This window comes from Cornus florida, unplaced genomic scaffold (genome assembly GCF_030987335.1).
Source record: "Cornus florida cultivar Cherokee Brave unplaced genomic scaffold, ASM3098733v1 CherokeeBrave_3.0.0_Hap2_Chr09, whole genome shotgun sequence".
Lineage (NCBI taxonomy): Eukaryota > Viridiplantae > Streptophyta > Magnoliopsida > Cornales > Cornaceae > Cornus > Cornus florida.
Window position 1 is genome coordinate 68,217,582 of NW_026775579.1, and position 72,089 is coordinate 68,289,670.

Consider the following 72,089-nt stretch of genomic DNA (forward strand, 5'->3'; position numbering starts at 1 on the left):
TAGATTTAGAGATTGTCAAAACATAGTGCTTAATTGAATGCTCTTGTGATTTTCTTAATGGTTCATACTTATTCCTTGATGGATTGTGCCTCTCCCTTAGTTTATTTTTATGCTAGTAGTGTAGTTGTAGTGTAGTGTTAAATGGGAGGACAATCCATGCTTATTGTTTGATGATCCAAGCTTTTGAATGCAAGTAGCATATGTCTCTAACCTTGTGTTGTATTTGGATTATGAGCTTAATTAAAGGATTAATGACTTGTTTTGATCTATTGTGCCTTTCACATGTTGTTTAGACAATATATGCTTCATTGCTTAGATATATTGTACCTTTCACATGATGTTTAGACAATACATGCTTAACTAGTTATCCTTGCTTGTTGAATCAACCAAACATACACACACATCAATATTACAACACACCATTTGCCCTCATTAGTCACTTGTCAATGGTATAGAAATGCATTACTTGGTGGTGATCTCTAAACCCCAAGACTCTTCTCTCTCTTATTTGTTCTTAGTTGCATTCTTTTGTTATCACTTAGTTTAATTTAGTTGCTCTCTAGTCTAATCAACTAACCACCCAATTGTTTGATCACTCGACCTACTAACCCTAATAGCGATTCCACAACTTTGTTCGACCCTCACAATCCCTTGGGACGATCCCTACTCGCCCTAGCTATATTTATAGTGAAAGGTAGTGGAGGCTTTTATAAATGTAAAACTTGGCCCTCGCCTAAATGCACACTCTCTAAGCTTGATGGTAGTGCGATAGACCAGTCAGTTTTTGGCGCCGTTGCCGGGGATTGATTTGATTTGGCAACGTCGAAATTGTGGAATCAATTAGGACTAGTACTCTTTTGATCGTGTGTGTACTTTATTTTTATTTTTCTTTTTGGTTACTTATTGTGTTGTTCTTACTCGACTAGGTGCATTGTTGGAGAGGAAACAAGCAAAGGAGCATTAAAGCAAAGCAAAGAAACTAAAAAGCTAAAAATTTAAAAAATTTGCTGAGCTAAGCTTTAAATTTGGAGTTGAAGCGCTGAAGGACCTTTGTGAGACTTTCTTTACTTAATCCCTTAGTTAAATCGTCAGCCCGCGTGGAGGCTTGTTTTCAATTTCTTAGACAAATCGTGAGCCCGCATGGAGGCTTGTTTTTAATTGTTCTTTGCATCATTGTTGTTAAAGCATGGGAATATGAATTAAGTGTTTGTGGAAGAAGTCTAATTGCATTGTTGTGAAGGCATAGTGTTTGTCATTCTTTGTGGTTGTTGTGTTTTGCATTGTGCATGCATAGACGTCGTTCATTGAGACCAACTCTTGTCCCTCTTGATTTGCATCTTGAATCCATCGTTAGAAATCCTAGGGGAAGAGGAAGTTCAAATAGAACCAATCTATCAATGGATGACCATAATAATGATCATGTTGAGGACCTTGGTCACATAGACCAACAAGGTATCCTTCATCCTAATGTGCACAATGAGAACATATAAGTACCATTAGGCATGCCTAGGCATTCACCAACCACCACAACAATAAGGCCAAGCTCCATATGGAATGCCAAGGCCAATGTATGTTCCACAACCTCCCATCATCAATCAAGGAATTCAAAACCAAAGTGTTCATGTTGCACCTCAAGTAGCTAATCCACCTCTTGCTTTAAGAGACCATTATGTGCCTAATGAGTATAATGCACCTACATGCATCCAATTACCTCCATTTAGAGCACATCATTATGAAATTAAGCCACAAACCGTTCAAATGCTTCCTAACGATCATGGATTTCCAAGTGAAGAACCTTACAAGCATCTGGATGAGTTTCTTGAAGTATGTTCCACCGTAAAATATACGGATATGCCGGAAGAGGTCTTAAGACTCAAACTTTTTCCATTCACCTTAAAAGATAAGGCAAAGTATTGGTTTAACAATCTTCGGCCTTTTTCAATCACTTCTTGGACAGAAATGCAACAAAAGCTCTTGAAGAAGTACTATCCGGTTTCAAAAACCAATGCCATGAGAACCTCAATTTGAGAATTTTCACATGGGGATGGAGAAACGTTTCATGAGGCATGGGAACGCTTTAATGAATTGCTTAGGAAGTGTCTACATCATGACATGCCCAAATGGCAATTAGTTCAATATTTCTTTGAAAGCTTATCGGATAATTACAAAGGCATGGTTGATGCTTCCATGGGTGGCTCATACATTGATAGGCATAAGGATGACGTGTGGCGTCTTTATGAGAGCATGAGTGAAAATTCTTTACATAGAACATTATCATCCAAGAATGGTAGAAATTCACAAGGTAGGAAGAGTGTTGGCTTATATCAAGTCAACCATTCAAATGAAATAGCCGCCGAAATGAAGTCTTTATCTCAAAGGTTTGATCAATTTTTTATTAACCAAAACTCGGCGAACCAAGTATCTTCCTAACCTAACCATTCTCAACGTGCATCAAATGAAACATGTATGACTTGTTCTAGTGTTCTTCATTCTACTTCTCATTGTCCTCACAGACAAGTGCAAAATGAACCTAATGAAAAAGTCAATGCAGCTTTTGTGAACCAAGGGAACAATCCTTATGGTACTCATTATAATCCAAGTTGGAGGAATCATTTAAATTTCTCTTGGAAAAACTAAGGAGAAGGCTCAAACCCTTCCCAAGGCGGTTTTCAAGAGAAGTACATTCCACCTCCACTTCAAAACCAAGGATCCCAAGGTTATAGACCTTATCAATTATAAGGGAATCAATTTGTTAATTCTCATTTTCCCAACCAATCTTATTCCCAAGGACATACTAGAAGTCCCGCCTTTGAAGAAAAAGTTTTAAATGCTTTGGGCACTTTAGAGGTTAACACTCAATTGCTTTATTCTCACTCTCAATCTGTTGCGAAGCTAGAAACCCAAGTAGGGCAAATAGCAAGCACTCTCAATACAAGAAAGAAGGGAAAGATGCCTATTAATGTCCCACCTAAGCAACAATGTGTTATGGAAACCCATTCCTCATCGGAAGGCCACACCATTGAACATATTAATACGGTGACTACCTTACGGAGTGGTAGGGTTGTGGACAATCAAGTAGAAGTGTCCAATGAAGAGAGTGAACCGATACAACCTCAAGTTATCATCCGTCCCGTTTCACATCCCATTCCTCCTTCATTGCATATACATGATCTTGTGAATGAGAAAGCCTTGAAAAATATGTTTGAAAAAGAAGTTTTGAAAAATGATGTTGAAAAAGTTTTGCTGAAAAATAATTTGAAATAAAGTGATTTGAAAACTTCTAGTGTTGAAGAGAGTTCAAAAGAAAATTCTGAAATAGTGTTTGAACCAAAAGTTCCATTTCCGGATGCCTTAAAAGGATCCATTTCAAAAGATAAGCAAAAGGCAAAAATCAATGAAATTATGGAAATGTTTAGGCAAGTGAAAGTCAATCTTCCACTTCTGAATGAAATCAAGCAAATTCCGGCTTATGCCAAATTCTTGAAAGACTTATGCACCCAAAAGCGGAAGAACAAAAGCCAAGCACCAAGAAAAGTGGTTTTGACCGAGCAAGTGAGCTCAATTTTGCAACATAACACTTTGCCAAAGTTTAAGGACCCCAGTTCACCTACTACTTCATGCATTATTGGTGATCATATCATTAATCGGGTGCTTCTTGACTTAGGAGCAAGTGTTAACCTTCTTCCATACTCGGTTTATGTCAAATTGGGCCTAGGTGAATTAAAATCCATGTCGGTAGTTTTGCAACTTGCCGGCCGATCTATCAGGAAGCCTAGGGGTGTCATTGAGGATGTTTTGATTAAAATTGATAAATTCTTCTTCCTGGTTGATTTCGTTGCATAGACACGGAACCGGTCCCCAATCCTAAGAGCCAAATTCTCGTTATCCTTAGCCGTCCTTTCTTGGCAACCGCTAATGCCAACATCAATTGTAGGACGAGGATAATGAAGATCTCATTTGGCCACATGAAGGTGAAGTTGAATATCTTTAATCCCACACCTAATTCATTTGACAAATATGAAGAAGAAGTTAATGTTGTAGATAAATGTCATGATCTTCAATGTCAAGGAAGTGAACTTTTGTGTAAGACCAAAACTTCCAAAGGATCATCTTCAACCTTGCATTCTAAAAGTCTAGTTTCAAATTCTTGCTTTAAAAGGCGATGGAAGCCCAAAGGTTGTGATTGCATAGACAAAGGATCAAAAGTTTCTTTTGAGCTTAATCTAACAAGTTCTTTAAAGAACCATTTGTTAGGTGGAGTTCAAAGCATCTATCACCCCAACAAGGAGGGGATGCATTACAAGATCTTTGATCCGGGCTAAAAGAGCCCAACGTCTTGCTAGAGACGTTAAAGACTAACAACGACATTTCGTAGGGTGTCAAAACCCTATTCCTCCCTCATTTCTATCTCAAATTTCATTTTTCGCGAAGTCTAGATACTTATTTTTTGTTCATATGCATTAATAGGAACTGTGATTAGGATTGCATGAATTTTTGTGTTGTAATTGAGCATTTAGCATAAGTTCGATCGATCTCAAATGAGAGTTCGATCGATCGAACTTCCACCTGCATCCAACACTTAGAAAAAATTTCGACCTGCATCCAAATCACCTCTCTGTCCCATCGTTCAAACTTATTCTTAGATCGATCAGGAGACATTCGATCGATCCAACTTCAAAGTTTGATCGATCTCATGATCCAACACTTAGAAAAATTTTAAGCCTGCATCAACCTGCATATTCAGTTCTCTGTCTCATCGATCGAAACATTTCAAGATCGATCGAAAGTTCTTTGATCGATCCAACTCCGATGTTCGATCGATCTTCAAGTTCCAACACTTAGCCAAATTTTTGAACCAAAAACCTGCATATTTTTGCCCTCTGTCTAATCAATCGAACTCTTGTTTTGATCGATCTCAGTTTATCATTTCATTATTTTGACTTTTCAAATTTCAAAAATCCAAACATATTTTCATTTTTATTTTATTTTATTTTATTTTCATTTCATTTCATTTTATTTTATTTTTCAAAAAGTTTTCAAAAATACAAAAATATTTTAGTTTATTTAGTTTTTAATTATTATTGATTATTCAAAATAAATAAATAAATAAATAAAATAATCCAAAAATATTTTATTTTATTTTACAATTTTTTAATTTTAATTCTAATTTTTAATTTTAGTTTTTCATTTTTCAAAAATTTTTAAAAATTTTCAAAAAAAAAAAAAATACTTTGAGGAAAGTTCATCAAAGTTCGATCGATCGGGAATCTCAGTTCGATCGATCAAACTAATAGGGAAATGTTTTTAAAAATACAACCGAGAGTTGTGAGATTGATTACAAAGATCGGTCCAACAACTCCCTACCCTACCCCTTGCTTCCCTCATCGTCGCCGTGAACCCCAATCGCCCTCTCCATCTTCCTCATCTCCGGTGACACCTCCGGCAACATCAAGCCTACCCCGAATCTCACTCCCTCTTCATCTCCACTTCTCTCCTTCGGTTGAGGTAAGATCCGAGGCACCATGCTTGATTTCGGCTTAGATCTCATGCTTACATGCTTTACATGTTCAATCCATGCCATTTTCATGATAAATCCACCATTGATGAGCTTGAAGCATGTTTGTATATATGTGTATATATATATGTGTATATATGTTTTTATATTTTTTATTTTCGAATCAATTTTGGGAGTATGGGCTTTGTTTGGGTGATGGTAATTGATGATTTGCTGTGTTGATGGGCCCACGATCATGTCGTGAAGGCCCCCGTGCTTCCAAAGTCACAGATCTGTGACCTTTGAGTTTTCACCTTCGCACAGTTCGATCGATCGAACTTCAATCTCAGATCGATCGAACTCATACCTCAGATCGATCAAAGTTTTGAGATCGATCTCAAACCTTTTTGTGATCGATCGAACTTCACAGATCTCACACACACACTTCATTTATCATGCCTTATGTTCATGCTATCTCATATATGCCCAATGCCTGTGACATTCCACATTGGATGTATTTCATACTTACATTATTTAGCATGTTTTATATCCTATCATAGATTCATGTCATCTATATGATTTGTCTATCTTATTTGACATGCATGTTTCTATTTTGTGCTTCCAATTCTTAATTCTGGTACTAACTCCCCTTGCAAGTTTTTAAATTATTTTTCAGGCTATAACTAAGTGCAAGACTGTTGCCAAGAGGCAACACGGGCCTCAAAGACATATCAGACCATGGATAGAAAAGCCAGCAGAGCCCTCTCATGCACAGGAGGAGCCAGTACAGCCTATTCCACCTCAGTCACCTGCTCATGAGGCTGAGGATGACCATATTCCATCCACCTTTGTAGTTCAGGCTGCATTTACACCATCACCATCTCCACTACATGCTGGGGCTGAGCATTCACCAGTACCATCTCCACTGACGAGGCCGCTTGATATACGCCAAAATAATGTAGTGAATGTGCGGTTCAAGAAAAGCCTTTTAGGTCAAGTTTATATTTATAAAAACTACTACCACCACTACTACTAACGTAACAAGATTGAGTAGGGATCATCCCAAGGGATTATACGTGTTGGAATTTAACTTCAACTCTAGCGTATCATAAGATTGCAAAAGATAGAGATTGGTTGATTACTCTAGAAAGTAATTAATTAAAATGAAAGTGAAATAAAACTAATTAGAGATAGGGATTTAAGAAATATGAAGAAAGGACTTAGGGTGTTGGAATCGCCACTAAGCTCATGTAATTAAACACTTGCTTTCCATTAATGGGGAATACATTATTGTGAACAAAATGCGACTACTAATTGCAATATTAAGCATGGACCATCTAATTTATGTATGAATTGTCTACCTAAACTAAGTGTAGCACAACCCATCAATTTTAAGCATGACCCATCTAAGTAGCAACAATTGTAGCACACATCAATCTAAAAAATCATGGAATTTGCAATATTAAGCATGGACCATCTAATTTATATATGAATTGTCTACCTAAACTAAGTGTTACACAACCCATCAATTTTAAGCATGATCCATCTAAGTAGCAACAATTGTAGCACACATCAATCTAGAGAATCATGAAATTTGCAATAATAAGCCATGGAATATCTAAGCAAGCATAGATTGTCTACCTACCTATAAGCATGAATTAAATTGTAGAACAACCCATCAAGCATAAGTATAAACCATCAAATTAATTGACAAACCCATTCAATGAAAACCCATGCTTAGCCATCACTAGATTTTCAATCAATCACACATAAACATGCAATTAATATAGAAAAACTAGTGTAGAGATTAATTCCCAAATAATCACATATAAGACAACATGTAATCACAAGGAGAATCAATAGGAAGAATTAAACCATATGAATCATGTGAGACATAATTCCCAATTTAATCACACATAGACATGTAAATAAACTAGAGAATTAATAGGAAGAATTAAACCATAGAAATAATAGAAATATACCAAGATTCATGAAATTCACAAGGCTAGAACACTAATCACAACAATATATGTAAATCCCCAAAAATAGAAATACAAGGGTTTAGATTACACAAGACTTAGGGCTCATCCAAGCCCTAAGTGTAGATCTAGCCAATCATGGAAGAGGTAGATGTGGTCATGGAACCCTCAAGGATAAGCTCCAAACATGGCTCCATCTTTTTCTTCCTCTTCTTCGTCTTTTTCTTCTTCTTCTTTGAAGCTCTAGAGATGGAGAGAGAGTGGATCTAGAGATGGGTTCTTGAGATGAGCTTCCACTTCCCTCTTTTCTTTTAACCCTAATCTCTAACTTTACTAGAGAGAGAAATATAAATTACAATGTAAAAAATAAAATGATAAAAAGCTTCTTTACAAATGGGTCACGTCCTTTATATAGAAGGTCATTTTCTTAGTTATTAAGTCAGGAATATAGGCCCAAAAATATCTAATCCCGTACTATGTGATAGGTGGACTTTTGGGCACGCACGGAATAAGAGAGCTCGCTACCAGCAAAAGTTCGATCGATCCAACTTTGATTTTCGATCGATCCAACTTTTTTCAGAAAGTTGGATGAATCCAACTTGGCAGATTTTCAGCATCAGCCTCTTTTTGCTCCAAATTATCCTCTTTTTGCTCCGGATCATCACTAAGACTTAGTTTGACTCCAAAAAGGCCTTAAGAAACCATTTTTAGCCCATTTTAACATTATTGACCTGAAATAGACAAAAACACAAATAAATACTAAAACGGGAAAATAAGATAGATAAAGGTCCTAGATCACTCAAGCCTAAGGAGTTTAAAAGTGTACTTTTCAGCGCTCATCATCCACCACGCCAACCAGCTCAGCTAGCTCAGGAGCGTGATAGGCCCGCGCCTAGATATGCACATATGGCGGTAGACCATGAGTCGGTGTTCGACACAGACTTTTTCTCCAGATCGGTGCTAAGCCGATCAGCTTACCACGACATCATTCAAAGGGGCCTTGCAGCTATTCTTGCCCTAGTTACAGAGCCAGTCTACCCGCGGCTAGTACGATTGTTCTTCTAGAACCTCCGATCGTCCCCGCGTACCATAGCAATGCTGGTCACTTCTATAGATAGTCATCAGATCACTATCACTGTGGACTCGCTAGCCCGCTCTTGCCATTGACCACACAGATGCCCTCCGGAGCTACAGGAGCTATATCCGAGGCTATACAGGTCTTCTTATGCCGATATGGCAGTATTTCTTACAGGTCACCATGCCGATGGCGAGACTTTCGCCACCTGCACATTCCTTCCAGATGACCTATGGTTCTTCGATTCTGTTCTTTTTTGGAATATATATATGGCCAGGCACAAGATCCAATAGAGAGGAGACTATCTGACAGCCCTCTACGCTTTCTACACAGGCCACCGGGTATCTATTCCCGCGCTCATCTGGAGCTTGATGAGGAAGCTATTTGATGAGTATATCAGCAAGGAGAAGCCTGGACGGGCTAAGTCTCTCCCATTCGGCCACCTCATCACCCATATTCTGATCGACCAGCGCTACCTTATTCATCTTTGGCAGCACCCTGAGAGAGGTTCCTGTCACTTCTTGAAGAAGGACTGGGACAAGAGCTACAATACCATCATTACTAAACTGCAGGATCACGCGGTAGTGGCTACAGAGGAGCTAGAGGCTGAGGTAGCAGCTCAGGCAGCAGCAGCAGATCCCGCAGCGGATGATGTACTAGTCGATCCAGCTGCCGAGCATATAGATATTGATTTGGAGCGACCTGCAGATGACACAGAGCAGTACTCTCCAGTTGGGTCGCCCATTCACGAGCAGGAGCAGACTCAGGATCTTTCTTCTGACTCTTCTATACTTGTGGCTCCAGATCAGACCCCCGGCTTTGGAGTACGCCTACAGACTCTTAAGGATGTTGTTGTTGCTATACGAGCTGATCTTATAGCCCTTAAAGCTGATTTTGCTACCTTCCGTACGGATGTCGCGACTATATCAGAGATATCCGCGGAGCCCGACCTGCCCGTCCTGCCTCATCGTCCTGAGTTCCTAGTTCCTTCTATCTTTTGATCCATCTCTGATCTCTGATCTCTATTTTTGTCACTGTACAGTACTATTATTTTTGCAGCCGGTCTGTCGGCTTTGATATTTCTGTTGTACCTGCACTTTATCTATTTTATATATCTGTTTTTGTTATAGATATCATATGATTATATTCTCATATCTGTATATTTGACTCCATCAGGTGCATCACAGTGACTTCAGTGAGAGAGTGTTACCCAATTTTCAGGACTACCTTTATACCTCTCTCATCTCTTTATCTGTTTATCCCATTTACACTTGCATGTCCACTGTGCACTAATTATCCCAATTTGTTATCTGATGAGTTTATCCAAGTGCCAATTTTCAGGACCACGGTTCATCCCAAGTTTGGGGGGGCCATGCCACCCACTTTGGATACTTCAGTCCCGATCATACTATGCCTTAGTTGCACAGGTATACTCTTTCCTTTGTTCTCTTGCACATTAAGGACATTGTGCCATTTAAGTTTGGGAGGAATGGTGTTTTGCAGTGTTAACTTTAAATTTCAAGATTTTGAGCATGGCTTGTGTAATTGAGGGATTTTTCTATGATTGGTCCATATCTAGCGATGATTTTGATCTTTTGAGGACTATATTGCTTAAAATTTAAAAATTTCTTGACTTAAGAGTCCAATACTCCTTGTATGCCTTATAAAAGCCATTTAGGAGTAAATTTTTTGAAAGATTGATATCTTATTTGCACTTGTGGTCCACATCATTTTGATTTTGTGATTGTTTTGAGATTCACTCTAGTATTCTATACTAGCACAGGCGCACACTAGCATTCATTTGTGGGGTACATGCTTTGTTGATTATTGAATTGGTTATATCCCAATTGAGCTAGTAGTGCATTGAAAGCTTTCATTCTTGATAAAGGTGGATAACAACCCCTTTTCACTAAGTAGCCGGGATTCTAGCCTCATCAAGCACTAAACTTCTCGCGCCGAAAGGTGGAAGGCCCAAACTTTAGGTTAATAATTAAACTTGTTAAAAAAAAAAAAAAAAAGAAGTAATAAAAAAGTGAGGACTTCTCCCAAAAGGTGAGAAGTGGGAAATGATTATATGGTTGTTGTCTTGATTTGTAGCCTAGTTGATTTGAGCTGTAAGTCCGTAGGGATATTTGAATGCCTAATCCCTAAAGCCGTCTGGTTTGGGAGTCATTGACCTAACGCTCGACCTCATGAATCACTAGAAAGCTTAATAGATCAACACATTGCATCATACTTCCATCTTTGATCCAATACAAAAAAAAAAAAAAAAAAAAAAAAAAAAAAAAAAAAAAAAAATCGAGTGAAAAGAATAAGCGCACCTAGAACAATAAAGCTTTAATAAAAGGTCTACTTTTTGTCTTGATGATCGGTACTAGATTTGTGTGCTAGTTTGAGGGTAAGGATGTGATTAATTCTTTAATTGACTAAGATAGCAATACATTTGATGCCGGTCCACTCAAAAGGATTCTAGAGTTGTTTTGATTTGCATGATCATTTTCTTGATGTGTGGAGGACCATACTTGCTTGCTTGATGTTCAAATTTTGGGAGATTGCTTGGAAATGTTTGAAAAATTGCATACTTGAGGTAGTTTTCTCCCAATACTTGTTTGCAATATTGGTGCCTCTTTAGAAAGAATGAGCTTAATGTTTGTGGGTACTATTTCTGAAAACCCTCACGAGACTTCACTCGTCCACTAGGGGTAACTTAGGGGTTTAAAAGGCTTGTTGCATATGCTAAATGCAATCGTGTTCCCTACAAAAGTGGCGTTATCCATTTATTATTTTCTAGATTCATACGTATATAGTTATTCATTTCATTCCTTTACTTTCTAGTTCATTGCTAGGGACTAGTAATATTTAAGTTTGGGGGTGTGATCAGCACTGAAAAGTGCGTATTTAAACCCCTAAAGCTTAAGCATTCTAGTACCTTTATCTATCTTACTTTACCATTTTAGATTGATTTTGTATTATTTCCATTTTCAGGCACTTATCCCGAAAATAAGCTAACTCAGCCAAATAAGAGCTTAATTAAAGCAATTCTGGGATGAATCAAAAAAAGGAGCCAAGTGAAAGCAAAAGGAAGAAAAATGTGAAAATCAACATCTTCGATCAATCTCAGATCAAAGTTCAATCGATCCAACATGATCGATCTTGGCACTTTAAGATAGATCAGAGCCATGATGACATTTTCAGAGATCTTAAAAGTTCGATCGATCCAACATCATTCTTCGATCAATCAAACTGTTTTGTCCTTATCCAAATGATTGATCTTATCTAGTTGTACCACCCTACCAACCACTTTTGTCCTTTTCCCAAAAATATCTTTAAAATATCTCAGATTTGTCTTTATCCAAAAAGCGCCACCAATGAAGATCGATCCAGCCTAAGTTCGATGGATCTCAGCCAGGTTCGATCAATCCAAGTCCAAGGTTCGATCGATTAAATTTCCTCCAGTGCGAAAAAGTTAAATTTTCAACTCATTGAAAGTTGTCCTTTATCTAATCATTGTGCTTTACACAACCCCAGCTTATTTTGTATGTCACTTGACCTACCTATAAAAGGAATATGATGCACTTTTTGAGATAGACACTTAGTATTTGGAGATACAACTTTAGAGGCTATTCTTAATGTAGAAAAAAAGAGGAGGAGGCTAGAGACACAAAGGGGGGAGTTTTTCATCAACAAGGAGCAGATTTCTTCCATGGAGTTAGCCCTTGAGGGTTGGAGCAACATCATCATGAGTGGCTAGACATCCTCTTGGGGCTAGAGTTAGCCCCAAGCATGCTTTCTATATCTTAATCTTGTGTATTATTGAGGGATTAGTGTTGTAATTAATGTTTTGACACTTTGATATATATAGAGCTTGATTGTTCAATGATTTATGTGGTTAAATACTTTCAATTGATCATTTCATTCTATCCATATCTCTATGTATGTTAGAATAGATGTTCATGTGTTTGTCTCTAGATTTTGTGTTATTGATGCATGTCTATGTGTATTGATGCTATAGATTTAGAGATTGTCAAAACATAGTGCTTAATTGAATGCTCTTGTGATTTTCTTGATGGTTCATACTTATTCCTTGATGGATTGTGCCTCTCTCTTAGTTTATTTCATGCTAGTAGTGTAGTTGTAGTGTAGTGTTAAATGGGAGGACAATCTATGCTTATTGTTTGATGATCCAAGCTTTTGAATGCAAGTAACATATATCTCTAACCTTGTGTTGTATTTGGATTATGAGCTTAATTAAAGGATTAATGACTTGTTTTGATCTATTGTGCATTTCACATGTTATTTAGACAATATATGTTTCATTGCTTAGATATATTGTACCTTTCACATGATGTTTAGACAATACATGCTTAACCAGTTATCCTTGCTTGTTGAATCAACCAAACATACACACACATCAATATTACAACACACCATTTGCCCTCATTAGTCACTTGTCAATGGTATAGAAATGCATTGCTTGGTGGTGATCTCTAAACCCCAAGACTCTTCTCTCTCTTATTTGCTCTTAGTTGCATTCTTTTGTTATCACTTAGTTTAATTTAGTTGCTCTCTAGTCTAATCAACCAACCAACCAATTGTTTGATCACTCGACCTACTAACCCTAATAGCGATTCCACAACTTTGTTCGACCCTCACAATCCCTTGGGACAATCCCTACTCGCCCTAGCTATATTTATAGTGAAAGGTAGTAAAGGCTTTTATAAATGTAAAACTTGGCCATCGCCTTAATGCACACTCTCTAAGCTTGATGGTAGTGCGATAGACCAGTCAGTGGACATTATTAACGTAGAGTTAGGCAGAGATTAAATGACCAGGCAGGTCCATCTCACGTCCAGGACCCCATTCCTGAGCCTGAGCCTGAGCCTGAGCCTAAGTAGATACAGGACTAGTCAGAGGCAAATACACTTCAGTCTCTATCCGCTAACTCTAGACTATAGTCTTCGACTGAGGCATCTTCTTCACAGGCTGATGCTGAGGCTGAGCATGTACCATCTCTTTCACCACCACCATCTCAGCCAGCCTAGGACTTAGACCGACCATTGCCGAGATACTCACGCCTTAAGGTGGCGCATGAGTCAATCTTTGATATAGACTTCTTCTCCCGGTCTGCTCTTACCAGAGCAGCATATGATAACATAGACCGGAGGGGCATTTCAGCCATATTAGTCCCTATTACATATCCAGTGTACCCGAGGTTGGTCCGAATGTTCTTTCAGAACCTTCGACCTGCCCCGAGTAACCTGAGGGAGTTGTGGACTACAATTGACGGCCACCCTATCAGTATCACTGTGGACACTCTATCCAGATCTTGCTGATGTCCACATGTCTGCCCTCCTGATCTCGAGGCTACATATCCTACTCTATGGAGGCCTTCCTATGTCGACATGGCAGTGGTACTCACAGGTCACTATGTAGCTGGCGAAACTTTTGCCATGCGCACTTATCTGCCAGACGACCTATGGTTCTTTGATTCGGTTTTATTCCGAAATGTATTCATGGTCGGCCACAAGATATAGAGGCGCAGCGACTATCTGACAGCTCTGTAAGCCTTCTATACAGGGCATTGGCTATCCATTCCTGCGCTCATCTGGAGCGTTATGATGAAGTTATATGTTGATCACATCAGCAAGGCCAAGCCCAAACGGGCTAAGTTTCTCCCATTTGGCCATCTCATTACACAGATATTGCGGGACCAGTGCTATCCCTTCCAGCACCGGGAGCGTACTGAGGCTGGGGCCTGCTCGTTCAAGAAGAAGGACCGGGATAAGAGTTACAAGGCTCTTATCAAGAGTCTACAGGAGGATGCTGCAAAGGCAGCTGAAGAACTTAAGATAGAGGAGATGGAGCAGGCAGCAGCAACCGATCCAGCAGACCCACCAGTGGCTGCTGATGTGTATATGGATATAAATTTAGAGTGAGAGCCGCCAGCAGAGGAGCTTCCGTATCACTCTCCGACAGGGTCACTAGTTCATTCTCAGGAGCAGACTCAGGACATATCGCAGTTTCATGATCCAGTCATACTTGAGGCTCCAGCTCAGACACCTGGCCTAGGAAAGCGTTTCCAGACATTGGAGGGTGAGGTTGTCTCTCTCCGGGCAGATTTGTCTCTCTCAGAGCACACGTTGTCTCCCTCAGCACAGATGTGGCATCTCTCCGCTCAGACGTTTTAGCTACGCTGGAGGGCATATCCAGAGACATCCGCGGAGCACGCCCTACCCGTCCTACCTCCTCTTCATGATTTTTATATCTCATTCTCATTTTTTATCTGTGATTTGACTGTTATATTTCTGATACTGTTATATTTTTACGGTCGGTCTGTCGGCCATCTACTGCGATGTACCATATACTGTTCTTATTTTATACATGCTTTGTTTTTTAATGTCATATTGTCTATTGATAAATCTATCTGTGTGACTCCATCAGGTGCATTCCAGTGATTTCAGTGAGAGAGTGCTGCCCGAATTTTTCAGGACCACCTTTTTCCTTTCTCTTTACTTTAATTTCTTATCCCATTTACACTTGCATGTCCACTGTGCACTATTATTATCCCCTTTGTTGTCTAATGAACTTTTATCTTAGTGCCATCTTTTCAGGACCACAGTTAATCCTAAGTTTGGGGGGGTTATGCCACCTACTTTGGATACTTGTGTCCCGGTCATTCTTTACTTAGCTACACTAGTATACTCTTTCCTTTGTTCTCTTTGCACATTAAGGACATTGTGCCTTTTAAGTTTGGGGGGGTAATGGTGTTAATTGCAGTATTTGCTTTCAATTTAAAATTTTAAGCATGACTTGTGTATTTGAGGAATTTTCTATGATTGGTCCATAACTAGCTATGATTTTGATCTTTTGAGGACTATATTGATTAGAATTTAAAAATTGCATGACTTGAGAGTCCAATACTCTTTTTATGCCTTGTGGATGCCATTTAGGAGTACATTTTTCGAAAGATTGATATCTTGCTTGCATTTGTGGTCCACATCATCCTGATTTTGTGATTGTTTTGAGATTCACTCTAGGATTCTACACTAGCACAGGCGCACATTAGCATTCATTTGTGGGGTACATGCTTTATTGATTATTGAATTAGTTATATCCCAATTAAGCTAATAGTCCATTGAAAGCTTTCATCCTTGATAAAGGTGGATAACAATCCATTTTCATTGAGTAGCCGGGATTCTAGCCTCATCAAGGACTGAATTTCTCGCGCCGAAAGGTGGAGGGCCCAAACTCTAGGTTAATAAATTGAACTTGAAAAAAAATAAAAAATAAAAAATAAAAATTGCAAAAGTAATAAAGAAAGTTAGGACTTCTCCCAAAAGATGAGAAATGGGAAATGATTAGATGGAGGTTGTTTTGATTTGTAGCCTAGTTGATTTGAGTTCGTAAGTCCTTAGGGGTGTTTAAACACCTAGTGCCCTAAAGCCGTCTGATTTGGGAGTCATTAACTTAACGCTCGACCTCATGGATCGCTAGAAAGCTTAATAGATCAACACATTGCACTATGTTTCCATCTTTGATCCTTAGGATAGAAAAAATAATAATAATAAAAATAAAAAATTGAGTGAAAAGAATTAGCGCACCTAGTTTAATAAAGTTTTAATAAAAGGTTCACTCTTTGTCTTGATGATCGGTACTAGATTTGTGTGCTAGTTTGAGGGTAAGGATGTGATCATTTCTTTAGTTGGCTTAGATAGCAACATATTTTATACCGGTCCACTAAAAAAGGATTCTAGTGTTGTTTTGATTTGCATGATCATTTTCTTGATGTGTGGAAGATCATATTTGTTTACTTGATGTTGAAATTTTGGGAGATTGCATAGAAATGGTTGAAAAATTGCATACTTGAGGTAGTTTTCTCCCAATACTTGTTTGCAATATTGGTGCCTCTTTTGTGAGAATGAGCTTAATGTTTATGGGTATCATTTTTGGAAACCCTCACGAGACTTCACTTGTCCACTAGGGGTAATCTAGGGGTTTAAAAGGCTTGTTGCATATGCTAAATGTAATCGTGTTCGCTACAAAAATGGCGTTATCCATTTATTGCTTTCTAGTTCATAGTTGTATAGTTGTTCATTTCATTTCTTTACTTTGTAGTTCATTACTAGGGACTAGCAATATTTTAGTTTGGGAGTGTGATGAGCGCTGAAAAGTGCGCATTTAAACCCCTTAAGCTTAGGTATTCTAGGACCTTTATCTATCTTACTTTCCCATTTTAAACTAATTTCGTGTTATTGCCCTTTTTAGGTGCTTATCCCCAAAATAAACTAATTCAGCCAAATAAGAGCTTAAAAGAAGCTAACTCAAGCTGGATGGAAGAAAGGAGCAAAGTGAAGCAGATTGAAGCAAAGTATGGAATTTAGTAGGTTTAATCGATCACAAGTACACTTCGATCAATTGAAAGTTCATCGATCTAGACATTTCAAGATGGATCTAAGCTCTTTTGTCCTTATCCAAAGATCCCACAAAGTTCAATCGATCCAACAATTCTCAGATCCATCGAAAAGATTCCATCTTATCCTGTTGTACCACCCTACCTACCACTTTTGTCTCATTCCCCAAAATATCTCAGATCTATCCTTATCCAAAAAGGCGCCGCCATGGGAGGATCGATCCAGCTTAAGTTCGATAGATCTCAGCTATGTTTGATCGATCTCAGAGAATGTTCAATCGATCGAACTTCCCCAAGTGCGAGAAAATTCAATTTCCAACTCATTAAAAGTTGTCTCATATCTAAGGGAGGAATATTGGTGTGCGAGCCCAAACTATTGGGTGTGACATTTTAACCTACCTATATAAGGAATATGAGCCATTCTTGAGAGTATACATACTTGATACTAAACTTTAAACACAATTTCCATATCATATTTTTAGTAAAGAAGAAATGAAGAGAGGAGGCTAGAGACACAAGCTTAGAGTTCTTCCATTAACCAAGAAGAGGAGTAATTTTTACCATGGAGTTAACCCTTGAGGGTTGAAGGACACCATCCATGAGTGGCTAAACATCCTCTTGGGGCTAGAGTTAGCCCTAAACATGCTTTCTACATCTTGATTTTTGTATTTTTGAGGAGATTTGTATTGTAATTCATGTTTTGACATATTTCTATACATAGATCTTGTTTATTCAATGATTTGTGTGGTTTAATTCTTCCAAGTGACCATTTCATTCTATCCATATATCTATGTATGCTAGAATAGATGTTCATGTGTTTATCTCTATTTCTTGTATTGTTGATGCATGTCTATGTGTATTAATGCTATTGATCTAAAGATTATCAAGACATAGTGCTTAATAGAATGCTCTTGTGGTTTATTTGATGATTTATACTCATTTCTTGATGAATTGTGTCTCTCCCTTAGTTTAATTAGTTTAATTTCACGTCATTAGCTTAATTGTAGTGTAGTTGTAGTTTAGATGTTAAATGGGAGGACAATCCTTACTTGTTGTTTGATATTCCATACTTATGAAAAACAAGTAGCATATGTGTTTGGATTGTGAGCTTAAAGAAAGGATTAATGGCTTAGTTTGATATATTGTGCTATCCACTATGTTGCTTAGACAATATATACTTAATTAGTCATCCATGCTTATTGAAACAACCACACACACATACTATTGTTGCAATACATGTTTTCCCCCTCATTAATCATTCATTAAGAGTGTAGAAAAGCTATGCTTAGTGGTGATCTCTAAACCTCAAGATCTCTCTCTCTTATTTTCTCTCTATTGCATTTAATTGTTTACTTTAGTTTAAATTGCATCTTAGTATAATTCAATCACCAACCAATCTTTTGATCACTCGATCTACTAACCCTAATCTCGATTCCACAACCTAATACGACCCACCAATCCCAAGGGACGATCCCAACTCGCCCTAACTATATTTTTAGTGAAAGGTAGTAGTGACAAATTATAAATGTAAAACTTGGCCACACTCATCTTAGTCCAACTTTGTTAAGCTTCGGTGCTTGACGACGAGCACCAATACTACTTGTATTTATTTTGTATTGATTATGGTTGATCACAAACTAAATTCGAAGGCCTTTGTGTGTTTTTAGACAAAATAATTTATTATATGTTTATTTATTTAAATTATTATTTTTGTCAAACAAATGTTTTATTGTGATCAAGCCAGAAATAATCAAAGGTACCAAAGTAAATATATTAATTAAATAGTTGGATTGATGGCTTTATTCATCCGATAACTAATTATGCATAGAGAGGTCAAAGTGCAACATTGACTTAGAGATTATTTACTATTTAATTGGAGTGCAATTAATTTCTTTTAGTGGAGTATAAATTAACTTATGAATTAATTGAATTGAGTCCATGATTTAATGGATCAGACCAATTATTAATTTACAGTAGTCAAGAAAATAGTAAGCCCAAAGGATTCTCACCCATAGTCCAAGTTGATATTGGAGTCCTATTAGAATTGAGATATGTCAATTAGAGATTGAAAATGATTTATTGTTTTATTTTCTTATTTTTATGTTGCATATATATACATGGGTCCATGTGTATTTTGAGACAAACTTTTGTAAGAAAAGAAAGAATATATTATATCTCTCTAGTTTTTAGGGTTTGCTTTCTCTTCTAAAGGAGACTACCACAAGCCTTGACTCTAAAGTCGTTCATCGAGGTATATTGGTGATTCCTAAAGGGAAGATTACTATCAAGAAAGAGGGGAAAGGTCCTTGTTAAGGGATCTATAATAAGTGAGAACATTCATTTTAGAGGAAAGATTTAAAGGTTTACTCAAACCTTTGATGTAAGCATTCAATCTATTAATTGAATGATACATCATATTTTATTTTTGAATAAAACTTGTCTTTATATGATGAATCAAGATCTATGTATGAAAATCGCTCAAAAAATTTAAAACTTCCATCTTTCCTAACAGATACCTCTCTCATGCTTTAGAGTGATTCGCATAGCGATGATATGGAGCGAGTTGTTACGACGACTCTCATAACTCTATTTCCACATCGTATATTTGGTTCATTTCTTCATTAATAAAGAGTTCATTCATACCAAAGGGCCTTTGGCCTAATGGTATAACCTCCTCATCTTTAAAAAAAAATGGAAGGGGTTCAAACCCGAGCGTGGGCAAAAAAATATGTGTGTGTTTACTTTACCATCCAAAAAAAAAAAGAGTTCATTCATTATCATCGACCATGAACCATTCATGATAACACAAATACTATAATTCATATATCGCATATGACACACCCTCATATACACATATAAATTACTTGTGTAGTCAAGTGGATACCTCGATTCAAATACCGAATCGACCAATATACATCATTCACCAATTGAATATGAAGCAACACATTAAGTCACAGATTTATGGGCCACAAAATGTCTTATGCAATCATTAGTTTACTATGCTAGGGCATACAAAACCAATGGCTGGATGTCGGGTTGAGTTATGGATCCATTCGATTTGGGTTGGCCTGCAACCTTTGTTGTGACGAATGGGCCAGTTCACTACCAAATACCAAATTGGTCATTTCGGCTGTTAATCTAGGGAGTCATCGGCGTAGTTGTGAGTCTCAATATAACGTTGCAGTCTGGACAATTCAAAGAACCATGGTTAGAAGGCAAAGTTGCAACACATTTGATATAGAAAGAATTATTAATAGTATCTGACTATGAAAATGGAAAAATAATAATAATAATAATAAAAGGGAAGCTTTCACAGACTAGAGAAATTTTTTAGTCTTGTCCTTGCTTAATGCCTCCAAAAAAACATATTGTTTAAAATTAGTGAAACACCAATTTCTTCCACAATAGCTGTGTTACGTAAAAACAGTTTTTTTCTTCAAAATTTCAATCAAACACACCTCAATATATATATATATACACACACCTCCGCGTACCAAGGTTCGAACACTCAGCCTCCCATTTGGGGATATAGCTTATATCGTGCCATTGCTAACTAGCCTTCCTAATTTATGCCAAAACCCTAATTACATGACTCAAGTTTGTGATGGAGTTGATTGGAATCATTGGATAGTTGCATTTATAATTTGTTTTTAACTGTAAAGTTCCATCAAGCTTGTATGATATATATCATCTCCCTTTTCCAATGAACTCGTCATAGTCAATAATTAGTGGGTTGGCGTGAATAAATTTGAGTGTTTTAGAAAAAATTATTTCTTACGTATATGAAACTCTCAATTCATTGAAACCACTTTAATGCTAATGTTTATAAGAGAGAACGTTTATAGCAGTTAAATTTAAGTCATTACTGGTTCAATTTTGACTCTCTTACAAGTCCCAATTCATCCAAAGTCCAAACCACTCTAATGCTAATGTCTACAAGAGAGAACGTTTATAGTAGTTAAATTTAAGTCATTACTGGTTCAATTTTGACTCTCTTATACCATTAAAACACTAATTTTTGTTTATTCATCATATTTATGTGTGTGTGTATGCGTACAGATATATATGTATAAGAACTGCAACAATTAGTTTTTTTTATATGGTGAATGAATTGAAAACCATTATATATTATACTTTATTCAGTACGATGCACGAATAGAAAAACTCCAATTATTACAACATATCACTTGGAGTATTAGCATTACATGTTTCAATTCTTTTTCTTGCGTTGGTGGTGTTCCACCCAACTAAACTAAACACAGTTCGGTATCTTCTCTTGATCCCACCCAAAGAGAATTCTCTCGGCACCAGTTTCATTATATCCATGCACTCCATCTGTTTTCGCTCTCCAAATGCACTTTGTGCATTGATGCGAGTCCCTTTCTGTTTCGTAGATGACAAAACACGACGTCCCATTTTGCCATGACATCAGACAAATATATGTATTAAGCCAATAATTGTCGACGAACTCAAATTGATAAGAGCTTCCGAAAGAAAGCACATGAATACCAAGATCTTCAAAGGTTGTTTTCGATTTACAATGAACGGTTAGATTTGCTCCTTCTGCGAGGTTGTTGTAACTGATAACTTTATCCACCTTAAGAATATTATGTTTTTTGGTTGTTGCATCAAGGGGAGCAGACATGACAAGCCCATTCCATAGGACGGTGAACAAAACAAGCAATAGTAGATATTTGTTGAACAGACTCATCTTCCCAAGTTCTTTGGAGAGAAAAGAAAGGGATTTGAAATCGTGATGAGATGCAACTCTTGTGTTTCCAATCTTTTATATTTATATACGGAGTATATAACAATGATAGAACATAATCATGCAATTTAATATGTGGGCCAACTCTCTGAATTTATGTTTTGGTCACATAGAATGGCAAGTGAGGTCCAATTCGTTTTTAAATTTCGTGGGCCAACTCTCTGAATTTATGTTTTTGGTCACATAGAATGGCAAGTGAGGTCCAATTCCTTTTTGAATTCCGTGGGCCAACTCTCTAAATTATGTTTTTGGGCACGTAGAATGGCAAGTGAGGTCCAATTCCTTTTTGAATTCCGTGGGCCAACTCTCTAAATTTATGTTTTCGGTCACATAGAATGGCAAGTGAGGTCCAATTCCTTTTTAAATTCCGTGGGCCAACTCTCTGAATTTATGATTTTGGTCACATAGAATGACTACTAAGGTCCAATTCCTTTTTAAATTTCGTGGGCCAACTCGCTGGGAACTTCAACTCTGGGCTTTCTTCTTTGAAATGCGAGCAAGTGCCATTAAGATACAATGCCTTAACTTGGTACTTAAAGGAGTAATTAAGTATATACTTTATCGGTTTTGAAATTAATATTGTCCTAGTCACATGCAATAAAATTACATTTATATAACACATTTTCATTGTATTATTAATGACTTTGATCCATGATTATTTAGAGTATGATCAATTAATCTTTAAATTTAGTTGACCTACTTTCTCGAAGCATTAAATGGCTATATATTATTTACACCTCTGTCTGATTTTCGAATATAAAGAAATGATTTTCTTACTCATTGGGAGCATAATATTTATCCACATGCACCAAACATGGTAACCGTATGTATGATTGATATATATATATATATATATATATACAATTACTTTTTTGACATTTAAATTATATCCAATTATCACCATATTTGATGCGGAGGAAGTTTATCACTCAAGTGGACAAGAAATCATTACTCTTTTTGATGTAATAAGTATCTATGCATAGAATTTTTAAATCATGCGATTATACTTATTTAAAAATTAGAGTAATTATACTTATTTAAAAATTAGAGTAATTAACTATTTTATAATTTTTTTTTGAAATTAGTGTTGTTCAAGTCACATACAATAAAATCATAGTTAGATGTTCATGTAGGGCCGGCCCTGGGCATAGGCGGCTCAGGCGGTCGCCTAGGGCCTCTGATTTATAGGGGCTCGTATTTTGGCCCAGGACCAGCCCTTCTAAGACATGGGCAAATATATATATATATTATTAGGGCCAAGACTTGCCCTGTGAACTTGTTAGAAACAGGCCCAGGACCAGCCTTGTTAAAAAAAAAAAAAAAAAAAAAAAAAAAGACCTTTAACCATCGTACCAATTCCATTAAGAAACAGCTCCATTCATACCCTTGTCTATCGTGTACAGCAGTTCAGAGTGATCACTATTTTTAAGCACCCAAAACAAATGTTGTATCAGACATTCTCTCTTTTGTTTTCTAACCCAAAGTAAATAATACTCAACAAACATTATAAATATTTACTGAATAAATAAAATATCATTTTCTATGCACTATATCAATTATACTCAATTTTTTACTATCAATACTCAAATATACAACACTGCTTTTTCAAAATGAGTCTATGCTTCCACCTCTAGCCACTCAATTTTTGGATTTCCATCTGTGTTGTCTGAACAATTTCTGAAGGTGGAATGGTGGATCGATCAAGGAGCTATTAATCGCATTTTGAAACGAGAGAGACACAATTAGATTGCAATTATAAAGCAAAACCCATTAAATCATTAATCGGCTCATCGAGTATGTTTTTGATATCATTAATCGGCTCATTTGAGTGTTCAATTTTGATGAGTGTTCAATTTTGATAAGTTTTTGCAATTGTGCTTGATTTGAGCTATTTGAATTTAAATTCCTTATCTTGTCAAGTCATTATGAACAATTTGAATTTAATTTTCCTTTCATGTCATTGAGTCATTCCTTGTCTTATTGATGTCTTGCAATTCATCATCAAAATTAATTTAATGAATGAAATCATATAATTGAGAATCAAAATGAAGAAAATATGAATGAACACGAAGATTTAATGAATGAAGATCGTAAGATTGATAATCAAAATGAAGAAAATGTAAATAAACATGAAGATTTGATAACAAATTAATAGATTTATTAGTTGAAAGAGGTTCTCCAAGAGAAGTTAAACTTGAAATTTTTCTAAAGATTTAGAAAATTGACATTTCTCTTCTACATATTACATTCGACATTTATCAAACTAAGTTATTGATGGGATATAATCATTATTATAATTATCGAAGTATTAGCTTTATAAAAAGGTTAGGTTATTACTTTTTAAATACTTGCATATAGAATATTGTTGATTATCAAAGTTACAGTTACGTCTTCCTAGAGAAACTTTTCAAAGTTGAAGTTAATCAAATCTTACACTTACGTTCGACGATAACACAAGAGAGATTGAATGGATTAACTATGATATTTATTGAAAAATATATGTTGGAGAAACTTGATTGGAGTACTTTAATTAATACTTTTATAGCTCAAAATGCAAGACGATCACATTTACTTTAATGAAAATTTTGTACTCTTATAAATTTTTTGCTCCTGTTAAAGCTTATGTATAAAGGGTCTCACATTTAAAGTCCACCTAAGACCTCTCAACATTTTGTCAATCTTAGGGGCGACCTTGTGTTCATATATATATATATATATATATATATATATATATATATATATTATATTACTCCCTCTATCTCAAAAAGATGTCATGTTTGGGAAACCGTGACTTACAACACGGTTCTAATTTGGGACGGAGGTAGTATATAGAATGGCAAGTGCAATACATTTCCTTTTGAAATTTCGTTGACCTACTTACGAGAAGGATTAAATGTTTCATATATATTATTTTCACCTCTATGTCATTTTCTTGTATAATTAATCATTATCCATGGATAAGATGTCTAGGTCATGTAATTATACTTATTTAAAAACTAAAGCATTTTACTTTGTTAATTTAAGCTTTCGGTGGATAGAATGGTAGGTCAGGTCTAACTCCTTTTTAAACAATGTTTATCATTTATCTTGAAATTAATGTTGACCAACAATGAACAATGTTTCATCAATAATTTAAATAATTGAGGGTTCAAAATCAATCGAGTTCATTCACATTGAATTGGTTTTCTTTAAGCCTTTTATTGATAGGAAATCTGTTCCCAACGCCCAACATTTACTTGGCTTATTACACAGTAGTGCAGCACGCCCTCCATTTGCAAGGATTGTGATAAGTCCAGCCCAGTCTCGGTTTAACCCCTATACGTTATGGGCTGTTTTGTTTTATGGGTTCGGTGGTTTATGGAGTCTATTCGTCCTCGTATTGTTTTGTATTTTCAACCTGTGCATCGCATATGGGCTTGGACGGACTTTGTCGGTAGCCCTCATTCATGTTCGTACATTTTTAACTTCACAAAAAGGAAAAAAATAATAATAATGGGAGTAAATATGGCCAAACAACCAAGTATCGGAACGTGTCCCTGAGCTTTATGTCGATGTGACAAGACGCGGACCACATTTTTTGTATTTTGGGCCTGTGAGCTTGACATTTTTTTATATTTATATTATAACTTTCAAAAAGATTATTAAAAAAAGAAAAAAAAAAAAAAGAAAAAAGAAAAAGCCTCACAAACAAATATTTGTTGTTTATCTGTGTACATGTCTCTCACTATCAGTTTTGAGATGCACATGTTGATGTGATAAGAAATACAGCAGGGCCACATTCTTTTGTATTTTGGGCCCACGCGTTTGACATTTTTCAATATTTATACTACTTCATTACTGCTACTTTGATTAATTTTCAAAATAATAATAATAATAATAATAAAATGTCTTAACAACCTAATATCTGTTGTGTAGGTAGTAGGTACCATGTCTCATTATGAGTTTCGAAATTGGGTCAGTGCGTTTTACATTTTTCAATATTTATACCACTCCATTACCACTGCTTTAACTTTTAAAACTAATAATAATAATAATAATAATATAATAATAAAATGTCTAACAACCTAATATTTGTCGTGTAACGATACCATGTCTCACCGGGAGTTTTGTAAAACATATGTGCATGTGACAAGAAACACAATAGAACCACACCTACAACTTCGAAGATAAAGAAAAATGTTATAGTTCAATATATAGGTATAATATGTTGGAATTTTTATATATATATTTAAATAATAAAAATTATTTTATGGTCTTATATACGGCGTTTTCTAAAATAGGATTGTAATGTAATTATTAATACTTGATGGATTGGGTTGTACTTTTCAATTTGGTGGTCTAATTGGGAGTATGGTTTTATACTGTTGGATTGTGGTTTTTCAACTTATTTTGTGTGATTTAATTCTAATTATTGATATCCAAGTTTCCATGATAAGAATGAAGACTTAGATATGCTTATTTGTAAAGAAGCCGTCCCCCCCTGTTGTTATTATATATAAGGGTTTTAAAACCCTTATTCGGTCCTATCATATCGACAACTTTCAAAAGGGGTAAAGCGCTCTATTTTCAGATCTCTCAAAGGGTGATAAGAAATTATCAAAAGTATCAAAAAGTTTAATTTTCTAATCAGGTATGATATTAAAACCTCTCTTTAATTTATGATCAATTTTGATTTCTACATGTTATTTATTTTTTTTTAAACCCAACAATTGGTATCAGAGCGATGTTAGGGTTTGTAGAAATCAAAATATGTAATTGATTTATATTTGTTAAATAAATAAAGTAGTGCACAAATTGCTATCAGTTTGTTTCGTGATCAAATTGCATGCACGCCAAATGAGAGTTTTGTATGAATTTGTTATGTAATTTAATCACTTTATCTTTAATCAGTGAACGAGATTTTGTTTAGCATGAATTGTTATGCAATTAAGCTGTTTGTCTCCTTTATAAGTTTACACGCCGAACGAGGAATAAAACAACAATTAATGAATTTGCTCCACTCCCCTGAATCTGACTCTATAGAACATGAATATACTTGACGCTTTGAGACAGAACAATTAAATTGGATTGTGCTGTATCCTTGTTGAAGAGAAATTACCTAAAAGTTCAAGTTCTATTTATCACTACTACTTGAATTGGAATACTAATTGTACAGAGCCAATTGAAATTGAAGAAACTTATTTAGACATCAGAATCAATAAGTATATTAGATTGTTTCATGTCAATAGAAGTTATATGCTCCAGTTCCAGAGGGAATTCAAGGCATAACAAATTTGCTAAAATTCTGTTTACTTCATATATTTGGAGGATGTGGTGGAATAGGAATCAGGTAAGTTTTGGTGTATTAAAATAATATGTTATTATTACATACATCAATCTTGTGATATATATATATATATATATGGTATGAAAACAAAACTATTGAGAGGTAAACTCTAGGTCACAGTTTTGTCTTTTTTAAAAAACTAAGTATTATAAAATTATTTAATAACTTGCTAATTTAATACTTCTTGCGTGCAATTGTATATGTACAATTACAATTGTGTTTTACTATTGAAATTTATTATTTTATTATCTTAATTTCAATTGTAAAATTAAAAAGTTTTGATTAATTTTGAATTATATATACTTGGATATACTTGGATATGCTGGTATGATGTATATATATCAAGGTTGTTTTTTTAAAAACTAAAGTACAGTGATATTGAGAATTTTAATTCATGTTATATTACATATATCAGTGACCTTTGAGTGGGACATGAGGTTGTGTGCCTATTTAGTCACATTGAGTAATTAATGATACTTGTTTAATTTTAAGTTGAAAACTTATGGGAGCTTGCGTGCCATAAGTAAGTATTATTAACCTAATTAATTTAAAGATTCAAAGTACTTTAAATTGTTTGTCGGATATATAATATACATGCATCACGGTTTAGTTATTTTATTTTAATTAAAGTATATATAGAATTGAGATTTTTAAATCTTAATTGATGTGCATGTTATTATTATATTATTCACTGTAATTTCTTAAGATGTATGAGGAGGCTTTATTTTATTTGTATTAAAGCCATTTATATTACAGTGAAATTAAATATTCCATAATTTTGGGTTTGGCTTATGTGCACTAAATAAATATGAACATAAATAAAATGGAACATCTACAGTTTAGGTCTTTCCTTGGGGTTTAAGAAGACCGATAAAGTGACCGTTTCAAAGTTAATAGCTAAAGTGGGTGATGCCTGCCAAAAGGTGACACGCTCACGGAGGTTATTATTTTTAAAAAAAAAAAATTTTAAGACATTGGTCTTATTGAGGTCTCACAGTTCACTTTCCTACACGAAGGCATTAGTTCTGCCAAAAGGTGATCAATGTCTTAGTGTGAAATAAGTGAGTAGAATATTTGAGAGTGTTTGGATTATAACTAAATAACTCTCTTGCCAAAAGGTAGTGGAAGTGTTTAGCAATAATTCAAGTATAATCAAATAGGTCTATGTGCGATTTGATCGCAGGTTTGGGGGTAAAATAAAATCTAAAATTCTGCCAAAAGGTGTTTTTTAGATGGCATTTTATTTGTTCCCGCGGGGTGGATGGTTTTGCACATAGTAAAACACCCTGATAAATTCGGCTTAAAACCCCAAGCACGAATTAAAGTTATAATCACTAAAGCTGAGATATATTACTATATATTGTTTATGTGATGTTATTCAATATAACATTTATTCAGGTTACAGACGCTTTCGCAATTTAAAGATATCTCATATGGATTGAACCATTGAATGGTTAAAATTATACTGCCTAGAAGACAGGTTTTGATATTATATTAGATTTCTTGAATTATGTGTCTGTTGTTTTAGAAAGAAACCCATATGCCCAGTACATTGTCTTCTTAGGTAGAAAAGTTGTTGCATTTTTTAAGTGAACTACAGGTACTACCATGCCATAAGATTAATTTATACTTCTATTGGTGATACTATTTAGGGTGGTATTCTAGTTTTGATACTGCCAAGGAGCTTCTTGATTTGATCAAGAAAGAGTTAATGGGTATTAAGAAGTTAAATGTGGCATTAACCAGTTGTTAGCATTTTGTGTTATTGAATGGAAACGACTTAAGGGTGTTAAAACTGAGTCAGCTTATCTTGCGGTGATAGTAAAAATAGTTTCATGAAGAAACTAGGCGGCAAAAAAAGTGAATAAGGCTAAACAGAATAAAAACATTGATCATGGAATGATAAATGTTGATCCTGTAGAAATAAAAGGACATCAAAAGAAAGGTTATTGTGGTGAAAAGAAAAACAAAGCAAGAAAGAAAATTGCCATATTAATATTTGAGCCTAACTTGGTAAAATATAGGTATAAACATGGTGGATGGATTCGGGTGTGATCCTACTTGCTTCTTGTTTTTCAATTGACTCAATACCATCCGAATAAAATCGTGTTTTGGTCAGAGATGATTCATTTATGTTATACACAGGATATTCGGGAATGTCTCTCAAAAGAGATTTGAACGCTTGGTCAATGATGAGATTATCAAGCTACAAATTTTATGCGTTGGTTGTGTCAAAGGACAAATACTAAGAAACGTAATTTTGAGGCTACTCAGTCATTTGGTTTTTAGACTATATTTTTACCGACATTTGTGGTCCATTTCTTATTGTAACTCGTTTGCAACAAAGGTATTTCATTATCTTCATTGATTGGTTCTCAAGGTATGATTGTGTACTTAATTCACCAGAAGTCCGAAGCACTTGATGTGTGTAAAATCTATTAGACTAAAGTTGAAAGTAGTTGGTATAAAGATTATGGTTTTAAGATCAGACTAATGTGGTGAGTTTTAATAGGAGAATGATAAGGAGGGTGTAAATAGTAGTATTTTCAATACATACTTAAAGAGTAGGGCATTGTGCCACAATACACCATTCCTAGTTTTCCTGAACAGAATAAAGTTGCAGAAAATGGAAAGTGTAGGGATATCTTATAGAGACATAGTTATATAATGCAGATATTAAGGAGCTTAATACTCAAATTACCAATGATTATTTTATTAGACATCTTGAAAGATTAAAGAATTCGAGATTTTACTGTCCTGTAAACCTATGGAGATTATTGGAATATGTCATGCATATTTAATGAGAGTGGTGAATCCAGTGGGAGTTTAAGATATTGTAGTTTCTTTTTGCAGAAAGGTATTTTCAGCATCTATTCTATTTATTCCAGACTTCATTTCACTTTCTTTAGTGGTTTCAGTTAAAGCTCATATTCCTACTCTTTCAGTTATTTCTCCTTTGCAGACCTTTCTTTCAGTTTCCAATCTAGTTCCTAAGCCAGTTGGTTATTTTGAGATGTCTAGTGGATATAAGACAAAAATTGATGGCCAAGTGCTTAAGCAAAAGTTAAGTGTTGATTTCTTTGAGATTTTCTCTAGCTTAATTAAAGGACTTTTTAAGAGTCATTCTTTCATTATCACTCATTTATGGATTAAGTAAGTTTTAAAGCAGTAGTATCCAAAATTTTGATATAGTGGTTACTAATTGTAAGTTCAAAGAGAATGTTATGGATAAATGCATATACCTCAAGTGCAGTGAGAGTCATTTTGTTTTCCTTGTCCTATATGTTGATGATATTTTGCAAGGTAGCAATGACATTCACGTGATACATGATATTAAGAATTTTATGTAAAGTTTTGACATGAAGGACATGGGTATGCAAAGTATGTCCTTGGCTTTAGAATCCACATAGATCATGCTACTGAAATATTTGGACTTTCTCAAAAGGCTTATATTAATTAAGTATATGAAAAATTTTAACGGTGACCAAACATAGTAAGCCCATTGACATAAAGTTCATTTTCAAGCATGAGAAAGTTAAGGTTTAAGTGCCTTTAAGATTTTCCCATATGGTTACAGAAAGATTGTTACATGTCCTCTCACTAAAGGTCTTCAGCCAAAGATAATAAAGTATTTATAAAGCACGTGATTCGGATAGGTGTTCGAGAGTCATTATGTTATGATGTCCGGTATTTCTTTTATATATACTACATTGCAGTTAGTTTGTTTACGTCTTGTGGTGACATTTATTTTTCCTCTAGTTTACGCCTTATGGTGACAGTTATTTGCATCCAAAATAAAGTTATGATGCATAATTATTATTATCTTCATATATATGGTTTATGCACGTGTTATTATGTTTGTCTGGAGTTATATTTCACTCATGAGGTTGTTTGGGTTAGATGTAAGATTGACACCACATCGATAAATCCAAAATAATTATTAAAGGTTGTCTGAGAGTGATAATTCACTCATACGATTATTTGGGCTAGATATGAGATTGACGCCATATCGGTAAATCTAAATATAAGATTTGTCTGAGAGTGGTATTTCATTCATAAGGTTGTTTGGATTAGATGTGAGATTGACACCACATTGGTAAATCCAAACATAAATATTAAATTTTGCTTATGGGAGTTTTTTCACACTCCAAGAGGATAACTTGGGCTAGATATGGGATTGGCTCCATATCGGTAAACCCTCACACTGAACAAAAGGTTGGCGGTTTGCTGTAATATGTTCAGGTGACATACCGTGATGGTATGAAGTAGGATGGATAGCTTGGGTTAGATATGAGATTGGCTCTATATCGGTAAACCCTCACACTGAACAGAAGGTTGGCGGTTTGCTGTAATATGTTCAGGTGACATACCGTAATGGTATGAAGCAGGACGGATAGTGAAGTGTGCGTTTAGACCCCATGCAATTTGCACATCTCATGAAATACAGTAAAACCACTATATTTGCTTGAATCCTAAATGGAATCAGTTTTGAGACCATGGAACTGTTTAGACTAATATATTACTTGTCTACGCATTCATGATCCACTATTGAGGAAATTTATGGAGGATAATGTTTTAAAGTTTCAATCCATCAATTTCGATAATTGTGTTTTCTAAATAAAAATGAGTGGCCACTCGACTTTTATAAAGTGTGTTGCAATCCATAGTGTCATTTTATAAAACTTAGAGTGCATGGACCAAGTGGGAGATTGTTGAAATTTTTATATATATATTTAAATAATAATTATTATTTTATGGTCCTATGTACTACGTTTTCTAAAATAGGATTGCAATGTGATTATTGATACTTGATGGATTGGGTTGTACTTTCCAATTTGGTGGTCTAATTGAGAGTATGGTTTTATACCATTGGATTATGGTTTTTCCAACTTATTTGGTGTGATTTAATTCTAACCATTGATATCCAAGTTTCCATGATAGGAAGGGAGATTTAGATATGCTTGTTTATAGAAAAGTCGTCCCCTCATATTGTTGTTATATATAAGGGTTTTAAAACCCTTATTCAGTCCTATCGTATCGATAACTTTCAAAAGGGGGTAAAACGCTCTATTTTCAGATCTCTCAAAGGGCGATAAGGAATTATCAAAAGTATCAAAAAATTTAATTTTCTAATCAGGTATGATATTAAAACCTCTCTTTAATTTATGATCAATTTTGATTTCTACATGTTATTTATTTATTTTTAAACCCAACATAATATTCTAAAAGTGTAAAAAAAATTTTTAATATATATATATTTGTTTTTCCATTTGATATATATACATTAATTTATAGCTTTCACTAATATACACACATACAATAATTAGTTGATAGATCATATTCATAACTCCCATCTCTCCATTACTAAATTTTCATTATTTTTCTTAAAATGTCAGATATTTCTTAACATTTTTTAATTTTTTTTTTCATTTGATATATATACACTTTAATTTATTTATTTTATTAATACACACACATATAATAATTTGCTTATGGCTCATATTCATAGCTCCTATTTCTTCATTACTAAGATTTCATTATTAATAAAGGTGTAAACATTTAATAACTAATCCTACATTTTTTAAACTATTTAAGTTTTAAATTAAATTATGAAATTTGAAAAGGTTACAACCCACACGTGACCTCACCAATTTAATGTTTTCACACCCCATGACCTTAATAAGCTCCGTCTAGATGGATGACAACACAAGCACAATTTGCAGCACTACACAACTCATGTCGTTTTTAAGAAATTTTTTGTCCACTGATTTATCAAGGGCACTTATCTTTTGTACAACCCACCAACCGTAGTAGCAAAGTGTTACAAGGGGCCACAGATAAAAAAAAATAATAATAATAATTGGGTATAAATGAGTGAATATATAGCACTACTTAACATCTTGAGTTTTTAAATAGATGGACAAGTGCCGACTCATTACAGTTGGTATCAGAGTACCTAATCCTTAATATGGTGTCACGCCAAGCGCCCGACCCAAAAGGCGTTCAAGTGAACTACCCCGAGTAGGCACGCACACAACTAAATATTACAAAAGTATAACACCCATTGAGAGGAACATATACGTGTCAGGCACTTCTTAAATGTGTTCATTATTTATAAATAATTTTTATTATTTCGAGTATTTGACCGATACATTTTGAAAACTTGGCCGACACATCTTCATACTAGTCGACACATTTCGAACACTCAACAAATACATATTACACTCTTTTTCTTCCATTAAAATAAGCATGCGACACTCCTGAAAATAACATTATGAATATACTTGTTTAACCTCTAAAGAAACAAATATATTGCTTAATGCTTGTATTCGAATAGGGTCATCTTCTGAGTATAAAAATTTATACTTATATTAGTTGTGTTTACATTCTGTCTCTTATTCTTTAAGAATTTGACGCGTAAATACATTCATATCATATTGAAAATGTATCTAGTTGGTATTTGTACTTCTTAAAATATAAACATTGGAAAAGCCAATGTCAAGAAAGTCGAAAAGCTAGAAATTTAAAATTTACAACATGACCTTTACACCATAGTGCTTGTGCGTAGCCACGTCACCTTATGCAATATCTCTTGAATTTTGTTTCTTGTATAACTTCAATTATATATTATTCATATAATGGTTAGGGGTAAAAGTAATATCTTTAATTTGGTGCCCCTAATCCTAGCTCTTCTACCATTGCCCTGCAATTGGATAGTGGGATCGCTCCATCGTAATAAAATTACTTCACTATAGTTGTCTTTCTTGATCTTATTAGTTGTAATATATGGTGGAGGACAAAAATTTTAAACATCTCGTTCTTGATCTTATTAGTTGTAAATATATTGTGGAGGACAAAAATTTTAAACATCTCATCCTTAAAAAGAGAAGGTTGAGTGTTCAAGTATGCTCGGGACAATATAGGTGTGTCTGCAGGAAAAAATTAAAAAATAAGTCACATAACCAAATATATATACTTAGATCTCCAAAGAAAATTTATTAAGATGCATGTAACAAGAAGTATGACTATCCATTTCTTCATATTTGTACACACACACACACATATATGTCTTCAAGTGTACTCAACGAGCTAGCTCCGGCTCAAACAAGTTTTTCTCGCAGCGGTGGGCAAATTATCTACATGATAGAGCAAGCATTTGGATTCTCATCACTGAACATGGTGGTGTACTGTTCTTCCACTGTGCTTAAAGAAGAAATGGCAGTGTCCTCAGTTTTCCTAACATAACCAGGAGGTGCCTTCTTGTCATAAGCAGGAGCAACATAAGGATGGGCCACCAAATTGTATGGAACATAAGGCCAAAGCTCAACCTTTTTCTTTGTAGACTGAGCCTTCTTCAACACTTTCTTGGCATCAACATTTCCAGTTACACTTGCCTTCTGCTGCTTTAAGTTCACATCCACAGATTTCACTCCTGCTCAAGATAAAATCAACAATGAACAACTTACATATAAATTAAGCAAAAATCATGTGTTGTGTACATGAAAAACTATCTTTAATCTACTCGAACTTAGAAGGCATATTCATCGACTCCATGGAACAATAAAAAAAAAAAAAAAGAGGAGGTTGAGTGTTCGAATCCTAAGTTGTTGTGTGTTTTTGCTTGAACTTTCGAATATAAAAATAAATAAAACCAGCAAAGTGAAAAAACTAATTAGAAGGGAAAAACTAATACCTTTGAGAGAAGAGAGTGTTTTCTTGACTTTAAGTGCACAGCCTTCACAGTCCATCCTAACTTTGAGGTCTACAGTTTGCAATATCTTCTTTTTCTTTCCTTTCTTTGCACTGCTCAGCAATTCAGAGAAATACTCCAAAGTCCCAGCAACTCCCATTTCTTTTCCACCTTCTAATCACACTTTGAACTTAGATAAACTTAATTAATTTTGTAATAATATCTATATATATATATATAGGATAAACTTTTGCAAGCTTAAGGGATTAATGGACTCTGAAGTTAGACTGCAAGAGAGAGAAGTGTAAAGAGAAGAGAGGCTGAAGGGTGACAACAGAAGAGACAAATGGTCTTGATGGTTAGTATACACACACACACACATATATATAGACAGAAAAAAATTATTGGGGTTTTGAGACAAATACTTATCATATGGTTTTGAGTAAAATAATTAATGAAGTGGGGTTCACATAGAAACTGCAAGAAACTTCGATTCAACCTTTGGATATTCCTTTCTTAATAATTACCAGCTCAAGGAAACAAACCTAAAAGAGAAAAAGGCTATAAAGGCTGATATACATCTCAAACCCCTTTTAAGCTATTCTGAATTATAAGAACTCTTCAATGAAAAACGTTCTTAAAGTATTATTCATTATTATTGGACAAATCAAAAGGTGGTAGACCTCTTAAAAAATGAAAAAAAAAAAATTTTAATTAAATGAAACTAGTATTACATATATAGCTTATATATATAAGATAATATTGTAAAAAAGTACAAAAGAACCGTGTTATATAGTGTAGGAACAACTATAATCACTTGTACATGTGAGGTCCTCTGTTGAGAATTTATAATTCAAATTACATGTATTAAATTAAAAAGAATTTCATGCTTGAGGCATACGAAAGGTAAAAAGTAAACCGGAAGATTGACAGCTATATGCATAGAAAGAGACCCCTCCAAAGTTTTGAGACAAAAAGATTGATTTCCAATATGCAAAAAGACTAGTAAGTTGCATTATATGGTTGATATGGATTTAGATGTCATCAGCAGGTGCCACGTGTTGAGAGATAGGATGACACGTGGATAGGGATGAAAATAGACCTTTGATCTGGGAGCCACATGGCAGTAAACTTTCAAAGGCGGAGTAGGTAGTAGTTTCAACTTGCATACTTCAAAAGGGTTTTGTATGCTAGTGGTTGTCCGTTGTGAATTGATGGGTTCATGGGCGGTGGGACTGTAGAAAAAAAAAGAACCAAGAAAGAAAAAATAAACCCAAAAAAAAAAAGGTTAGGCACCTGAGACAGGTGGCACCTAAGATGAGTATTTAAAAGCATCTTTTTGAATTGTATATATTCAAACTTGCCATGACATTGAAAAGTTTGAGATTGGAACTGTCAATTCTAATAGTGTTTCGTTCCTTCAATGTAGGATGTCAAAGTTATAGAGTACAGGTAAATTGCAAAAAAATTCCTAAATTATTAGAGTTCTGCAATAAACTGTCCCTGAATTACAAGAAATTTTTTTGAACTATAATTTTGTTATAATTTATTCCACCACGTCAACTTCAGATGCTGAAAAAATAAAAAAAACCAATTTACCCTTTGTACACACAAATTTTGTAAGTCTGCAATAGAAACAAAGTATGGAGCAAAATAGAATTTTATTAATTTATGAATGTGGAGTACAGTCCTTTGTAATATCTTTTACAAAAAAAGAATGGTCCTCTGATTCGATCTCCTTGTTTTTGGTTGGTTGGATCCAAGGGCTGCACGAACTTATTCTTGAATCACTGTGGAATTTGATGAAGAACGGCACGTTGTTGGATGTGCTTGATGTTCTTCGCTTTTGGGTTTCGATTCTGAATTTGTGTCTGAATTCTGAGTCTCTGGATTTCTGAGTCTCTGAACTTCTGAATTCTGAATTTGTGTTTGAATTTGTATACTTCTGAATTCTGAATCCTCTCCCCTTTTTTTCTTCCTCCAAACCTCTATTTATAGGCTTCTTGAATTAATAGGATGATAACACGTGTCATCTCCTAATAAGGATAAAATTATAACTGGGTCGGGCCGGTTATATTGTGATAATTATCCTTAAAGATAATTATTCAAAATATATTTTATTAGGAATAATTATCATTTCATTTAATTATCTAGGCTGGGCTAATTAAATAATTTAAGTGGACCAAGCCTGGTAAATTAAATAATTTATTTAAACATTAGGCCTATATTTAATAGGTCCATTCGTTAAAACCAAAGCCCACTAAATTTTAGTGTCTACAAATTGCCCCCACTTCAAGTCCCAATTTTGACAAGACTTGTCTCTTTTTCCAAGTGGGACTTGAAGTTTCTTTTTTTTTTTTTTTTTTCCCATCTTAATTGTACTTTCCTATTTAAATTGAATTGTCCAAATCCCAATACAACTTGGAGGTATCTTGTTGCCTATATATACCCTCAATATTGTAGGGTTTGATATCAATTCCAAAAATCTCTGAAGACTTGTCAGATCACAAATAATTGGTACATGTGTTTCTTCTTCTTCTTTTTTCCTTTTTTTTTTTTTTTTTTTTTTCTCTCTTCTCTTCTCTTCTCCACGCTGGCCTTTTTTTTTTTTTCTCTCCACGTATGCAGGAGAACATATATATATATTTTTTTTCTCTCTCTCTCCACGCACGCTGGAGAATATTTTTTTTTTTTTCTAACCCCTTTTTTTTTCTTTGCAGGGCTTGATTGGGTATAACAATTTGATTTGTGTCAACCATAGCAGAAATTGAATCCTCCTTCTAGACAACACCGATTTAAGCTTTGGTATCCATCATGGTGGTGTTCAAGTGTTTCGCAAAGCAAAAGCTGACTATCTTAGAGAGCAAAAATAGTCAACGAGTCCAAGGAACGACATTAAGTGTATATGACTCACTTTTTGGTCGCAATGCTATTCAAGTGCCTGATTCCAATAATAAACATTGTTCATCTCATTGGACATGCACGGCCACATGCGAACTCACCGACTTTGGTCCTGATCAGATTAATAAAGAATCTATTATCTCTAAAGCCTTGATACTAAATTCTTCACTTCATGAGAGAGTTGTTGAAGAAAACCAGTTTTCACTATTGGGTCTTAATGTTCAGGCGAAGGAAATATCATGGAGTATTCCCTATAAACTTCCTGCTGAATTGCTATACACCGAACTATATTGGGAGTGGTTAGAAGATGTCTTGGCGCGTTTCCACGACTTTTTATCAAAACAACATCTATATGGTGCTTTATTCGCCTCCCTATTTTCCTATGATTGTCATGAAGATGTATTCAAAGTATTCCTTGAATGTTGGTGCCCAGCCACTAATACACTTCATTGTTCTATTGGCGAGCTATCAATTTCTCTTCGAGATCTATATATGCTAGGTGGTCTCCCTCACCAAGGAACAATTTATGATGAAATTATTCCTTGTGCAGATGAACTATCAAGAGCTGGCAACAACAAAAATTCTATCCCTTTAAGTTGTCAACACCTATTTTTGGCCTTCCACAGACTTTCCAAGAAGTATAAAGGAGATCAGAATGTGAAGATATCTGACTGGATTAATTTCTGGTTTAAAGGTGCATCAAGACATGCCAAACCTTCAAAGAAATCAACAAAAAATAAAGTTCACCGCCCTATGAGGACTCAAAATCCGTCTGGTGTGATCTCTCCTGTTCGGTCGATGTCCACCAAAGAGAAAGAAGTATTTATCAACCTTGGTGTAGATGAAACATCGAGAGACACCACTTATCTAGCTGCTTTTTTAGCATGTTGGCTCTGCAAATTTGCCTTACCTGCACACCCTGGCAACATAATTCGTCCGGGGACTTTCAAGGTCGCAAGCATGTTAGCAGATGGCTGCAACATTTGTCTTTCCATCCCGGTTCTGGCTAGTATTTACAGAGGCTTGAACGAGATTGTTTCCTCACCAGATCCTGGAAGCTGCTCTGCGATATATCCTATTCACTATGTATTCGGATGGTTGAGTGAATATTTCAGAACTAATTTCACCATTCCTAATACCAACTATTGGCCTAGAATGACATTATATGCAGGCGAAGGAAGAGCAAGATACTTTGACCATTTTGAAGCCCAAAATTTATTCAGATCATGTAAAGGAATAAACTTAACTCGAATGGCTAAAAGATCTTCAAAAGAGCGACTTATTGTAGATAATGGCGAGATGATAAAGGCTGACTTTGACACCCTAATCAATCTTCGATCATGTTATTTGACACTGCGCCAAAATGACCGTCTTATCATTGAGCCGTATAGTCCACACAGATTTAGCCGACAATTTGGGTACCATCAAGATATTCCTGGAAAATTAAAAAATGACTTTCGTACTTGCACCTTAGAGGAATTTTTAAAGCATCGAAACTCATCCGTTCATTATTCTTCTAGTTGTGATGCGTTGCTTCCTTCAACCTTAAACCACCAAAAATCCTCAATTACCAGAGCATATGCCAAATGGTGGTCCAACGTATATATTGATCCATTTACACAGAAAGAAACTACCTCAAAGCAATCTAAACGCATGATTTCCCCACCAGAGAAACCAACTAAAATCAGAAAGGTTTTAATTAAGGGGCTGAAGTCAAATCTCCTATCTAAGCCAGTGCCAAAGTTAACCATCAAATCTCATAATGATTGTGACGTTGTTGGAGGATCTAGTAACCATCACCAAACAGCAAAAGATGTCCCACCACTAATCAATAACCGTCGCCATCGTCAGTTGTCAATGGAGTTAGATGAGGATGTGAAAGCTTATGATGAGGATCGTAACTGGAAGCATGTCACCAACAAAGTGAGACTTGATTCAGTACAGGAATATGTTGCCACTTCTCTTGATCAATTTTTTACTGGGGTACCTAGCAGTTCACAACCTATACAGGTAACTGTTATTTGATATATATATATATATATATATATATATATATATATATATATATATATATATTTGTACTACAAATTACCATTATTTATTATTATTATTTTTTTAATAGATAAAAGACAGCAAGGGATTTCTTGGGGAAGATGTCGTCATTGTTGCTAACCCAACATGTAGTGAAGAATCTATTTATGGACCGTCTGCCTTAGAGTTGGCCACTGCGATAGGAAAAGGTATAGAAATTTCACTACAAAGAAGCAAAGTTAGTCAACACTTGGATGTTTTGGGGGTTGCTGAAGTGACTAGTCAAGCTATGGAGGTGGTTGAAAATATTGGTAAAGATCATGTAGTTATCCCTTCTTTGATTTTAAGAGAACAGGGTCCACCCTTGCATCGTGTTGCCCCTTCTGAAATGTCAATTTTTAATGCGGAAGAGATCGTTCTTGATGTTCATCGTCATGCTCCTTTATTCTTTATTGATTTTATAAAGAATATTATACGCGATACTCCTACCGATAAAATACCGTCTCGAGCACCTAAACTTCAAACACTTTATGAAGGACTCGCAAAACTCCCTGGAGACCATTCAGCTTTGAAGAGGCTAATTGAGTCATATACCAATAATGCGGCCAATTATATTGCTACATCTTCTTCATATGCCTGTATGATAACTTCAGACTCTCAATCCCAACAATTGGCCAGTATTGATGCACAGCTCACCAACGCTAGGTCTATAGAAGATGATGGTGCTAAGCGTATAGAATCACTTCAATCTAGTTTGAGTGAAGCTGAATTTAAAGAAGCTAGATTAGTGAAAGAATTGCAAGAAGCCAGGGAAGAGACTCAAAGGCTTAAAGTCCTCATATCGACAACGGATGCACAGTTATCTCAGAAGAAGGAAGCCATCACCAAACTTTGGGAAGATCGAAAATCAATAGAAGAAGCTAACGTCATCTCGAATCGCGATCTTGAAGTAGTGAAGCAACTGGAAGAGATATTATGGCAAGAACGTGACGAAATTATCGCTATGGAATTTTAGTATTGATCATCATTTTTTTCCAAAAAAAAAGTTCTAACTTTGAATTTTAGCAATAAAACAAATGATTTATTATCTCCATTTTATTTACAAAGATGTTATGATTATTTATTTGTTTCACCATTCACAGTTTATACTCTTGCGGGCCAGGAGTTTATAAAGAATTTTTTTTTTTTTTTTTTTTTTGTTTTTTTTGCAATCACAGTTTTAACTCATGTAGGCCAGGAGCATAGTGCAGTTTAAGCTCGTACGATCAGGAGCATGCATTGCCTTCATGGGTAGTAACGCTTCAGGAATTTGCCATTAATGGGCCCCACTCTTACTCCGTCTTCATCAATAATGAGATATGCGCCGTTAGTATAAACTTGGCGAACAACATACGGTCCATCCCATTTGGATACAAATTTATTTCCCTTGCGATTTATGACAATCGGTCTACGAACAGCTAATACTAAGTCTCGAACTTGAAATGACCGAGGTTGAACTCTCTTATTGAACGCTTTAGAAAGTCGAGCTTGATAACACTCTAGCTGTTGTTGAGCTTCTAATCTCTTTCCATCCAATGCTTCCAGTTCTTGAAGACGTAAGATAGCATTTTCTTCACTTGTAAGACCTTCTTGTATGGCTATCCTTAATGAAATGATTTGTTGTTCCAATAGAAGAACTGCTTCTACGCCATAGACCAGAAAATATGGAGTTGCTTGAGTAGGTGTCCGATGCGTAGTGCGGTATGCCCATAATGCTTCTTCCATTCGCTCATGCCAATCTCGCTTTGTTTGGTTGACTACTTTCTTCAATAGCTCACATAGAGTCTTATTGAATGCTTCTGCGAGACCATTTGCAGGGGCATTGTACATGGAGGATTTACGTTGTTTGAATCCAAATTTCTCACAAAGGTCAGTTACCCAACTGTTTTTAAAATTCATCCCGTTATCAGTGATGATGTATCAAGGGACACCATATCGATAAATAATGTTGGACTTGATGAAATCAACCACTGTTTCCTTTTTCACATGTTTATAAGGTGCAGCTTCCGCCCATTTTGAAAAATAATCAGTTACAGCCAAGATATACAAGTGGCCTTTTGAAGACTTTTCTAAAGGACCAGCTACATCTAATCCCCATGCATCGAACGGCCATGACGTCACAGTAGGGTGTAATGGTTCTGGTGGTTGGTGTATGAAGTTGGCATAGAATTGACAGGCTTGACACCTTTTTGCATACTCCAAGCAATCTTTGACCATTGTGGGCCAATAATAACCCATTCTTTTGATGCGAAAGTGCAGCTTTGGACCAGATTGATGAGCTCCACAAATCCCAGAATGTGCCTCCTTCATTGCATGCGTTGCTTCATCATTTCCAAGGCAGCGAAGGAAAAGGCCCTCATAGGAACGCCTATACAATGTATCGTTGTAATAGATGAAACGAGGTGCTCGCCTTCGTATTTCAGTCTTATGGCGTAGGTCTTCGGGAAGCTTTCCATGTTCCAGATAATCAATGATAGGGATTCTCCAGTCTTCTTCCTCTTGTGTCCAACAAGAAACCACATTACTTTCTTCAAATTTATCCTCCAAGACTTGTGGCAAGACCCATCTTTGACATACAGGAACATCAACCAGGTCTTCATCAGTTAACGCCAATGTTGTAGCCAAATTTGCCAAAGCATCAGCTATCCGATTTTCTTTTCATGGAATGTGCTCTAGTATGACGCTATCAAACCGTTCCAACAAATGAGAGGCGTAACGATGGTACGGTACTAGATCATCTTTCTTAACCTTATATTCTTTAAGAAGTTGGTTGATCACCAACTTAGAGTCTCCATATATTTCGAGGTCTGTGATGTTCATCTCATTCGCCATTTGAAGGCCGATAATCAAGGCTTGATACTCGGCTACATTATTTGAGCAGTTTTCAGCAAATGCAAAAGAGTATGGAATGACATGTCTCTTTGGAGAAACAAAAACTACACCTGCTCCAGCCCCACCTGATCGTGCTGCCCCATCGAAAAACATCATCCATGGAGGGAGGATGTCCACAAGGAAGACTTCTTCATTAGGAAAATCTTCAGAAATTTCCCAATCGGCTGGAATAGGATGGTCAGCTAAGAAATCAGCTAAGACTTGTCCTTTTACTCTTTTCGTGGCACATAAATAATTTCAAATTCATTGAACAAAATTGACTACCTCGCCAATCGTCCGGAAAAGACTGGCTTAGACATGACATATTTGAGAGGATCTGCCCTTGCAACAAGATGTATCGTATGAGCCAAGAAATAATGCCTCAATTTCTTAGAAGCGAAGACAAGTGCGAGGCATGTTTTTTCAATTGGAAGATAATTTCGCTCCGTCGGGGTGAGTCTGCGACTTAAATAATACAATGCCTTCTCTTTATGTTCTTTATTATTCTGAGCAAGTAAGGCACCTAGCGATTCTTCTTGCGCAGCAATATAAAGTATGAGTGGCTTTCTAGGTACCGGTGCTCCCAATACCGGAGAATTGAGAAGGTACTTTTTGATGCTATCAAAAGCATTTTGGCATGATTGGTCCCAATTAAAGGGAACATCTTTTTTTAGGAGTCGGTTAAAAGGCTGACAACGACCCGCTAAATTTGAGATGAACTGACGAATGAATACAAGTTGACCTTGTAAACTTCTAAGTTCACGTAAATTCTTTGGTGGCGGCATCTTTTGAATGGCCTCAATTTTATTAGGATCAATCTCAATACCACGATGACGTACGACGTATCCCAGGAATTTCCCTGAAGTCACACCAAATGCACATTTAAGGGGATTCATCTTAAGTTGATATTTTCGAAGGCGATTAAAGACAGTACGTAAATCCTGTAAATGATTTCTTCATTCTTTTGTCTTAACCACCAAGTCATCAACATAACATTCAACAATCTTGTGAAGTATGTCGTCGAAGATCCTTTGCATAGCGCGCTGGTATGTTGCTCCCGCATTTTTTAGTCCAAAGGGTATAACTTTGTAACAATATATGCCTTTAGGAGTGCGAAAGGCAGTTAACTCCTCGTCCCTCGGAGTCATTCTTATCTGATTGTACCCAGAGTAACAATCCATAAAAGAGAGAGCTTCATGTCCAGTGGTTGCATCTACAGTGAGCTCAGGGATGGGAAGAGGAAAATCATCTTTTGGGCATGCCTCATTCAAATCACGAAAGTCCACACAGATTCGAATCTGTCCATTTTTCTTCTTCACTGGAACAATGCTCGAAATCCATGTTGGATATTTGACCTCACGGACAAACCCTACTTCAATCAATTTGTTGAGTTCTTCCTCTATCCTTAGAACTAGCTCTAAACGGAAGAAACGTTGAGACTGCTTAATCGGACGTGTCCCACGTTTGACAGCGAAATTGTGCACTGCAATTTTAGGATCAAGACCGGGCATCTCTTTGTATGTCCAAGCGAAGACATCCTTGTACTCAGACAATAATTGAAAGTAATCATTTTCTTCTAAGGGGTCTAGGAATGCACTAACAAAAACTGGTTTGGGTTGATTGTCAGTTCCTAAGTTGATTTCTTTGAGTTGATCAACAGTAGCCTGCCCCCCGTCTTCTAGTGTTGGTGGAGCTTTCTCGATATCATCTGGTTGTTCACAGTCAGGTTCCTCTTCAACAGTGATGTGGTATGAAATAACACAAGACGATTCGCCAGTGCCTTCTATTCTATCCACTTCTGCTGATTAATTAGTAAATACAATGGTTCACCTTCGAGCTTTCAATGTAACATCATTGGTGACATTTATCTCTGTCTTACATTTCATTCGCTAAGGCACTAGGCTCTGAACTTCCAATTTATTCACCACGTCAATGTTAGCTTCTTCTGACTTCACAATCTTGCTGTTTTTTAGTGGTGCATCATGGATAGTACCAATTCGAGAAAATACTGACTTTCGAGATTGAGGTTGTGCAGATTTTCTTCCTTGGTCATGAAAGCTCATTCTGTTAAAAACAGAGTTACGAGGCAAATTGCTGATATGAGAACTTGAAACATTTGATTCTCGGCTTGACAACCTGTTGAATACAGATGTTCCATCGCATGGAGCTCTTATACGGTCAAAGACTGATTTTTGATGCCCAGTCTGCTGATCTTGTTCATCCTCAACTTCTTCAAACCCAATGTATGAGGTGCTTGACTTCTTATCCCTCTTTGTGATTTGAATTCGAAGTGGCTCAGAAGCTACGAAACCGAGACCAGACTTAGGTGAAATGATTTTATACCCTTGATCTTTCAACTTCTTCTGTGTCTCATTGAAGCCGTGCACCTTCTCACCGGTGACCTCAACATTCAGTTTTCCAAGGCTTGCAGGATTTGTAAAATCATACCCCGACTTAGCCAAGAGTTGGTATGCTTTAGGATCGAATCCTTCGTCGGTCCTTTGTTTTGGAAGTGATAAATGATCAACCATAGATTGAGAAGGCCGCACGAACCCTTTTAACGGAGACTTGGAAGGCGAAGACTTCTGAATCTTAGGGAGAGGAAGAGTTAACTCTCCTTTAAGCTTTTGCATATCTTCTTTTTCCTTGGTTTGTGACATCTTTAATTTAAATTCCTTAGTTTCAATTATCTCGATAACAGGTGCCTGCCCTTCTTATCGCTGATATTTTGGAACATACTTTAAAATAGGTTTCGTCCGATGTGCTTTTATCGAGACCCCTCGCGTTTTAGCTACCTTTACAATGTCTGTCACTGAAACATCTAGTGGATCACTTAATGCTTCTTTTGCTTTTGTAGATTGAATCTCTTGTGTAGACGGAAGGCTTGGGATGGGCAATTCCGAAGGTGTATCATGATCGATATAGAACTTGGCATCGGCAAAATGAGATTCTGCCTCTATAAATGGCTTATGATCCGCCACAACCGTTTGTACGCCATTTTTGTAGAATTTGAAGCACTGATGAAAAGTCGATGGAATGACGCCATTACTATGTATCCAAGGCCTTCCCAACAACAAATTGTAGGACGTCTTTGCATCAATCACATGGAATAAGGTTTCTGCTTAGAGCTCGCCAATAGTTAGCTTTGCCCGAATCATGCCGATAGCTCTCTGTCCTCCTTGGTTAAAACCTTGAATAATAAGACGGCTACGCGATAACTCGTCAATTGTGATGCCAAGATTTTTCATCGTAAATTTTGGCATTAGATTCACTACCGAGCCACCATCAACAAGAATACGAGTAACTCTTCGTTCTTTTATGTAACCGGAGACGAAGAGAGGATAATTGTGCGGCTTCGAACCCAACTGAAGATCCTCATCCGTGAAAACAATTGGCGCACAACATGACTCAAACGTACCTCTGACCACTTCATCATCATCAGATTTTTCAATGATGGCTGTCTTATGGTTCTCTACAGTCTGGACTTCATCTTGATCCTCGTTCTTCTCATCATTAAGGCTTATTTTCTTAGTTGAAACCATGTAAGTTGTTACAACTTCGTCATTTAGGTATCCTTTTGGAAAGAACTCTTGCAAAGTAATAGGCTTCTGACTCTTTTTGCTTATAGAGGTGTGTTTAGTTGACTGTGTCTTCTTGACCCATTTTCTGTTATGGCCAAACTGTTTATGGTGATATTGGGGTTTCTTCTTCCTTTGCCCTCTGTCAGAATAATTAGTCTGAAAAATATCAGCTTGTTGCTTCCGTGGTTTCTTTCTTGTCACCAGAGTCCATCCTTCTTCATTATCCTGAGGAAAAACCCTTCCAAATGTTGAAATATCACGTACACTCCCTTGGCCAATATAGATTGGGATTGGTTCCAATGAACCAAACTGGATAGTTGTGCAAGATACCTCCGAAGTTAAAGGTTGAGAACGAGCACTCCCCACGACAGAGGTTGTCAAAGTAGCAGTACTATGATTTAAAGTTATAACTTCGTCTGTATCCAACAAGATTTTTCCTTGTTTTGCCAGATTCATCACCACCTCCTTGAAGATAAAACATTTCTCAATTGGATGACTGATAATGCGATGATATTTGCAGTATTTTGGATCGTTGATACGTCCCATCTCTGGAGAACGTTTGCATTCAGGGAGTTCTATAACTTTACTTTCAAGTAAACATTCCAAGATGCCAGGAACATCGGAATCGGGGAAGGGGTATTCTTTCTTCTCTAACTCCTTTAGTGTAGGACGCTGTCTCTCCCTCTCTTGAAACTGGCGAGGCTTTTTATCATCCTTCTTGTCATCTTTAACAGATATCTTGATTGGGGTGGTTGAGATAGCCATTGAATCTTTAGCCGCATTTTTTGATGACTTGTCGCCCTTCTTCCAGTCCTTCTTATCTTTGCGTGGTTCTATAGTCACGGGACTTTTGCCGTCATGGGATTTCATACTGATCTCCATGTCATGGGCATGCGTAGCCAATTCCTCAAATGTGCGAGGTTTTATGCCTTGCAGAATGTAGAGCAGGCCCTAATGCATTCCCTGCATACACATCTCCACAGCAGATACTTCTGACAAATGGTCCTTGCAGTCAAGACTGAGGGCTCTCCACCGATTAATGTAGTCGATTACAGGCTCATCCTTCCATTGCTTCGTGTTAGTCAACTCTATCAAACTAACAGTACGACAAGTGCTATAGAACCTGTTCAAGAATTCTCGTTCCATCTGGTCCCAACTATCAATTGATTCTGACTTTAGGTCAGTGTACCACTCGAACGCGTTTCCTTTAAGGGACCGGACAAACTGTTTGACTAGTAAGTCCCCCTCTGTTCCGGTATTGTTACAAGTCTCGACAAAATGGGCAATGTGTTGCTTGGGGTTACCTTTTCCGTCAAATTGCTGAATCTTCGGAGGTTGGTATCCTACATGCATTCTCATACTGTCGATTCTCCTTGTATAGGGCTTTGAGTACATGAGAGTGCTCTGTGAGACACCACCATATTGAGCTCGGATTGTATTCGTTATCATATCTTGCAATTGTTCGACAGATAATGAAGAGACTGAAGAAGAGGTATGATTGGTTTGACCAGTCGCCTGTTCTATCCCCGGCGTCTGGTTTTGACTGGTCGCTTGTTCTGTCACCGGCGTCTGTTTGGGATTCTCCCTGTGAGTACCTTGTGCTGTAGAATTAGGATTCTCCGTTAGTATTGCTGTGGAAGATGTAGGTTTCCCAGACGGTGGTGGTGTGAAAGTTGCACGATTCCCGGATGGCATTGGTGTTTCACCGAAGGTCTAAACTTCCAATTTATTCATTAGTGTAGCGATTTGCAAGTCCTTTTCTTCAATAGTCTTTGTGAGGTTCTCAATGGAATGAGCCATAGTTGCTAGTTATTCCTCCACCGTAACAGCTCCAGTCATCATAGCAGCAACCACATCTAAGTATGATAGGCCTTGAGAATCCACGTTCCTTGAAGTGATTGATTGCTCCGAAGTCTGACGTGGTGACTCTGGGGGTGAACCGACACTAGAGTGAGCATCATAGATAGAACGAAGTGAATCTGGTGGTGGAGCCTCCTCTGGAACAATGTCAAGGTTTTTGACATGTTGAGTTTTCACGTTCGCCGGTGTTGCAGGATTAGTTTTCACCACATCTTGCTGAAGTTTGAATGACGCCATCGCCTGGGACTTGTTACGTGTCACAGGGCCCGTCAAGGTACTTTCATCGCTTAATTTGGTCTTCGTGCCACTTTTCATGGTGGCTTTAGCGTCGACCTTTGCAATAGCGATGTTCTTTTGGGCTTTCTTGTCTGTCTGAATCTTAGGGGGAGCCATAGAATCTGATAGAGAAGAAACTTGATGGTAGGAGAAAGAGATGAGAGGCAAAGGTGGTCCCACCGGGCGTGCCACAAATTTGTACACACAAATTTTGTAAGTCTGCAATAGAAACAAAATATGGAGCAAAATAGAATTTTATTAATTTATGAATGTGGAGTACAGTCCTTTGTAATATCTTTTACAAAAAAAAAAAAGGTCCTCTGATTCGATCTCCTTGTTTTTGGTTGGTTGGATCCAAGGGCTGCACGAGCTTGTTCTTGAATCACTGTGGAATTTGATGAAGAACGGAACGTTGTTGGATGTGTTTGATGTTCTTCGCTTTTGGGTTTCGATTCTGAATTTGTGTCTGAATTCTGAGTCTCTGGATTTCTGAGTCTCTGAACTTCTGAATTCTGAATTTGTGTCTGAATTTGTAGACTTCTGAATTCTGAATCCTCTCCCCTTTTTTTCTTCCTCCAAACCTCTATTTATAGGCTTTTTGGATTAATAGGATGATGACACGTGTCATCTCCTGATAAGGATAAAACTATAACTGGGCCGGGCCGGTTATATTGTGATAATTATCCTTAAAGATAATTATTCAAAATATATTTTATTAGGAATAATTATCGTTTCATTTAATTATCTGGGCTGGGCTAATTAAATAATTTAAGTGGACCAAGCCTGGTAAATTAAATAATTTATTTAAACATTAGGCCTATATTTAATGGGTCCATTCGTTAAAACCAAAACCCACTAAATTTTAGTGTCTACACCCTTATAAAAGACTATGTCATTTTAATTTATACACTTACCATTTTTCCCCTGCAGAACACTTGTCTTACACTATACATATATGCGTTCACCAAACACAACCCAAGCCACAACAAGCATGAAGAGAGAAATTAAGAAAGAAGAGACCAAGGAGAGAAAACCAAAGAAACCAGAGGCATCATGGAACAAATAGAAGAAAAAGAACTAGAAAGAAGCTATGAGAAACCATCATCATCTTCTATGTTCAATATTGGAATAAAGATGAATGGTGAAGGACACCTAAGCCTAAAAATTACACGCAGTTAACAGGTTGCGAGGTTGAAGATGAATGGTGTAGGACGCCTAAGCCTATAAATTTTGAGACTGTAATTATTGGTGGTGTTCCAATTACCTGAGTTGCTCGATGCTAAATATATGGGTCACTGAAACATTCCAATTTCGTTTGGATGATGATGCTCTGCTCTGGTTTGGATTTGGTTTGTACGATGAAACTCGCTGAAATTGGGTCAAGGTTCACTATTGCTCCGGTGGTGGTTGGTCTCACTCTTGGTTTTGATTGCAATTGTAATGGTGAGAGGAAAGACGTTGGTGGCTATGGTGGTGGTGGCAGACGGTGGTGGTGGTGGTCACAGACAGTGGTGGTGGTTGCAGACGGTGGTGGTGGTTATGGTAGTGGTGCTATCACAATTAGATTCAACCAATCTGAATTTGGGTTAAGATTCTATTTATTTGGGGTGTGTATATTGTATATATACTAGCACCAAACAAGATCACAAAAGAACATATAATTTAGTATTTTTATATTTGAAAGGGCATTATTGTCCATAAAATTCACTTTATCAAAGGGTAGGCACCTGAGACAGGTGCCACCTAAAATGAGTATTTAAAAGCATCTTTTTGAATTGTATATATATTCAAACTTGCCATGACATTGAAAGGTTTGAGATTGGGACTGCCAATTCCAATAGTGTTTTGTTCCTTCAAGGTAGGATGTCAAAGGTTAAAGAGTACAGGTAAATTGCACAAAAATCCCTAAATTATTGGAGTTTTGTAATAAACTGCCTTTGAATTACAAGAAATTTTTTTGAACTATGATTTTGTTGTAATTTACCCCACCACATCAACTTTAGATGCTGAAAATATAAAAAGACCAATTTAGCCTTATACCAGTCCAGTCCAGACCAGCAAAGGGGTCGCTCCATTAGACTAGAATAGTGCTTTCAGCAAACGGAACATCATTCTAGGAGAGAAATCTGCAATCATCCTAAGGAATTCCTCTCTTCAGGCTAGGTGAGAGGTAGTCTTTGATCTCGTCTACGCGTAAAGGTAGAAGTGGTTCTTTCTTGTTAGTCCTATGGTATAGTAGATATCGCCGGCAGGGAATGTGGTTGGACAAGGAGAAGTGTTTGCCAAACTACGTCATTTTAATTTATACACTTCTTACCATTTTTTCCCTTGCAGAACACTTGTCTTACACTATACATATATGCATTCACCAAACACAACCCAAGCCACAACAAGCATGAAGAGAGAAATTAAGAAAGAAGAGACCAAGGAGAGAAAACCAAAGAAACCAGAGGCATCATGGAACAAATAGAAGAAAAAGAACTAGAAAGAAGCTATGAGAAACCATCATCATCTTCTATGTTCAATATTGGAATAAAGATGAATGGTGAAGGACACCTAAGCCTATAAATTACACGCAGTTAACAGGTTGCGAGGTTGAAGATGAATGGTGTAGGACGCCTAAGCCTATAAATTTTGAGACTGTAATTATTGGTGGTGTTCCAATTACCGGAGTTGCTCGATGCTAAATATATGGGTCACTGAAACATTCCAATTTCGTTTGGATGATGATGCTCTGCTCTGGTTTGGATTTGGTTTGTACGATGAAACTCGCTGAAATTGGGTCAAGGTTCACTATTGCTCCGGTGGTGGTTGGTCTCGCTCTTGGTTTTGATTGCAATTGTAATGGTGAAAGGAACGATGTTGGTGGCTATGGTGGTGGTGGCAGACGGTGGTGATGGCTATGGTAGTAGTGGTATCACAATCAGATTCAACCAATCTGATTTAAGTTAGGATTCTATTTATTTAGGGTGTGTATATTGTATATATACTAGCACCAAACAAGATCACAAAAGAACAATTTAGTATTTTTATATTTGAAAGGGCATTATTGTTCATAAAATTCACTTTGTTTGTCAAGTGACAACCACACGGTCATTTTTTGACCGACGATAGCCTTATGGGGTGATCTGCAACAAATTTGTATAGTTCATTCTTGTAATACCCCTAATTTCAAAAGGATAGTTCTGGTATTTTATAAATTATTTAAATTGCATTTATATTTGTTTAATTGTTTATTTGTTAATTTAATGGAGTTATATGATTTATTTATTTTTTTAATTTTATTTAACTGACATTTGTTTAGTTAGTACTGGTTTAATTATGTGTTTATGTGACTATTTAAATATATAGTTTTTTTTTAATTTAACTGTGGTCCGTGTTTTGGTTTCCATGTATATTAGTATTAGGGTTTTAGTTTTCTTTTAGGATTCATGTTGAGCCAACTTGTAGTTGGTTTAGGATTTAATTTAGGGTTTCAAAATAAAACCTATAAATACATAAGTATACGTCTGCCAAGGGTTTTGTTAATCATATTCACGTAACAGAGAGATACAGAGAGTTGTGAGGGCAGAGAAACAGAGAGGGAGCTTGAGTAATTTACAGAGAGGCTTAAGGAGGAAGGAGTGGAGTGCTTCTGGGTTGAACCAAGAGCACCGGAGGTGGTGAACGACAGCCTAGGACGTTGACGGAAAATTCAGAGACGACAGTTAGAGATTTAAAACCAAAGTCTCGAAGACAAGTCTCTGTTCTATTCTTTCCCTTTAATCTGTATTCTGTGCATACCTAGCTAGACTCCAGGGGATTAATACATGCTAAAATTGATTTGTCATGCATGCTTAACTGGATTAAAGCAGAGAGTATATGTTTTTAGTTTCAATTTCTTATTTTGAATGATTCTGAAATTCTTGATGCATAATTTATGTTTAAGTTTAAATCTTTGCATGGAAAAACATCTAAAATAACTTAGTATGGACATATGGGGCTTAGGTTGAAACTTAGAGGCCTTAACAATGGAGTTTTAGGGTTTACAGAGGCTGAACAGATGAAGAACAGACGGAGAAGACGATGTCAGCACAAACTCTGCCGACTGAGTTGGGACTCAATCGGCTGAGCAGGGGACTCAGCCAACTGAGTTGGGAACTCAGCCAACTAAGTTGGCAGTTCAGCCGGCTCAGTTAGACCGCGACCTGGATCCTCGTTTTAATTGCCCAGAATTGTTTTGGAACCTATTTTAAGTAATCTAAATGGGTTAAATGGACTTTGGATGGTTCTAAAATGCATAATACACTTCTTATGCTTAGGAAATTTGACAATACGGATATGTAAATAATTTTTATAAAATATTTAAAGGATGAATCAGTATAAAAGCATACAACTTAGCATACTGATAATGGATGGAAAGAACCAAATTGCTTAGTTAAATTTTGGATAACATAATGGATTTTAATAAGATTATAAATCTTATATTGGATGCATGATAGATTATTTTATGTTTAAGGTTTAAACTATGCATGCTCTAGATGTTAATTGTTGGAATATCAAGTTCTCTAGTGCAATTACATGAATTAATGCTGGGATTTATATTGCTGAAATTTTAAATACTTTTCTGCAATGATATGGATAATGGTTTGGATTATAAATTACTAACTTATTATTATGTTTTGTAATTTACATGGATATGGAGGATTGTATGCACCGGTATGGGACGGTGACATACTAAGGACGGTTTAGCTCAAAACGCTTAAATCTACCCTAATGGATTAAAGGATGGATTGAAAAATTTTGAATCCAAATTGTGATTGAGTCAGATCAACTGCGACTAAGTTGAATGGCTTCCTGAAGTAATGGATGGTAGTTAAGTCATATTAACTGAATAAGTTGAGTGACTAACTAGTTTGTATATTGTATGTCATCTCAATAAGTATTTAAATGACATACCCTTGTTTTGGACGGACTTTATATATATGTTTATGGTACCACGAGATGAGCTTGAGTCTCAGACTTATTGGTTAGGGTGCGTATATGCAGTAGATATGTAACTGGTTAAAGTAGGTTGAGGTGTACCCTGTTAGGTCTAGGTACTCATGCCCACCTTTGGGTGCGTTTACGCATGTTGCCTTCTATTCAGGTTGAGACCCCTACTGTAGTCCAGTGAATGTCCCTTAGTATGGATATATATATATGTATGGACTAGATAGATATTGTTGAGCTATCTAGGATGTATCTGCGTGTCGGATTACTGTTTGGATCGTAGTAGGATAGGACTTGCATGTGGGCCTAACCCACTCTTTATTTTTCAGGTGTCCGTCAGTTCCAGGGTTAGAGCTTGGACGTGTAGAGCAGATACAGATATTCATTCCTCCGACTACGTAGGAATCTTTTCTATGTTTAGCTTTAGATTCTATTTTAGATATTGTAGTTTCTATTGGGTTTTAATAAGGGGTCCACTGGATGGATTCCCGAGTTGTAAACTTATGGAGTTTTGGATTAATGGATTTAAATAATTATGTTTTGAGGATTTTTATTCTAGTTTCTTTCAGCTTATTATTTTTATTTCTTATTACATTATTTTGTATTCCGTGTTCGTTTTAACATATTAATTATTTGATATTCCCTCGGGTTTGGGCCTGGGCTTGATCAACCCGTGTCTCGAATCCGAGGAGTATCACAATTCTATAATTTTGGTAGTTCAAGGGGTTAGTTGTAGGTTTCCTAATAGTTTAGGGTATTTTTTTAATTATTTTTTTGTTTTTTTTGCATTTTACCCAATAATATATGTAACTTTTGAAAGCTATATAATTGCACAAACTAATCTTATCCCTTTGTACATGATCAAAGGGAAAAAATTTGGAAGGAAGTGAGAGAAGAAGGGATGGATGAGATATCCCTAAAGAAAATATTGTGTTCTTTTCTCTTTTTGTTTAGTTGAATTGAGAGAAGAGAATAAATCCACAATTTACTGGGTTTGTTAGGAGATAAGAGAAGGAATATTTTTAAATTATTTTTTTAATTATACCTATTACTATCTATAATATTCTAATCTATAGAGGATAATATTGTAATTTAAAATTTATATAATTTAGGATAGTAGTAATTTAATACTTCAATAATAGTCCCACTTGTTTTTTCTCTTCTTTTCTGCCCATATTTGAAGGGATGAAAATTTGTGATTATCCTTTCTCTTCTTATCTCATCTCTAACGAACAAAAGAAGTTTGTTCTTTCATTTCTATCTTCCCTTCACACCTTTTCATTCCTTCCCACCGAACAAAGCATTAGTCATAAAGTCAACTTATATCGACTCGGCTTTAAAATCATTAATTTTTTAAATAAAATTTATATGTAACTCAACTTAAAAATCGTTAATTTTGTTAATAAATATTTATATGTAAGTACTACATAATTAAAGGGAAATCAATGCCACGATAGACGCTTGTGCCAAACCAAATAACCCATTTTGATCGCCAATGAATTTTTAAAACACAGTTCTTTTGCCCAAACTATCCAAACTATTAATTTCATGCACCACTTTTGTGTATGCAAGTACTACTTTTGTGCACAAAGTTATCACTTTATGCACGTAAATACCATTTTTTTCTGTATAGACCATGTCATCAAGTATCATTTTTGTGTACACAAACATGGTTCACAAAATATAGTTGCCTCATGCACAAAAAGTGTACTTATGCGGATAAAAGTGGCACATTTATGCACAAAAGTGATACCTAAAAATAGTAAGGGTAGTTTGGACAATAACCACTATTTTGTCATGTCATCTTCAACATTTTGGTCAACTTTATTTTTCCGAAATATCATGACTTTGACTCAACTAAATGATAAATATGGGTCAAAAGTCCATTTATCAATAATCCCAAAAATAATAATTTAAGGTGCATACAAGTAGTCATCATCAGGTGATATTTATTGATCAGACAGTCCATTGAAGTTTGAAAAGTCCGGGTTCAAGTTAACACAAACACAAATCCAGGTGCTTCAATTGATATCATGGGACTCGTACGTACTACTACTATAAATATTAGATCTAATATATTATACATTAATTTCAGTTTTTTTTTTTTTTTTTTTTTTTTTTTTTTTTTTTTTTTTGTAACTACCTCATTAATACGTACTTGTACTTTGTTATAAAGCCATGTTTCATCCATGGAAGGGCCTTATAACATAAACTATTCACCGATGAATTATATGGCAATGATGGACGGTGCCATCTATAATCGGTGAATTTTTAGTCGGTGGATGTGTGCCCAAGGAATTATTAATTGGTCAGAAGGTGCATCGAACTACCGGTTATGTTTGGGTTGCTAGTTAGGGTCGAAGATGGTTATATGTTACGGATGTTTCAGCTGTTAGTGATTTGCCGGAGCAATTGTTTCTACCTACTTCTCAGTTGTCGGCGACCATAAGATCTTCACAAAATTCAAGCCAGTTGTTTACTTGTCAGACGAAACCTCCAAAGTCAACAATCATGATGGTTATGTTACATCAGCATAGTGGGCACGTAACAATAGGTGTCTCTGTGAAGGCTACAAGCTATATTAGAAAGGTGGACCCTACTGATTGTGTTATACTACATGTAACGTCCCTAATTTTCATAGCATTTAATTTATTATTTTAATTGTATTTTAATTATTTTATTTAGCTAATTATTTTTATTAAATGATTATTTTGTTAATTGGTTAATTGTTTATTTGATTTAAGTGGCTATTTATGTAACTTTGGTTAATTAGCTTCTTTAAATGATATGTGCGTTATGTGTTTGATAAGCGCTGACAAGTGTGTATTTAAACCCCTTAAGTTTGAGTATTTTAGGACCGTATTCTATCTTACTCTTCCCTTTTTGTCTAATTTCATGTTTTTATCTATTTCAGGTCAATAAGATTAAAACGGGCTAATTTCGGTCCATTAAGGCCTTTTTGGAGTCAAACTAAATCTTAGTGAGAATCTGAAGCAAAAGGAGACTGATCTGGATCAAAAGGAGGCTGATGTTGGAAATTGCCAAGTTGGATCGATCGAAGCCAAGTTGGATCGATCGAACCCTGATTGATCACACTATACCTCTGATCGATCACACCATACCTATGATCGATCACACTGTTGGTTGGATCGATCAAATTGTTCGTAAAAGTTATTAAAAAGCAGATCTAAAGCTCATTTCGAACCAACTCGAGGTGTGCTTGAAAGAGGAGATCCTAGGGCCGAGCTCTCACATTTTTGGGCTCTAAAAGCCTTGTATTTAAGAAGGATTGAACCATTTTTGTAGGGAGATTCATATTTTTACAATGTAATTTCTATATTATTGTAGTTTCTCTCTCTAGAAAGTTAAATATTAGGGTTAGAAGAAAAAAAGGGAAGTAAAGGCACATCTCAAGAACACATATCTAGATCCACATACTTTCTATCTCTAGACCTTCAAAGAAGAGGAAGAAAAAGATGGAGCCATGTTTGGAGCTTGCCTTTGAGGGTTTCATGACCACATCCACCTCCTCCATGATTGGCTAGATTTACATTTAGGGCTTGGATGAGCCCTAAGTCTTATGCAATCTAAACCCTTGTATTTCTATTTTTCGGGATTTATATATATTGTTGTGATTAGTGCTCAGCCTTGTGATTATTGAATCAATTCTTCCTAGTGATTCTCTATTTTAATTACATGTTGTCTTATATGTGATTATTTGGGAATTGATCTCTACACTAGATTCTCTATGTTGGTTGCATGTCTATGTGTGATTAATTAAGGATTTTGTGATGGCTAAGCATGGTTTTCATTGAATGGGTTTGTAAATTAATTTGATGGATTATACTTACACTTGATGGGTTATTCTACAATTTAATTCATGTTTGTAGGTAGGTAGACAATTTATGCTTGGTTTGATACTCCACACTTATTATTGCAAATTCCATGATTCTCTAAATTGATGTGTACTCTCATTAGACCCATTTGTTAACTAATTGATGGATTATTCCCTTGTCTTGGTGTGTTATTTTACACTTAGTTTACTTATTGGTTAGGTAGACAATTCACTTTTGCATTAGATAGTTCACACTTTTACGTGCAAATTGTATTTATGTTTGTGGCCCATCTTGATTGCAACAATGTATTCCCTATTAATGGAAAGCAAGTGGTTAATTACATGAGCTTAGTGGTGATTCCAACACCCTAAGACCTCTCTTCATATCTCTTAAATCCCTATCTCTTGCTAATTTACTTTAATTGCATTTTAATTTAATTATTTTCTAGAGTAATCAACCAACCCAACCCTTCTTTGCAATCTTTTGATACGCTAAAGTCAAAGTTAAATTCCAACACGTATAATCCCTGTGGACAATCCCTACTCGCTATACTTCATTAATTGTAATAGTGGTTTTTATAAATGAAAATTTGACTAAAAAGGCTTCCGAAACCACATTCATATTGCGAAGCGACCTCTCACATTAAAAAGTCCGTTTTCTAAACACATAGGAAGAGGGCTCGTCAGTGTTCTTAATTGTTTAATGGTGTATTTACTTATGCAATTTGTTTGTTTAATTATTTGTTTTATTTTATTTTATTTGGTCATGGATTAAGCCTTAAGTTTAATGAACCCAAAGGAATAGGTTGGTTATGTGAAAAAGTCTAGGTAAGTGATGAAGGACTATGGCCCATAGGGATGTAGGCATGCTCTTATATATAATTATAAATATATTAGTTTATTTTGAGGGTATATATATATATATATATATATATATATATATATATATATATATATAAGTATTATTTGTATTGTTGTTGTTGTTGTTATTATTATTATTATTATTGGAAAAGAAGACCGAAGCGATTGTAAAGAACTTGGAGTTTGATTTTGGATCCAAAAATCATAAGACAAGTTCTATGTTCTATTCTTCTCCTTGATACCATCAATCTATTCATCATTAGCTTGACTTTAGGGAATTAAATAGAGGAATTAAACCTATTTACATTTTTAAATTTGGATTGAAATTGAAATATATATGGGTATATATATATATACTTTGCCTAACCATGTAAATTGATGGATCAAATTTATGTTTTAATTGATCTAATCATGTATAATTGTTTTATAATAATGATGGGAATCAATTGGGACATAGATGCATGATTTAGGACCCATAACGATGGATTTTTGGACTGAAAACTGACCTGTCGAGCTGGTTCTGCGAACCAATACTCGAACACTGTGGACAGTGAACTAGTGCTCGAGCACTGTCTGTTCTGGGAACCAATGCTCTAACAAGGGTGTGCTCGAGCACTGGGGACCAGAATTTGTCCAACATTTGCTCTGAATGGTTCCGAATTGGTTTTAATTAACTATAAACATGTCCTAAAGCATCGAGAATAGGTTGTACCGTTGTTAGATATAGTTTGGTGGATTTAATATCTATTTGAGATGGAATCATTGAGATGGCTAATAAGCTAGGTTCTTTGATATTTTGCGCCATTGTTAGATATAGTTTTGACAATACAATATGTAGGTGGGTTGGCTAATAAGTTAAGACACGTTACTTATGCCATTGTTAGATATAACTTCATTGATGATATTATTATATATTATATGTGAGCCCTGATACGAGCTTGAGGTCTTATGATTAGTGGTTAGGACTGAGACATATATTGCCGGCAGAGATGAGTAGCTGGATACAGGAGATGTGTAGGCCCTGGTAGAGGGGGACTCTTGACCACCTTGTGTGCGATTTTTTTTAAATACCAACTATCGAGTTGAAACTGCCCTATAGTTCAGTAAAAGGCTTAATGTGTATATATATGTATCAACTATGTAGATATTGCATGTTTGATATCCCCCGATCTTTGGGCAAGGACTTGATCAACCCGCACACGTAAATTTGGGGGTATCACACTACAGTTGCACAGCCTACTCAGAATTAAAACAGAGGTAGTAGTCCAGGTGGATATAATAATGGAAGCTTCTAATATGGGTTTAATGGATCAATAGACATTGCACCTCATGAATCAGCACCTCGGCCCACTCATAATTTTTATTTCCATTCAAAGGGTGGGCTCAACTCTGTTCTTGGCTCAAGTTGGAAATATTAACCCAACAGCTGATTAAGTTGACGTTATTGAACTCACTTATCTTATGGGTCCTGCATTTATTCAATCCTTGTGTTTAAGGATATTGTATGGGACATTCTGGTAGCTTTGAGAGTATATAATTGGTATTGGAACTTTATTGATGCTCAAGACCAATATGTGCAATTTGCTGGTGGCTTTTCACAACGTACCACTGCCTCATATATGGAAACCAATTTGGATGGGCATAATGAATTGTAAAGTAAATGTTAATTTTCATCTACAAGATCTGGTCAGAAGATGAGGAGCAGTATTTGGAGCACCTACAAGCACCACAACCCTCAATTTGGCAATAAAGATTACGGTTAAGGAGGTGTGGTTTGAAAATGATGATAAGGAGGTGATTACTGCAATTGATGATTCCTCCTCCTCTCTCCTCGAGATTTCCTCTTTTTTTTGTTCTCATGGTGGCAAACGCTTGGTTCCAAATCGCTTTGTTTATGATTCTCCGTTGTCAACGAACTCTGGGTGGCTAGGCTACTATCAAGCTTTCAGTCTATGACCTCATGTCTTTTATGTTTGTTGAATGTTTTTTTGTTGATTTTCTTGCAATAGCCAAGGGGACTTATGTAATCTTGGTGTGTAATGTTGTTTTAGTTGGCAAAAAAAAAAAAAAAAAGACTTAAATTCAAATGTAGGCATCAACAGCTTCAACATTAATTATGGTCATACTAGCATTTGTTTCATAAAGTGGTTATACTACTATGTTGAACCTATCGATAACCATTCTATCTAAGGAATAGATATTGGATGCGCCGGGTGCACTTGGATCATTTGGCACGTGTTATGCACATACTGTCTTGATGAGCCGTGTGTACCCAAAGGCGAAGCCAAGATTTCATTCCAGGGAGGGTGTATATTCAACTAACATGACCAAAGGCATAATCCAGGGGTGGGCTCTTGTGGGCTTGAACCCACCCAAAAAATAAATAAATAAAATAGTAGTATTAACCCACCCCATGATAAATTAGCCCACCTCATTATGCATTTTTTAATCCACCCTTGAACATGACAAATATCAGTTGTTCAAATCAGCCAAAAAAAAATATGTTAAATGAATGAGTACTAAAAGAAATATAAGAACAAAAATATCCTTTAGTAATATTTTTGTTGAAATAATTACATACTACATATATCACACTAAGTGTAAAAATAAAAATTATGAGAAAAAAAGACAAGAAAAATGAAAGAAAAATGAAAACTTTGAAAGAAAAAAAATATAGAGTTTGATCGAAGAAGAGAAATTTAAGTTTATATAGAAAATTTTCATATACATATATATGTAATAGTAGGCAGGGCAGGGCAGGGAGGAGCATGTCCCTCGTGGGCATACACTGGCTCTGTCCCTAAACGCACCCAAGACCTGTTGAGATTTTATCCGGAATTATATAGATTGTACAGCTATATGATTAAATTATTTACTCCTTGATTTAGGGCTAACTAGTAGGTAATTAGTTTTCCAATTATTGTATAATTAGTTACCTATTTTAGTTAGGTCTTAGTCTATAAATTGAATGAAAATACCGTGAGTGAATATATCGAATATAATTTGAATTCTCATATTCGTTCTCTGACTTGCAAGATGGTATCAGAGCCATCCTTAAACCGTACCTTTGAATCCCTTTGAATCGTATCTTTGAAATTGAAAGAACTATACATTCAATATCATAGAAAAACATTGATATTGGACTTCTATTTATTTTACATTCACCATCATCAGTACTACCAATTGGTATTGGACTTTTGTTTCTTTTGCCATTGACTTCGAGTGTATGCATATTCCAGAATTGTTTGTCTTTTACTTGTAATATCATAATAGAAAAACATTGATTTAAAATCATGAAATAAAAGATCACCACCACCAGACCCACAGACCGTCACCTTGCCCCTGCACTGTATCCACAACAGTTGGTTGCTCTCCAAACGACGACGACGTTGCCGAACCAAACCGTTGCTCGCCGGCGACGCACCGCTACCGTCCGTCACTGTCAGCACGAACGAAGTCGCTGCCAAATCCGTCATTTGCCGTCTGCCGCTGTCTGATTTGGCTGAAGCGCTGCCGAGGCGCTGTCATCATAGCGGAAGCCTGCCTAACCGCCGGCAAAATTAAGTTCTTCTTTGCACCGATTCTTCTTCGCCGTCGCCAGATCTTCTTTGCCGTCGTCATCACAAAGTCACACTGATGGTGACGTTTCATCATTGATGCCGCCAACCTTTAATAGCATATTCATGTTTTTTCTTTTTAGTTTGGTATTTGTCTATTTATATATATATATATATATATATATATATATGAGTGAAAAAAATATTGAATCTTCTGGGACGAAATTAGTTCCTATATTTGTTCAATCTCAAAGTTTTTTAAAAGCAGGGATTAGTTTTACTAACTCAAATTCTGCCTCTGAAGCTTCAGTTTTGATGGCTCGAAACCAGTTTAAGCAAAACTGGCAGGACTATACTAAGCCCAATCAACCTAAAGCCACCAGCGGTGCAGACAAGTTTACCTACAAATGTACCCATTGCAACCAGACTGGTCATACCAAAAGTCCTTGTTTCAAACTTGTGGGATATCCGGAATGGTGGGATCATAGCCGTTGGAAGAAGACTTCAACGAAGACCTCCACTGCAGCAGTTGTTAAGACACATGATGATGGTGTTGCAAAGGCCTTGGGGTTAGTAGTAACTGCAGATAATGGTGGTAAGGTTTTAAATATTTCGAAACCTATTACTAATAGTGCATGGATAATTGATTCTGGTGTCACAGATCATATGACATTTGATTATAGATAAGTCTCACATCTTCGTTTATCCTCACAAAAATTTGTTTCTACTGCCAATGGTACTTTGACCCCAGTTATTGGGGAAGGATCTTTGACACTCACTAATAATTTGTCTTTAGATTCTGTGTTAGTTGTTCCATCTTTAGATTATAATCTTTTGTCAGTTTCCCAACTAACCACAGCCTTATCTTATGTTGCAATTTTTTAGCCTGATTTTTGTGTGTTTAAAGACATCCAAACAAAGCAGACAATTGGTTGTGGTATTAGGCGAGGGAAGCTATATTACTTGGACTAGATGTCCAACAGTTCTGATAAGTTACGACAAGCATTGACAGTGGATGGTTTTGAGGGGGAGAAAAAGAAATCTAAAATTTGGTTATGGAATCGACGTTTAAGGCATGCTTCATTTGGTTATATGAAAAAATTATTTCCTAATTTGTTTGCAAAATTTGATGTTTCTAGTTTCCGCTGTGATGTTTGTGAACTAGCAAAGAGCCACCGGGCTTCGTTTCCATTATGTTTGACTAAAAGTCCACTTTCTTTTATGGTTATACATTCTGATATTTGGGGTCCATCCAAAGTCCCTACTTTAGGTGGATCACGTTGGTTTATTACTTTTATTTATGACTGTACCAGGATGACATGGTTGTGCTTGATGAAGTCTAAAGGTGAGGTGAACTTATTGTTTCAAAAGTTTCATAAAATGGTTGAAACTCAATACAATGCACATGTTCAGATTCTCCGTAGTGACAATGGTGGAGAATATCAGAGTTTTGACCTTCAGCAGTATTTGGAAGCACATGAAACTATTCATCAAACCACTTATTCCCATACACCCCAACATAACGGGGTTGCAGAGCGAAAAAATCGACACTTGTTGGAGGTTGTTCGTGCTTCATTGATAAAAGCTCATATGCCGTTATCGTACTGGAGAGAAGCACTTACCTCTGCAGCATATCTAATCAATCGCGTATCTTCCAGCTCTATTGACTTTCGGGCACCATTGCAGGCTCTTACTGAAGCAGTTGTTGCCCCAACCGTCCCAAATCTACCTCCTCATGTCTTTAGTTGTGTAGCATTTGTACACCTCCATAAGCATCAACGCAACAAACTAACTCCTCGAGCATTGCGAAGTGTTTTTCTCGGATATGCTACTCATCAAAAGGGGTATCGCTGTTATCACCCTCCAACTAGACGAATGTTTATCACGCTGGATATTGTCTTCCATGAAGACTCGATGTATTTTTCCTCTGCGTCTGAACTTTAGGGGGAGTTCCAGAAAGAAATTTAGACTTTAGATTATGATTATCAGACTATAAATTATGATTATCACACTTTTGAGGACGGCGATTCTAGTGGTGATGACTCACAAGTTGGACCAGCCAATCAGGAATCGGGCGGATTGGATTCGAGTGGTATAAGTTTGGATCACGGTGGTGATGAACGCCCAAAAATGGAAAGTATGGCGCCAACCCCACCGTCGTCCGAGTTTGAGTCCCTCGTAACTGATATATCAAACCAATCGCCTGCTGAGGATGTTCCTGATTTTGTGACTGAACCACTCAGAAAACAATTACCATAGCATCACACTAGAGGTATTCCTAAACGCACATATGAACCCAAACTTTCTAGTAAAGTTAAGTATCCCATGAGTCATTATGTATCGAACCATCGTTTGTCAGAATCAAATTTGTCATTTGTAAATCAATTATCTAATGTATCTATTCCTACCAGTGTGCAGGAAGCCTTAGCTAACCCTATGTGGAAAGCAGCTATGAAAGAGGAGATGAAATCCTTACAGAAAATGAAACTTGGGAACTCATTGATCCTCTACCAGGAAAGAAACCAGTTGGATGTCTGATGAGTGCTGAAAAGTACACATTTAAACCCCTTAAGCTTGAGTATTCTAGGACATTTATCTATCTTATTTACCCGTTTTAGTACTTATTTGTATTTTTGTCTATTTCAGGTCAATAATGTTAAAATGGGCTAAAAATGAGTTCTTAAGGCCTTTTTGGAGTCAAACTAAGTCTTAGCGATGATCCGGAGCAAAAAAAGGCTGATTTGGAGCAAAAAGAAACTGATACTGAAAAGCTGAAAAGTTGGATGGATCGCAGAAAAAGTTGGATCGATCGAACTTTTAGTTGGATCGATCAGAAAAGTTGGATCGATCGAAAAATAAGTTCGATCGATCGAAAAAAGTTGGATTGATCGAAAATAAGTTGGATCGATCGAACTGGACATGCTGGCAGCAAGCTGTCACTTTTTCCGTGCGCGCCCAAAAGTTCACCTACCAAAAAGTTGCGGGATTAGATATTTTTGGGCATATATTCTAGACTTAGTGACTAAGAAAAGGACCTTCTATATAAAGGGAAGCAACCCATTTGTAAAAGGGGATTCTTTAAGCTTTTATCATTTTATTTTCTACATTGTAATTTTTATTTCTCTTTCTAGAAAAGTTAGAGATTAGGGTTAAAAGAAAAGAGAGAAGTGGAGGCACATCTCAAGAACACATTTCTAAATCCACTATCTCTCCATCTCTAGAGCTTCAAAGAAGAGGAAGAAGAAGATGGAGCCATGTTTGGAGCTTGATTCCATGACTACATCCACCTCCTCCATGATTGACTAGATCTACACTTAGGGCTTGGATGAGCCCCAAGTCTTGTGTAATCTAAACCCTTGTATTTCTATTTTTGGGGATTTTTATATATATTGTTGTGATTAGTGTTCTAGCCTTGTGAATTTCATGAATCTTAGTATATTTCTATGATTTCCATGGTCTAATTCTTCCTATTAATTCTCTAGTTTATTTACATGTCTATGTGTGATTAAATTAGGAATTATGTCTCACATGATTCATATGGGTTAATTCTTCCATTGATTCTCTATTTTAATTACATGTTGTCTTATGTGTGATTATTTGGGGAATTGATCTCTACACTAGTTTTTCTATATTAATTGCATGTCTATGTGTGGTTGACTGAGAATCTAGTGATGGCTAGACATTAGTGCTTAATGGAATGCTCTTGTTATGTCTTTTGATGGTTCATACTTATTCCTTGATGAATTGTACCTCTCCCTTAGTTTATTTTCATGCTAGTAGTGTAGTTGTAGTGTAGTGTTAGATGGGGGAGACAATTCATGCTTGTTCTTTGATGTTCCATGTTTTTGAATGCAAGAAGCATATGCTCTAATATTGTGGTGTAATGGAATTTTGAGCTTAATGAAGGATTAATGACTAGTTATGATATGTTGTATCTTTCACATGTATTTAGACAATTTATTCCTCTCCCAATAGATATATTGTGGCCTCTTACATGATGTTTAGACAATACATGTTTAACTAAGTCATCCTTGAGAATTATTTGGACTATGAGCTTAATGAAAGGTTTAATGACTTGATTTGATATTTTGTTCTCTTCACATGTTGTCTAGACAATATATTCCTCTTCCAATAGATATATTGTGGCCTTTCACATGTTGTTTAGACATTATACACTTGTTGAGTCACCTTTGCTAGTCGAACCAATTTTGTTCACAACAATGTATTCCCCATTAATGGAAAGCAAGTGGTTAATTACATGAGCTTAGTGGTGATTCCAACACCCTAAGTCCTCTCTTCTCATCTCTTAAATCCCTATCTCTACTTAGTTTTATTTTAATTACATTTTAATTAATTCTTTTCTAGAATTAATCAACCAACCCAACTCTCTTTTGCAATCATTTGGTACGCTAGAGTAGAAGTTGAAATTCCAACGCGTATAATCCCTTGGGACGATCCCTACTCACTCTTGCTACGTTAGTAGTGGTGTTGGTAGTGGTTTTTATAAATTTAAATTTGACATAAAAGGCTTTTCTTGAACCACACATTCACTACATTTAGTTTGGTTTATTGGAACGGCCGTCGTCAATGTCGATGGATTTACACTATGAAGTATAAAGCCAATGGCACAGTTGAACGCTTTAAAGCAACATTGGTAGCAAAATCAACACAGTTCGAGTTTTGTTATCTTTAGTTGCGAACTTGGATTGGCTTTTGCAATAATTCGATGTGAAGAATGTCTTTCTGCATTGTGAATTATCTGAAGAAGTCTACATGGATCTCCCACCAAGATGCATGATACTCAAAACGTATAGTAGGAAGGTGTGCAGGTTAAAAAAATCATTATATGGGTTGAAACTGTAACGACCCAAATCCTCATGGATCCGGATCATTAAACGGGTCCTTACCCGACCCAAAATCATCCGAGGGTAAAACGGTCTTTTCACATTAAATTTAAATAACAAGGTCCAAAAGGGCAAAATGGTAATTTGTTATAATTCAATAAATTGAGACTCAAGGGTACAACGGTCATTAACTTGTATCACATAGTAAATAAAATAAGGTTCGGGGCAATATAGTCCTTTCGGGGGTTAAAATATAATTATGGCATTTTAGTGGGTCAAAGAAAATAATTACGTGTAATTTCACTTGGTGCCAAAGTGTAATTTAAGAACTTAAATAGTAATTACATATGTGACGTAAACCGGTCAACGTATATGCGTCATACGTCGACTGGTTTGGGTTATGAACAGTGGTGATACCCACTGCCGAGATACCGGTCGACGTGTGGGAAGCTACACGTTCGACTGGTTTGGAACGTGTACAACATTACCAGTAAAGAAACCGGTCGATGTATGGTTCACGTAATTCGGTCGACGTATAGGATTTTTACGTCGACTGGTTTGGGTTATCCTCACCCACTGTCCAAACACCTGTGCCACTACACTCACGTACATAAACTAAGATACATTTCAACATCAAATTGCAATAATAACCACCACTTGATAACGTAATTTACAACACGTTATATGATATACGAGAATTAACATGATACGAATTTAATTACATTACCCAAATGGCCATATACATGATAAATCCAAATAATTCGCATATTGCAAAATAATACATTTTGTGTCATACACTCTACAAGAATAGTTCAAGTCCTACAAAATACATTCAAAAATGCCTTTAAGTTCCCTTAGCTCTGTGGTGGATTATCATCCGCCAATTCCTTGCCATGACCTGAAAAATATAATATATATAGTAGGGTGAGCGAATTGCTCAGTAGGTGGCGCCTAAGACGCACCTCATGAGACCCCGTGAATCCAAAACAAATAATAGGCCAATAGGAGTTGGGGTCATACAGCATAGGTGAGAATACAACATGGTTATCATTCTCAACACAAATAATAAGATGCAATGGAGATACAATGCATGTCGATGTCGCTCCCCCTTTTCACAATCAGAATCATCGCTTTCAAACTGTTAATGTAACCCCCTTTGGTGACTCCGCAGCGCCGAGAGAAGGATTGGCTACTGTCCCTGACCTTTGGTGACTCCGCAGTGTCATTATGGGGCCCAGATAACTCAACCACGCTAGGGCAATCTCCCTAGTTCCCTTTGGGTTACATTAACCTACCGGCCCGTTGGTAACTCCGCAGCGATCGGGTTTTATCAAAACACTTTCATCAATACATTCTTTCCCAAAACTCCCCATTTTCATTTCAAAAACAGTTTCTTCCCTTCATGCAACCCAATGGTGTATATGCATGTTTCATGATCTCAATACTATGAAAATGAGGAATTTGACACCACACAAGTAAGTATGTTCTCATACTTTTAATATTTAAACAAACTTTTAATATTTAAACAATAATGAATTATCACAAAATACAATAGGGCATGCATTCATACACTATTTACAGCATGTGAACAATACAATAGGCATAAAACTCATTATATAAGCACACTTCTCGTATAGCACAATCAAAACATGTCTTCACATATTCACATATATACAACCAAGACAATTTAGGCTATAATTAACACAAATAAGCATGCTATAACACAATTCATGTAGATTAACTCATAAAGGTGCATAAATAATGTGAATTAGGAAGCCCCTACCTCTTAAAATGCGAAAACCCTCAAAATGGGTCATGATTTTCGGACTCCCTAGGCTGCACAAAGACTGAAATTGTTGGTACCCATGCGTAGAGCTCGCCGTGCTCTCCGTTTTGCCGCAAACGGCACTCCAAAATACCAAGTGTTGAAGAAGTTATCAAGCCTCAAAGATTGGAGCCAAAACAAAAGGAAAATGAAATGGAAATGGAAGGGAGGAAGAGAGCTACGGGAGAATGAGAGTTGAGAGACCAAAAATGTGGTCTCAAGACAAAGAATAGGTTAGTGGTGGGTCCCGCCACTATCTCATTTTCTTTTTGCTTTAATTTTTACACTACATACACACACAAGTGCACCACATGCAAATACTACTTAATCCACATAATTTAAAATGTACACAATGCAAACGGACCCAACCACAATCCCGTACACATAACGTGAAAAGACGAGAATGCCCTTGGGGCAATAAAATTCCAGAAAAAAAATAAAATAAAAAAATAAATGGTGAAAATCAGAAACGTCACAGAAACAATCTCTGAGGGCATGGTTTGGAAGATTCACAAAGTCTATGATAGCCTTTGGCTACCGTCAGAGCAATTCTGACCACACGTTATTCCTAAAGAAACAATAGGGTAAGATCACTGCACTCATTGTATATGTAGATGACATGGTGATTATAGGGAATAATCCTGAAGAAATGAAGGCTCTCAAGAAGTACTTATCCAGAGAATTTGAAATAAAAGATCTAGGTCCTTTGAGATATTTTCTTGGGATCGAAGTATCTCAATCTAATAAAGGAATTTTTCTGTCTCAAAGAAAATATGCCTTAGATCTGTTACAAGAGACTGGCATGACAGCATGTTAACCAGCTGAGACACCAGTGGAAGAAGGACTGAAGTTATATGTTGAGTCCAATCAAGTACCTATTAATAAAGAAAGATACCAAATACTTGTAGGGAGATTGATGTACTTAGCACATACAGCATTGTTAGCCAGTTTATGCATGATCCTGGAGAACAACATAGGAATGCAGTTATGCGTATTTTGAGGTATTTGAAATCTACTCCTAGAAAATGAATTTTGTTCACTAAAAATACTGGTTATCAAAACATAGATGCATATACTGATGCTGACTGGGCTAGAGCTATAGATGATAGGCGATCTAGTTCTGGTTACTTTACTTTTGTAGGAGATAATCTTGTTACATGGAGAAGCAAGAAACAAAATTTTGTTACTCGTTCGAGTGCAGAAGCTGAATTCAGAGGTATAACGCTTGGACTTTGTGAAGCATTGTGGTTAAGACTTCTCTTGCGGGATTTGGGTTATCTACCTAGGCAACCTATTCGACTATATTGTGACAATAAAGCAGCATGTGATATTGCCCATAATCCAGTTCAACATGATCGTACGAAGCATGTCGAAATAGACCGATTCTTCATTAAGAAGTTGGATGGAAAAATTGTGGAGTTGTTTAAAATTCGATTTAAGGATCAATTAGCCGACGGTCTCACCAAAGCAGTTTCAAATCGAGTGTTTTCAAAAAATTTAGATAAGTTAGGCATGTGTGACATCTATGCACCAACTTAAGGGGAGTGTTAAGATTAATTTTATCCGGAATTATACAGATTGTACAATTATAGGATTGAATTATTTATTTCTTGATTTAGGGCTAATTAGTAGGTAATTAGTTTTTCAATTATTGTATAATTAATTACCTATTTTAACTAGGTCTTAGTCTATAAATTAAATATAATACCATAAAAATATATCGAATATAATTTTAATTCTCATATTGTTCTCCGACTTGCAAGAAGACCATCTCCTTTCTAAGTCCATTTCCATTTCGAATACAAATGTATGGCCGTTGATTCAACGTACCTATGACATTTTGGTGGCGTTGCCGGTGAGGCTTAGCCTCAGTCATTATATTGCAAAAAAATAAAAATAAAAATAAAGATCATTGCAGCATTACTCCCACATAAAATTGTGGAGGTAAAAAATAATAAATAAATAAAAACCTGCCACAGAAGTTAGCTAGGTTGATTTAGGCAAAAAAAAAGTTAGCTAGGTTGTTGGATCTCCATAGATTCTGTCTAGCACTTGTCGGCTTGAACTTTATTAGCCTTTCATTTCCTAGGGCCTGAAAAGATTTTAAACATCAATAATGTGAACATCAGCTACATTAATTATTAAATTTGATAAATTAAGCCACATTAAGATATACAAAAGAACTCTATGTACCAATCATCTAAATATATATTATTCAAAGAAAGAGATATCTAGCTGCCATTTTACATGGAGTCTTCAACATTAAAATTGAATGCAACCTAAAATGAAGTACCCCCACTCCGACACACGTTACCTCAACATGAGGTCCATAGGATGTGCGCGCGACACGTTTCGGCTAAACATGTATTTTATGTTTCAATATGAGATAAATGGCTTTTTTAAGTATTATGTTAAATAAATGTATTATTTCTCTTTAGAAATTAAAATAAAATATTAAATAATGAGTTTTTAGTAGTGTTACTTCATGTGTCCTTTTTTGTTAATTTGAAAAATTCAACACTTAGATGGAGGGATATTGTCTCACATCGGATCCGAATGTGGAAGTGATTAGGTATATATGAATTGGGTGTACACACCACCTAATATATTAGATTTTTGGGTCAGATTGTAAAGCACCTAACTCATTATAGTTGGTATCAGAGCCATCCGGTGTCACGCCCTGAAAATTGACTGAATCGCCTGTTTTATAAGTAACAGAGCCCGAACCAATTTCTATCCAATTTTTAATTAATTTATAAAATAATTTTTATTTTATTTTTTAAGAAAGAATTTTTTAAAAAAAATCTATAAAACTCTATCACAGAAGAGCTTTTATTTTATTTTTTTCAAGGAGTTTTTAGATAAAACTCTATCACATATTACTATTTTTACTCACTTATAAATTTTGGAAATTTAATTATTCAAAGAAGTTATTAATTAATACTTTGTAAAAAGGAATTTTATTATAATAATTTTATATATTTTTATTAAAGTTATAAAATAACTTTTGATCACAATTTCTATACAACTCTTGTCCAATATTACTAACTCTATTCCCTTACTAAAATTATAAAATAGTTTTGGACCACCTAAATTGCACATGTATTTTATTAATGTGTATTATTATTATTATTATTATTATTATTATTATTATATAGATGCAAAACAACTGTAGTCATTGGCATCACCATCCCAGTCAACATAGAAGAGCAACATTTTCTACCACTCTAACTAGTAAATTTGTGTGAGATTTATCTATGTAGGTTATTGTCCAAGTGTCTAAGCATTATTGGTCAAAAGTATGTAGTTGGTGTACATGTGTACACCTTCTCTCTCTCTCTCTCCCTCTCTCTAACTTTTCCATATTTATTAGGGTAAAGTGCATTAAACCCCTCTGAATTATTAGGGTATGTGCAAGAAACCCCCCTGAACTATAAAAATTGCAAAAAAACTCCCTTGAACTATTGGGGTGTGTGCAAGAAACCCCCCTGAACTATAAAAGTTGCAAAAAAACCCCCCTAAACTATTGGGGTATGTGCAAGAAATCCCTCTAAACTATATTTTTTTTGCAGTTTACCCCATCTGTGTGAATTGATTGACTGAAAGGGACGATGAAGCCGAGGAATTTGTTGCTGGGATCGGTGGGTCTCCTATCATAGCTCCATCATAGCCGTTGCACCACCCGCCAGATCCGTCAGCCATATATATCGCATTTCTCTGCACCGTTACGTCAGCCCATCGCCGTCACCACCTTGCCCTCTGTTTAGCTCACATTGCTCGCCGGTTCATTCCACCGTCCATTCCAAGCTCGCTGGCCTATTCCGCCATCTCCATAGCTGAGCACACAGCTGTCCACAGTTCACTGCCGAGCCCCCTTGAGCTCGCTGCCGCCTCC

The 72,089-nt window shown here is 36.0% G+C and overlaps 1 protein-coding gene and 1 pseudogene across 1 annotated transcript; both read right to left on the reverse strand.

The window, feature by feature from the left end:
- Positions 1–2,015: 2,015 nt before the first annotated feature.
- On the reverse strand, positions 2,016–2,114 carry LOC132275672 (small nucleolar RNA R71; annotated as a pseudogene).
- A 31,741-nt stretch (positions 2,115–33,855) lies between these two features.
- Positions 33,856–35,267, reverse strand: LOC132274226 (heavy metal-associated isoprenylated plant protein 23-like). Its single transcript, XM_059775454.1, has 2 exons — positions 34,746–35,267; positions 33,856–34,484 (listed from the first exon to the last, which is right to left on the reverse strand). Exons 1-2 carry the CDS (start codon positions 34,900–34,902, stop codon positions 34,189–34,191), a joined length of 453 nt encoding a protein of 150 aa, XP_059631437.1. The 5' UTR covers positions 34,903–35,267; the 3' UTR covers positions 33,856–34,188.
- Positions 35,268–72,089: the final 36,822 nt, after the last annotated feature.

What these genes read in the sequence shown, in the direction of transcription:
- LOC132274226 (XM_059775454.1), bottom strand. Translation starts at nt 34,902, where the DNA reads ATGGGAGTTGCTGGGACTTTGGAGTATTTCTCTGAATTGCTGAGCAGT. An exon ending in AACACTCTCTTCTCTCAAAG is followed by an intron (nt 34,485 to 34,745) that starts GTATTAGTTTTT and finishes TATCTTGAGCAG; the next exon opens with GAGTGAAATCTGTGGATGTG.